Source organism: Eschrichtius robustus, chromosome 13, assembly GCF_028021215.1.
Source record: "Eschrichtius robustus isolate mEscRob2 chromosome 13, mEscRob2.pri, whole genome shotgun sequence".
Lineage (NCBI taxonomy): Eukaryota > Metazoa > Chordata > Mammalia > Artiodactyla > Eschrichtiidae > Eschrichtius > Eschrichtius robustus.
In genome coordinates this window covers 40,255,869-40,314,834 of record NC_090836.1, presented here as the reverse complement: position 1 = coordinate 40,314,834, position 58,966 = coordinate 40,255,869, and the positions used below count along the sequence as shown (strand labels likewise).

At 57.6% G+C, this 58,966-nt stretch overlaps 2 protein-coding genes across 8 annotated transcripts; one reads left to right on the top strand and one right to left on the bottom strand.

The window, feature by feature from the left end:
• The first annotated feature begins 12,519 nt into the window (after positions 1 to 12,519).
• Positions 12,520 to 48,065, top strand: HDAC7 (histone deacetylase 7). Of its 7 annotated transcripts, none has more exons than XM_068561640.1 (26): positions 22,307 to 22,397; positions 27,988 to 28,038; positions 31,254 to 31,441; positions 31,610 to 31,667; positions 31,962 to 32,073; positions 32,635 to 32,750; positions 32,973 to 33,098; positions 33,484 to 33,575; positions 33,758 to 33,853; positions 33,990 to 34,170; positions 34,373 to 34,569; positions 34,818 to 34,991; positions 36,150 to 36,369; positions 37,637 to 37,770; positions 37,934 to 38,054; positions 38,314 to 38,363; positions 39,592 to 39,699; positions 40,627 to 40,682; positions 40,860 to 40,947; positions 42,059 to 42,178; positions 42,403 to 42,500; positions 44,056 to 44,174; positions 44,790 to 44,923; positions 45,242 to 45,326; positions 46,540 to 46,678; positions 46,852 to 48,065. In XM_068561640.1, the coding sequence occupies exons 1-26, from the start codon at positions 22,346 to 22,348 to the stop codon at positions 46,895 to 46,897; spliced, it is 2,961 nt and encodes a 986-aa protein (XP_068417741.1). In that variant the 5' UTR covers positions 22,307 to 22,345; the 3' UTR covers positions 46,898 to 48,065. The 7 variants fall into 7 exon arrangements, with proteins under 7 accessions (XP_068417738.1, XP_068417741.1, XP_068417740.1 ...); XM_068561639.1 differs by having other exon boundaries at positions 31,577 to 31,667; XM_068561637.1 differs by lacking the exon at positions 22,307 to 22,397 and adding an exon at positions 12,520 to 12,687 and having other exon boundaries at positions 31,254 to 31,667.
• Positions 48,066 to 48,985: 920 nt separating this feature from the next.
• SLC48A1 (solute carrier family 48 member 1) lies at positions 48,986 to 56,889 on the bottom strand. Its single transcript, XM_068561644.1, has 3 exons — positions 56,608 to 56,889; positions 50,835 to 51,002; positions 48,986 to 50,204 (listed from the first exon to the last, which is right to left on the bottom strand). The coding sequence occupies exons 1-3, from the start codon at positions 56,741 to 56,743 to the stop codon at positions 50,068 to 50,070; spliced, it is 441 nt and encodes a 146-aa protein (XP_068417745.1). The 5' UTR covers positions 56,744 to 56,889; the 3' UTR covers positions 48,986 to 50,067.
• Positions 56,890 to 58,966: the final 2,077 nt, after the last annotated feature.

Here is a 58,966-nt window from a genome sequence, read left to right as displayed (position 1 = left end):
CAGCCCCTCCTCGCCCCCTGCCCTCTTCCTCCCCCCGCCTCCTCCACCTTGTAGCTCCCTGACTCACCTAGATTTCCCTGGGGAGGGCTGGGGAGGGGGTCCCCAAAGCCGTAAAGCCTTACTATTTAATGAGGGTGTGAGAAGACTACTCTTCCTTTTCCTGCCTCCCAACACACACACACGCGCGCGCGCGTGCGCGTGCACACACATGTGCGCACGCGCACGCACACACATGCACACGCGTGCACGCGCACGTGCGCATGCACGTGCACGCACGTACACTCACACGTGCACACATGCAGCGCACGCACACGTGCACACACGCACATGCACACACGTGCACGCACACACACACGCGCATGCACATGCACACACGCATGCACATGCATGCACACTGGAAACTCTATACCCCCGTGCCCTGTTGGAAACAGAATGAAGGGGAGGGAGGGACCTAGGGGCCAACCTTGAGGTACGAGGAAAATCCAGCTTGAGGAAGTAGGGGGCGGGGGTCGCAGAAAGGGGTTCCATAGCTCCCCGCTTCTAGGCCAAGAGAAGCTTCTTCCCTTTTCCTGCTTGTGTGAGCTCATCCGGAGTCTCGGCGGGGCCTGCCTCAGGCCGGGGTCCGAGCTGGGGAAGTGGGTGGACACAGTCTGGGCCGTTCACAGTCCCAGCCCCTGCCTCCTACTCCCCAGAAAAGGCCGGGTAGGGACGAGCTAGGGGTGGGGACCCCGTGGAGGAAGAGGTGCTGAGACTGTGGGGTGCCGGGCTTGGGGGAGAGCTGGTCAAGATATTGTGGGAGGGGGCGGAGTGGGACACAGGAGGAGTGGGACAGGGACCGGCGGGTGCCTGGGCGCTGAGGCTGGACGTTTTCATGCCTCTTGACAACAGGTGAATCATAGGCAAATTATGTGGAAATAATGGCATAAATAAAAATGTGTTATTTCAAGGCCCCAGTGTGCATTGCTGGAAGAGAGCTGAGGGGGGTGGGACAGGAGGCTGCCCAGGCCGGATGGTGCCTGTAGTTGGGGGCCCAGGTAGAGTTCCCGTGGGGGGCAGTGGAGGTGATGGCCCACTCACGTCTCTTGTCACCTTCGGGGTGATATGAAACAGCAGGTGGCCAACCACAGCCTGCCAAACCCTCCCCCAGGGCAGAGCGGCCCTCACATACCCTAAGCTCCCTGGTGACCCCCCCAACCTTCCCCTAACCTCCCTGGGGCCACTGCTACCCACACACATTGTTCCCTGCCCCAGTGCCTGCTCTTGGCTCCTGTCCTCTTGGGACTGTCCCTCCAGGCCCAGCACAGGGTCTTGCCCTGAGCAGGGACACAGGAGCCAACCAAGCTCCAGGGGCCTTCAGGGAACAGAGCACCCCCGGAACCCAGACAGGGAATCTGGGCCTTTTGCATCTGGAGGGTGCTGAGCTAAAACCCGTAGTGACCTAACAGCTGGCACATGGACAGAGCCCAGTAAATATACCTGCTAGAGGAATGAATTCAAGACCTTCATCAGGTCATCAGGGCACTCCCTGTAGCCTAATCTAGGCTTCTGGTCAACCCTCATCCCCGTTCTCCATAGCTCTTCACAATGTTGACAGTTATTAAACGACTCGAAAACCGTGTGCCTTCACACCACCCGACACAGTCACTACCTGTTACTCGTATTTCCTCTCAATCTTTTCCTCTGTGCCTATGTCGGGTTTCTTTAAACACAGTTGCCATCACCGGGCATGTAGAAATCTGTATTCTCTTGCTATGCTATGTCACATTCAAAACATCTTTTCAAATGTTTCATAATTTTCTATTGAGTGGAAATATAATTTGCTTCACAATTTTCCAGTTGTAGGTGTTAAAATTGTTTCTTATTTTCCATATGGTAAAGAATGTGGTGATGAGCATTATTATGCACAGATTCCACTCGCCCCGCCCTGAATTTTGGTTATAGAAATCTAGTTTAGGGTACTTTGGGTGGGGTTATTGAGCCAAAGGGTAAAAACACCTTCTAGCTCTTACTATATATTGCCAAATAGATATCAAAAGAAGTTACACCACCGATAACAACATGTACATTTCACCACATTCTCCCTAATGTTTGAAAACGGTGCCTGCCTTCATCTTGTTTTAATTGGTATTACTTAGATGGAGATCGGGTTGAATGTTCCCCTGCCTTTGCTTACTGGCTGTGTTTCCTCTTTCCCTGAAGAGTCGTTTCTGTGCTTTGAGCTTGAGCCCACCCCTGTTTCAGTGTTTATTACCAATTTGTGTGAGGTGAGCTCTCTCTACAAGGATTTTAAAGCATCGTCCATTGCAATCGAGTGCAGATCTCTCCTTCGTGATGTTCTCCCCACTTTGGATTCTGACATGGCGCTTCCTCTTGTTTCATTTAAATCTCTGACTGCTCCCTCTCTGCTCTCACCGATAATCCCTGCTATTTATTTGTCCTTCCCTCCTCTTCTGAGCTCTGGAGAGCAACTGTCCACTCAACTTCCCCCTGACCATCCCACCAGCACCTCAGTCCGTGTGTCCACAGCTTGACTCTTTTTTTTTCCTTCAAGTTTGCTTCTCCCCCCATATTCCCTAACTCTGCTGCCCGAGGACCTTTGGGTGGTGTTCAGAAGGAGAAAGAGGAGCACAGAGGCTAGCCTACCTGAAGAGGAAATGAGATTCTATCAACCTTCAGCTTAAGAGGACCAGGGCTGGGAAGAGGAGGAGGCGGCCAGTTGTCTAGGGAGATGTCACTCTGTGACTCAGTCTCCTTGCTTGCGTGTATACTGGGACTGGTTCCAGGTCTAGAGACAGATGTTTGAAAGCCAAAGTGGGCGGCCTTCCTCCTAGAGCAAATTAACCCTTGGCATTGACCTCACTGGCCTCGTCCTCCACTTCTCGAGCCTCTTCCCCAGCAAGGGACTAGAAGGGCTGAAGAGGAGGTTAAGGGACTGTTGTCTAAACCTCTGCTGCTCGATACAGTAGCCACTAGGCACAGGTGCTATCAAGCACCTGAAACACGGATACGACGTACTACAAGTGTAAAATACACACTGGATTTCCAAGAGGTAGTATGAAAAAAGAATGTAAAATGTCTCATTAACATTTTTTTGTTTTGATTGCAGGCTGGAATGATGTTTTTACATATATTAGGTTAAATAAATATACTATTAAAATGAACTTCACTGATGTATTTTTACTTTTATTTTTTAAGAAAATTTAAACTTACACACATGGTTCCCATTCTGTTTCTATTGGGCGGTGCACGTCCAGCCCCTCCTAGCAGGCAAAATGCGGGGCTCCAGGCTGAGTGGCTCCAATGAGGGCTCATGACAGATACAGATACAGACCCACTGGAGATGTGGGCCAGCCGCAGGTCGAATCAGATGTAACCAACCAGGCAGTGGCCAGTCTCCCCCAGGCAAGGCAAAGCAAAGCAACATTTCCTGGACAACTTTCTTCCTGGACCTCACGAGGCCCCCTTAGCTGGCTCTCGGCTCTACAGAGCTTGTTCCCCTGGACAAGTTAGTCCAGGAAAAATAGTCCCCCAGAGCTTTGGATCTCCCCACCTCAGTAGTTCATGGGGAAGTTCTCCATCATTCCACTGAGGCCAGGCCCTGGGCCCCTCTCCAGAAGGCTGGAAGCATCCTTCCTTTGGTCTAGAGCCCTCTCTCCCACCCACTCGGGCTTAGGCTCAGCCCACCTGTGGGCTGGGAGGGGATGAGAGAGGATGGTGGGCCTCTAGATACACCGGCTGGGCCACAGACATATTTTATGCTCCATTTCTAATGTCTGTCCTTCCTGTTGTCCCACTGATGGAAGAACAGAAAGGGAACAGGAGGTGGCTGGGTTGGCAGGCACAACTCACTGGGATGCCCTGCTCTGTCCCATCCTCCCTTGCCCAGGCCCCAGCTGAGCCATAGGAGGGCACCAGGGGCTGGGGCCACAGTCTGCATGGGTCTGCCCCTCCTCTCCCCCCCCCAAGCCTAGAAGACTCCACCTCTCCCAGGTCCTGGCTGGGATCCGAAGGCCCCAGGCAAGTGGGGGAAGGGGAGCCACTCCTACTTTCCCAGCAGCTGCTGCTGCCTCTTCCTGTTTTGCTAAAACTTTGGCTCTGGACCCGAGGGGTTGGGGGAAGTCGCCAGCCGCTCCCGCCCCCCCAAAGGTCAACCTCATCCCCCTGGTCCTCTTAGCTAGTTATTTATAGCCCCCCAGGCCCTGACTGAGGAGCTAGATCTCTCCTCCGTCAAATGTCAGCAGCTGTGGCCATTGCCCCAGGGATGCAGCCAGATGTGCAGATCACTCCAGATGTGCAGTGCCAGGATTTGGGAGAGCAGGCGAGGCCCCTTCTTCAGTTGGTGTGGGCATTCCCTGCAGCCTGGTTCAGGGTCCCCTCCTCAACTCTGAGTCAACAACCCCTGAGTATGGGGACGGGGTTGGGGGCGGGGGGTTGGTCGGGGAAGGTCCCACATATTTTCTCCACTCCCACGGCCCGGCTCCCAGAGGGGACAGCTAGGGCTATAGACCTGTTTGGATTTCTTTGCGTAAATGAGGTCAGTACTCATTTTGAGACTGAATTTGTAGGGGAAAACTGCGGTTTAGGGGGACAGAAGGGACAGGACGCTATCTTCTATTACTAACGTCAGCATCGGGCTCCATCCCTGACAGCCCAGCGGACAGCAGGCTCCACACCGGGCACTTCACGTCCTGGTCAGTCCTCACAACAACCCTAATATGGCAGGCACTTCATATCCCAGTTTGCAGATGAGGAAACCGAGACATTCCAGCCCGAACAGCCTGACTCCAGAGTCTCAGTTTTAACCACAATACAACACAGCCTCCCTCAGCCAGTCCTCTGCGGGTTTTAAATGGTTCCTTGAAAGCTCTGTGCAGAGAAGACTGGAGCCCAGCTTCAGGGTCTGCCCAAGGGGAGAGCGGCTGTCTCTCTCCCTCCTGTCCCCTCCTACCTCTGCCGCTCAGGCCAAGTTAGAATGAGGGATGCGAGGACGGGGCAGAGACTACTACAATCACCGCCGTTCCAGGCACAGAGCGGGGCAGGTCAGAGCAGGACCACTGCCCTCGCCCACAAGGACCCAATGGCCCGTCAGGTCCCTTCCAATGTGGTGCGTCCATGACTCTGTGAACCCATCAACTCTTGCAGCATCAGTGGTGGAGTCCCTCCTCTGACAATTTTCTCCATTCCAGGCTCTTTTCTTTGGCTGTATCCTGCTCTCCTGGAGATGATGAATTCCCCAGGGATAGGGACTGCGGTTCCCTTTGCCTCTGTGCCCAAGAACCTGGCTTGGGCAGAGGAGAAGCTCAATAAATAAGACATTATACTCAATGAAAACGAGTATAGTGGTGGTTGTATGTGGGTGGGTACTTCAAGGTTGCAGCAAGGATGCTCCCACTCATGCCCCTGCATAGCTACCCTCACCCCATTTTACCCTCCCCTCAGCTCATAGCTCCTTTCCTACACACAGGGGCTACTAGTCCAAATCCACCCTAAAAGACACTCCTGAGGAAGAGAGGTGAGTGTTCTTAGGCCAGGACCTCCTCAAGGTCCTTCCTGGAGATTCCGGGGCCAGAGGTAAGTGTCTCCAAAGAGGAACCATTAAGGTTGGTAACAAGGTAAGATCCTGCCCTCCAGTCAATACAGCCACAGGGGCTACAGAGGGCCCTGCTGGGGGCACGTAGCAAGGCTGAACTCCCGAGCCCACCGGTGGGTGGACTGCAGCATCCCTACAGGGGCCACTGGAGCGAGTAATTGTGAGCTGGCTGCGGAAAGGCATTTTGCAACTCAGACGAATTTCTTCTCGTTCACGATTAGGGTATGGCCCAGTGGCTGCCTCCCTGACCGTAATCTCTGCTGGCACAGGCATCTCGGGGCTGGGCAGTGCAGGCTGGGGAAGGAGCGCTGACCTAGAAGCTGGGATGCCTGAGTTCTCTGCCTGCTCCCCGCCACGGATTAACCATCACATCTCCGGCAGGGAGACTGGGTCCTTGGTTTCCTCATCTATAAAGGGGTGGTTTGATTAGATCAGAACGTCCCAAAGCTAACCACATCTTAGAATTCCCTGGGGGTCTGCAGATTACTAGGTACCCTCCGCCACCCCGAAGAGTCTGATGCAGACTGTGAGAGAGCCCCAGAATCTGTTTTTCACAGGTTCTTCCACGTGACTTTGATATAATGTCAGGTTTGGGGGAGCCTACAGACTAGATAATCTTATAAATCACTTGCAGCTCTTAGAAGCAAAGATTCTAGTAAATGGAATGGCCATAACAAGAGGTTTTGGTGTTGCGGGGTTTTATCAGAGGGCAAGTGATGAGTGGTTTATTTCATCATCACCCTCAATTACTGTTTTTTTCCAGTTTTATTGAGATATAATTGACATACAGCATTGTATAAGGTGTACAGCATGATGATTTGATTCACATCCATCATAAAATGATTATCACAAGTTTAGTGAACATGCATCATTTCATATAGACACAAAATTAAAGAAATAGAAAAAAAAGCAAAATCCTGAGAACTCAGGATTTACTCTCTTAATAATTTTCATAGATATAAAGCATATATAAAGCAGTATTAATTACATACATCATGTTGCACATTATCATTATATCCCTGGTACTTATTTATCTTATTACTGGAAGTCTGTAACTTTCGACTACCTTCCTCCAATTCCGCCTCCCTCCAACCCTCCACCCCTCACACCCACCCCCTGCCTCTGGTGACCACAAATCTGACCTCTTTTTCTAGGAGCTTGTTTGTGTGTTTGTTTTGAAGTATAATTTACCTACAACACTATGTTAGTTCCTGTTACCCAACGCCGTGTTTCGATATTTCAATTTTCAATATTCCGACCATCATCATCACTATTACTATTATTATTTTGCCGCTGGCATTATTGTTATGGAGGGACATGGCAGTGCCCCCATCTGCCTGTTTCTGTCACTAACAGGGCTCTGGCTTGGAGGGGCCCTTGCTTACCTCCAGGCTGGAGTGGAGCTGGGAGAGAGGGGAAGGGAGGAATGGGCCGTCCCTGTAGGTGGGGCCTCTTGGCCAGGGGATCTTTCTGTCTCTCTCTCCTGGGTGGAGTTTGGCTGGATGCGCTCTGGCACCCGCCTCTGGAGCTGGGAGAGGATCTTCCCATCCATGTTCCTCCCCCACTTTCAGTCTCAGTGGCCTCAGCCCTGGGGACTGCCCCCTTCTCCTCCTCCTGTCCCCATTTCCTCCCCAGGCTCCCTCAGTCCTCACCAACCTCATTCCTAAGCCTCACTAATCTGTTTGCTACCCTCTGCTTCCTTGCCTCGCCCTTGCACATGCCATTCTCTCTACCTGGAATGTCACCCCCTCTCCCCACACCGATTCACATTTCTGGCCTCTTTCAAAACCCAGCCAAAACTCACCAACTTCATTTAGACTGTGATCTGCTCAGGTCTTTCCTCTTTGTCATGTACTCATTTGCACTCGAAGTAACACGATCAGAAAACTGCTTTAGACTCAGAAAAATAAGTAGAGATGATCTAAACCAGCTCTCTCATTTGATAGATGAGAAACCAACCTGAGGCCCAGAGAGGCCTTAACTTGGCCAAGATCACACAGTAGTGAGATTTTTTGAAATAGTTGGCTTCACAAGAGGCTTTCAAATATTTTATGTGTTTTGTTTTATTTCCTCAATACAATGTGATCAATATGAGGGCAGAGGCTGTGTTTTGGTTTTCATTTTTGCTTTTGTTTTTTATCTCCACTATGGTGTGTGTGTGTGCATGGGGGGGGGGCAATTGTAATAGTTCTAAAGCTCAAAGTGGTACAAACTTTTGCATATATTATTCATATGATCTCAGAACAGCCCTGTGAGGTAGGTAACCAAGGCCTTGCTATTTTACAGAGCAGGAAACTGAGACTTAGAAACGTTTGACCCAGGAAGTTAATGGCAGAACTCAAGTTCCCTGCCTCCTAGTCCCAGCCCAGGGCCCTGACACCCACGATGCTCTCCTGAGGTTCCTGGCTGGGACCTGGAGTAGCCAAGGGGGTGGCCTCTGCCATCTTCCTCATTCATTGTGCACTCTTCACCTTGGGGTTGAGGAGACCTTGCCTTTGGCTTCCTGCCCCTCCCCATCCTGTCCCACTGCTTTCTCCTTGTGTCCCCCCATGGCATGGTTGGCACATAGACACATATACGTATATACTCAGAACTGCAGGTGTCTAGGGCAACAGACCACAGGGGAAACCACATCACCTTTGTTGACACTGGAGGGAGGTAGGGGGACAGGGAAGGAACTTGCTTAGTTCTCTCCACCTGCCTCTGTCCCCACAGTCATCTCACCTCCCAGCTCAGGCTATCTGAACTTAGCTCAGGCTATCTGAACTTGTAGCCATGCCCCAGCCTCTTCTTGATTTATCTATCCAATTCTGGCCCAGGAGGATGTATGGCCTCTTCTGTCAGATCCTAACATCCTGGATGGGAGTCTGCCTAGCTGCACCCCAAAGCCATACCCCTCAATCCTAGCCAAAATACTTACATGGCGCCTCTGATCCCTCCTGGGCAATGTAGCAGACAAAGGTGGGAACCAGGGATGAGAGGACAAGGCTAGGGTCAGTGAGGAAGGAAACTTGGCATCTAGAATGTCACTCCTAGATGAGCGGGACCTCTAGTGACCAGGCTGCACTGGAGCAGGAGACCTGACTGCAGCTTCTGCACTGTTTTGACCTGCTAGAAGAAACTGCACAGGCTCTGAATCAGGCATATTTGGGATTAAGTCACTTACTGGTTCTGTGGCCTTGGGCAAATCATTTCGTCTTTCTGAGCTTTAGTTTGCTAATTAAAACAAAGGGGATAATAATGAGATATAAGTGAAAGGGCCTTGAACAGCACATGATACAAAAAAGATGCTCAGTAAATCCTAATTACCCTCCCTCCCTTCCTTCCTTCCTTCCTTCCTTCCTTCCTTCCTTCCTTCCTTCCTTCCACTTGTTATATCTGACCCCATGAAACCCTTTATGGAGTTGGGGATGTACCGCCCCTATTTATATGGAAGTCCAAATCCTGCGCGTTGGCATCTGATTCTAGGTTCAGAAACTGGAATGCAATGCCCAACCCACCCAAGGAAGTGCTGTCCCTCTGAGATCTCACCCCGGTCAGGGATGAACACCTTCTGATTGGCCTTGTGGAGAGTGTGGGGGAAGTGCGGGTTAGGGGAGGGATTGTGGCTTCAGCTTCCACATCTAGAAAGCTGGGTCAGGAGTGGTCTCAGAGGCCTGAGGTTTAGACCAGAAGACTTTGGATGGAGCTTTGAACCCTGGCACAAGGTGGGCACCCAATAACACTCATTGAATAAATGAATGGCCTCATCACTTACTAGCTGTGTATCTTTGGTCAGGTTTCTCAACTGTTACGAGCTGTACTTTAATCACAAGCATAACAAGGATAACTGTGAAGAATAAATGATCTAATGTTTGCCAGGGGGATGGCATAGGGCTGCTACATGGAAAATAGTCAGTGAAAGATAGCTAAGTAAGGGGAGGAGAGAAGAAGGAGAAAGAGAATGTCAAGTAGACCCAGAGCCCCAAAGAAAGCAGAAGGCGGGTGCCCTCAGGCTTTGTACTGGCCAGAGACTCAAGGAAGATGCCAGGGACCCAAGGCAGGTCCTATGGGACTAATCTCTTCTGCTAGGTGCTCAGTTGAGCCGTCTGTGAGAGGTCCGGACTCAAGAGCCTTTAAAAAAAAAACAAAAAACCTCCCCACGGTAACCAGGGTAGAGGAGAGAGAGGTAGCCTGCACTTTTCTGCCTCATGTCTCTTTCCTGGAGGCTCTCTAACACATCCCAGAAAGGGACGTGTGATTTAGAAACTGGCTTAAGACTTGTCCTCTGGGTGGGGGATGGGGGGATGGTAAGTAAAGGGGCAAAAGAAGGAGGGGCACAGTCCAGCTTCCCGGTTGTAGGACTCACCTGCTGTCTTTCTCTCTGCCTAGACTTCAGGGGCAGGGAGTTCTGGTGTGTGTAGAAAGCCACGTGCTGGGTGATGTGGGGACAGGCAGAGGCAGGAGGAGATACCCTTTGTGCTCGAATCTCTTGGAACTCAGTGATTAGGTCAAAAAGAAAAAGAAAACTCACAAATACATGAATGATGCACATGATAGAAATGAGCAAACAAAGGCCTGATTTCAGTCCAGAAATAACTACGGGAGTCCTGGGGGGGTGTCAGGAGGGGGCATTGTGAGGCTAAAGGAGAGAAAAAGCAGGGGAGAGGCTGGGAGTCTGAAGCAACCAAGCCATTTTTCTGGAGGCTGTGGGCAAGGAGAGGGATTCAATTAGGAAGGGGGGAGGGGGGGGGTGCTGGGAAAAACACACCTGAGGTGGAAGAACTTGTGTCTTTCAGAGTCAGTATGGGGAGTCATGGGGGAAAAAAAGGTATATTGGGGGTGTCCAGCTGGAGGATGGTCCTTGAAGGCCATGAACATCTGTTCCAATTCAACAAATAACTCAGAGGGAGCCTGAATTCTGTGCAAGGCACTCAGCAAGACACTACAATGAATGCACCCATGACTAAGGCCATAGCTGGGCTCAGGGGATGACCACTCTTGAACATTCTTGGGAAGGATGAGAGAGTTGAGACAAGTATACAGTGGGTGACAGTCAAAGTACAGAGAAAGATTGACAAGGTGCTGGAGTGGGGTCCTTAGAGGGAAGGAAAGAATCTCTCTGGCTATGGGAATCAGGGAAAGGCTCCTGGAGAAGGTGATATAGACCTTGAGGATTGGACAGATTTCAACAGGAGGAGAAAGGGGCTGGGAGGGAACACGCTGAGCCAAAGTAGGGGAATGGGAAAGCATGAGGACGCAATGGGGAGCAGCCAGTAGCCCAGTATGGCTGAAATAATAATAGTAATAATAGCAACTAACATCAGTGAGCACTAAGTACCAGGAGGTACTGAGCAGAACAGCAGAAGGGGCGGGAAGAGAAAGAGAGATGCGTGTAGTGTGGCGCCATGTCGTAGGAGACCTTGGATGCCAGGAAAGGGGTCTGTGAGGATAAGTGAACAAGCGCAGAGGGGTTGGACCTGCCTGCTGAGTGAGCGTTGGGACCAGGGAAAGGCCTGAAGTAGGAAGCAGGAGCAACAGGTGGTAAGGCCGGAGCCGGTCTGGCGGGAGCACGGAGTCTATGGTCATATTGGACCTTGGCACGGCCAAGCCCTCCTAGGCCACTGGGACTCTTGCTTCTAATCTGACATGGCTCCACCTCTGGCTCAGCCTCAATTTCTTCTTCTTCTGTAGAATCCTGGGACTCTGGCTTCCCAGGACCGAGGGAGGCAGGATGGGGTCGGAGGGAAGCTGCGCTCTGCCTTCTAGCAGTGAGGCCCCCAGCGCTGGAGAGCCCAACGTTTCCGTTGCAGACCTCTCCCCTTCCCGGGAGCCGCTGTGTCTCTGACCCAGCAGATTGCCAAAGGCTACAGGGCTGATAGACCAGGCCGGGAAGCACAATGGCGAGGTCCTCAGCCCCTGACCCCTGACTCTGACCTTCTGGTCCCGCTAAAAGGGAGGGGGGGCAGGGAGGGCTGCTGCGTAAAGCCAGCCCGGAGCTGAGTTTATTAGCTGAGGGAGGGCTGGAGGCGGCTGCATTCCGACTCACAGACTGGAACATTTCTGTGATCCGCTGTAATGCACTGGGAGACACTGGGCACATTGCTGAAGTTTGACTCATAGGGACCGGGAGGGGGAAAGTAGGGGGGAGGGTGGTGGGGGGAGAGGAATGGGAGGAAGAGAGGAAGAGGAGAGGAGGGAAGGAAATCCCTTGAGAAATTTCTTTAAAAAAAGAAAACTTTCAAAATCCGCACCACCCCCACCCCTTTTTCTTTTAATAGGAACAGGCTGGACCCTTCGATTCCCCTCAGCTGGCGAGGTCGGGGGTGGGGGGGGGAGGAGGTGGCAGAGGGGGAGGGCTGGGCAGTGATTCAAATCAGATCCTGGAACTTTCCTCAGGCAAGTCGTGCTTGGGGCGGGGGGCGGGGGTGTCTGTCTGGGACTCCTCGCCGGGACTGGGGACTCCACGCGTGTCCCGCTGTCCCCCTGTGTAGCTGTTGGCTGGTGGGCCGTACGTGTGTGTGCTTGTGAGCGCGGGGGTCCTCCCCTGCAGAGTGTCTGTGTGAACGAGTCTGCCCCGGGTAAACATGGATGTGTGCTCGCGTACGTGGTGTCTGCGAGGGTGCGTGCGCTCAGGTATCTGAGTTTCCGGGAATTGTGCGCGGGTCGCTGCGCCGCGCGGCGGCCGGGGCTGGGCGGCAGCGCGGCGTCCGCGGGCGGGTCGGGGCCGCGTCCCACGTTCCGGGTTCGGCGCTGCCTCTCCGCGAGCCGGCCGCGCGGGGTGTCCGCCGCCCGCCAGCCCGGGCGCCGCGCCGTGTCTGCGAGGTGGTGTGTCCCCGGGCCGCGAGCGCCGGCCCCCTCCCTCCCCTCCCCCTTGGCCCGCTCTCAGACTCAGATAAAGCATTTCCTTCCATTGTCATCCTACCCGGCCGGCCGGGCTGCCAGGGCCCTCCCCCTCCCGGCCCCCTCCCGGCCCCCTCCCTTCCTCTCGCCGTCTCACAGTCGCTCCGCAGCCTCCGGCGACCGGGGGGATGTGAGGCCGGCGCCCCAGCCCCCCGCCCCGCCATGAGCCCCCCGCTCTGAGGGCCCCGGCCCCTGGATGCACAGCCCCGGCGCTGGTGAGTACTGGGCTGCCGCCCCCCGCCCGCCCCGCCCTGCGCGCGGCACCCAGCGCCGCCCGCCCGGGCTCGGGCTCCGGCTCGGGCTCCGGCTCGGGCTCCGGGCGGCCCCGCGGGCCCGGCCCGGCGTGCGCGCCCCCCGACCGTGCCCGCCCCGCCCGTCTCCGCGGGGCTCTGGCAGGCTCCCGGCCCGGGCTGGTTCCGGGGCCGGAGGGTTCGGGCCTCCAGCGGGGCGCCCACATCCGCCAGCCGCGGGGCAGCGACAGGCCCGAGGGAGGGAGTTGGAGGCCCCGGGCCGCCGGTGCGCGGGCCCGGCGTCCCATCACCCCCGTTTGCGGGGAGAACGGACCGGGGGACCCGGGAGCGAGGGACGGCTGCCGCGGTCCCGGGAGGGGGCGGTGCTCCGGGGCGGAAGATTGGGAAGCGCAGGGCAAAGGGCAGGACCCACTGAGTTGGAGCCGGGCTCTTAGCCCCGGACATCAGCGCCCCCATCCCGCGAATCCCGGCCGGACCGTACTCCGACCCTTCCGCTGGGAAGAGTGATCCCTGGGAGGGAGGGTCTCTGACAGCGAGGTTTCTCTCAGCACCGCCCCCGCCCCCCACCTTTGCTCACCCCATCATGGTGAAGAGACACCTGTGCCCGAGTGAGCTGCGGCGGTGCTGGAGGGGCGCGGGAAGATGGTGACCGCAGGCTGTGTAGTGAGTGGTGGGGGACAGGATGTGTGCCCCCCAAGCCTGCGGTCTGTTGGTCCTGGGGAGTAAGAGCAGGCAGCAAATCTGGCAGCTGAGCTGGGCCCTGACGCCCAGAGTTTCTAGGCCTGTGGGCTGAGAGAGAGAGACCTCCGGGGCTTGCAGGCCGCCCAGCTCCCCCTACCCCCATTTCCTTCCCTCCCGCTGCCCAGGCTACCCATTTGGATCTGACCTTGCCAGCCACTGGTGCTCCTCCCGCCAAGTCCAGGCCATCCCCCGTCCCTGCTGGCTGTCCTGCATACCCCAGAGGCCTCCCCCTGCATCTGGACACTGGCTGTCTTGCTGCTGCCCATCCCTCCCCACACCCTCATTCAACATCTGCTTGAGGCCCAGCTCTGCCTACCAGTTTCAGTGGCCCTGCTGGGGACTCAACATCTGGATTCATCAGCCTGTTCCCTGGACTTGCACCTGGATCCATGGGAACCTTCCTAAGACCCCTGCCCAGCCACTGGGCTGAAAGAAAAGAGAATGTGACTCAGTTTCCTACCTCCTAATGGGCCACCTTGGTGGCCCGTTTCTCCCCCATAGGACCCCACGGGCCAGGTCCTCCAAGTGGTTTAGGCTGCCGCACACTCACACTCCTCTCCTCATACCAGCTCTCTTGGAAGCTCCTTCTCCAGCCTCTGCCAGACATCTCTTACCTTCTCATTGCTCAGCACGTCAACCGCCCTACTCTGCTCTGTTCCCTCTACCCACCTGAATTAATAAGTAAGCTTCCTCCTCTGTGGAGTCGCTTCTGGGGAAACTAAGGCGCAAAGCAGTCTTGCTGTGTTGTTCCCAGTGACCCTGGATTGGAACCAGGTCCTGGACCTGCTGGGACTCCTCCCCTGCCTTTCGTCCCCTCATGTTTCTCGTCCCTGGCTTGGCCAGGCTCAGAGCTGCTTCTTGGTATAACATCTGGAATGGCCCCGGGAAGTGTTCTCCCGAGGTCTCTGCGTTCCTTAGCTTGAGCCCAGGGGTGGGCGTCTCTCTGGCCACCAAGTCTTAAGCTGTGATCCTGAGGCTGAGAAGGTTGCATTCAGATCTTGCACTGACTGTGCCAAGAATCTAAACTGGGGTCACTCCGCTTGGACGCTGAAGCTCAGTTTCCCCATCAGTAAAATGACCACAGAGGAGGAGATGGATCGGTGGGGGCTATTATGCCCCCCACTTCCTTCAGGAATCATGGACCCCAGCTTTCATCCTGCTCTGGGAATGAGAGTTGGAACCTTCTCTTAGTCCATCCTCTCCTCAATTCGGATATGAAGCCCTTGGAAGTGAGAAACGCACATGTGATGGGCGTAGGGAGTGGGGACCCTCCTGTAGCTGCAGGCGTCCTTGCCCAAGGCCAAAACCTGCGTAACCCCTGCCATCTCTGTGTCTTCCTTCTCCTGACCTTTCATTGTAAGAGCTAGTAATTTTGAAGTTGGCAGGGGTCTGAGAGAAGATGAGCTAATGCAAGGCCCAGGGTCACCCAGCCAGGGAATGGCAGGCTGAGCAGGGCTGGGACCAGACCCTCTAACTGCCCGTGCCCATTCTCCTGGCCTTCTCCTCCCCTGGTCTGGCTCAGGTCCTGCCCACGCCCCCGTCACGCCTCGGCCCTGACCTGTCCTCAGTCGGCGTTGAGACTGGGGCCTGTAGTGGGGTGTGGGGTATTGCTGGAAACAGGGCCGGGGTAAGGCGTGGGAGCTGGCCTCTGTCCTCCCCAAGGCTCCGGGACTGTGCGTTTATGTGTTGGATTTGTTCACTAGATGGGGCACTTCCTCTGGGGCAGGAAGCTTTGATTTCCTGTGGTGGGGATGCTGGTAGGATTAGGAGCGGGGGACTCAGCTCTGGGCCATCCCTGATGTTGTTGTTTGGAACCAAAAGGGGCAGAGTTTCTGCATAAGGCTGCTTTCCCTAACCCAGGGGAGGCAGGAAGGAGAGCAATGGTGAGGAGGCCTAGGCTAAGGCCAGAATAGGAGCCAGAGAAGGAGGCCAAGAAGGCAATGAGATGGGGGGTGGGCAACACAGCAGGAAGCCTGGTCAGCAGGTGACCCTGCCGGGTATTGTGTTTCCCTGTGATATTTCCCCCTGTTTCTGTGGCAACCTTCCCTGGGGGACCCAGGCTTTCGAGCTGCAGGAAAGTGCCCCCAGACAGCCCTTTCCTTAGAGGTCTGAGTATTAGGAGGAGTCCCTCAATCTGGCCACCTCCCTTGCCATTTTGGCTCCCTAGGCCCAGGGCTTGGGAATCTAGGCAAGTGGGTTGAGTGAACACTGGGGGTCGGGATCGGGGGCTGGGCTGGGTGGAAGCCCTTTTGCACCTCCTGGGGGGGACGGGGAAGAGAGGGCCTGCTGGACTTCGGGGAGGGCTCCGTGCCTCCCCTCATCCCATCTCCCCACTGTCCTCCAGCAGCTCTCCCCCTTCGAGGGGGAGCTGGACAGCATGCTGCCTGGGGCAAGGGGTGCGGGGTGGCAGAGGCGGGAGGGATGTTTTCATCAGCAGAGCATAGCTCCTTTGGTCCTGGACCAGTTCCCAGAGGCAAAATAAATTCAGGATAGTGTCTGTTTAGTGTGGGTCAACACGTGATGGGTGTGTGTGCACACTGGGTATGTGGTGGTGGGCCTGCATGTGTGCCCCTGGGCTGTGTATGCAGAGGTGATCCCGTGGCAATTTGTGATCCATGTGGTGACTCTTTGTTGGGTGTCTGGGGGACGTGCACACGTGTAGTACAGATGTGTGTCGTCTGTAGAGTTGTGCACCTTTGCAATTCATGGCTCTGCGTGGGGTATATGGACACATTTTGGGGGGATGTATGCCTGTGCAGGAGTGGCTTTTTTAATAGAAGTCCAGGTATTTGCTGGAAAGCATTTTCATCCCTCCTCAAATGCCGGTTCCCGGAGCATTTGCTTTAGAGTCACCTGGGAATGTATTAAAAATAAAGATCTTCAGGCCCCATTCTAGATAGACTCAGGATCTGCAGGGGTGGGGCCTGGGAATCTGGAGTTTGACGTGTGCTTCAGTGAGCTGGTGCAAAGCCGTGTTTGAGGACCACCAATCTCTTCATATTTTCTTTTGAGGAAACTAAGACCCACAGAAGGTATGTGGTTTGTCCAAGGACACAGGGATATTAAGAGGAAGAACCAGGACAAAATTCAAGCCTTTCAAGACCAGTCCAGGACCTACCCATGCGTCCTCTGCGTGTGCATTTGTGTACATGTCCATACTCAGCGTGATGCCGTGGACCAGATGGGACTGGTGCGGATGCTTACTGGGCCTTGACCTTTTCCCTGGGGTCCCGGGCTTCCTGACCTTGCTCTTCCTGTTACATCCTGCTTCCTCCTCCCTGGGGAAATCCTGGAACTGTTGCTTGTCAATCCTAAGAGTGAGGTTGGCAACCAGAAGGCCCCCTTTACTGAGCCAGGCACTCAGCTATTTAGTTACCCATTGGATGCTTACTGAGCCTTGCTGTGTGCCAGGTCCCAGGCACAGATACACAGTGAACACAGAGGCAGGGCATCTGACCTCAGGGAACTTCCACTCTAGTGGAGGAGACAGTAAGGCAAGTAAGCAAGTAAAGAAATGAGTATATACATCTAGTTACCCATTGCGATAAACCCTAAGAAGGAAATGAACCAGGTGCGGCAATAGAGAATAACAAGGTGGCACTTCCTTAGATAGGGCGGCCAGGGGAGGCCCGCTTGAGAAGTGACATCGATGCCTGCTCTCACCTCCCCCGACTAGAAGTGAGCCCTCAGAGCTTCTGAGCCATTCTTGGCAACCGCCTGGATCCAGGTGAGAGACCTGGGCTGAGCGCTGGCAGAGGATTGGAGCCCAATCGCCAGCCTTTTGCCTGGCATGGAACAGCAGGGTCTTGGCTGCTCAAGCAGTCCCCAGAGGCTGGCAGAAGGGGAGAGGAGGAGGGGGAGCTGGACAGGGCTGGACCCAGCCTGCTTCGGCGCTCGTGGGAGCAGCCTCTTTCCCTTCGCAGGGCCGAGTCCAGGGCCCTGTCGACATGTCGGGTGTTGGGAAGGCGGCAGCCTCTCTCAAGTGCCAGCCCATTCCTGACCCTCCTGCCTCACCTTCCTCCCACCTCGTTCCCTTCCTCCCACCTCGTTCCCTTCCTCCCCATCTCCCCACCCTACAACTCCAGTGCCAAGTCCCTCCCCTCTTGGTCTAGCCTGGCTGCCTCTGTGGCCACTGGGATTTATTTACCTGGCTCAGGAATCACTGAGGAGAGAGGGGGGTCAAGGCTTAGAGAGGAGCTGGGCCCTGGAAGAGAGGACACACCAGAAAGAAGGGCTGGGGCAGGGGCCAGCGGGGACAGGGCAAAGGGAGGGCCGAGGCTGGCCGAGCAGGGGGCCGGGGCCGGGGCCGGAGAGAGGGAGCGGAGCAGATCTTTGGCTGGGCGCTCCAGAGCTTCTCCTGGGCCCTTGGGATCTGCTCCTCAAACTGGGTGAGACTCTGAGCCGGGGGCTTGGGAGGTGTTGGGTGGGGGCAGCGGATGACAGCTAGAAGGCAGTGCCTCCCTGGCTCCCCCGGCAGCCCTACCCCTTCACCCCCGTCTCAGGAGGTTAACTTTCACATCAGCAAAGCAGCCTTCAGACCCCTCTCACCTCCAGGCTCTTCTCGTGCTAGGTTTTCCCTGGGGCCCCAGAGCTGCCGGCTGCAGGATGGTAGGGCCCTTTCCTCAGAGAGCTGAGTATCAGAGGAGCCCTCACATAAGAGAAGAGGCCCCGTCTGGCCTCCCACCCTCCAACCCGCTGCCTGGAGTCTTTCAACCCTGGGCCTCCTTTAGGCTGCTGGGTGCAGTCACCCCCTGGACTCCTGTGTCTCCCAGGCCTTCTGCCCAGGATGGGGAGGGGACATCTCACGAGGAGGGCCCTGGGCTAAACTCACCATCCCCACCCCTTCACCAGCCACTTCCTTTTTTCCCCATGTTGCCTGCAGGGATTGGAAACCCTGGTGGGCAGAGACCCTGGGCTTTCAGGGCGAGCCTGGTGGCCTGGGGGGAATGAGGGGGACCCCATCTCTCTTCGGGAGTCCAGCTCAGCTCTCTTGCACCCCGAGGAGGCCAGCCCTGGCTCCTGCAGCGCCCCCCCACCCCAGCCCTGGAAGTCCCATTCCTCCCTCCCCCGCTGCCAGGATGACAGGGAGAAGCGGGGCAGGCGGGGAGCCACAGGTTCGGAAAGCGTCGGGGTGGGGGAATTCGGCGACGGGGCGACAGGGCCGTAACCGTCTTGTTTTGCTCGCCCCACAAACCTGCACGGGCATCCGCTGCGCCCTCCTGGGCGTTCAGGTTGTGGAACTGCTCTCAGAATGACGGGCTGGTAGCACCCGGTTGGGGCAGGGGGTGGGGGTGGGGTGAAGGGGGGAGCCCCAGGCCAGGGGGAGCTGGAGGGTTAAAAATAGCAGCAGCCGGGTTTCGGTTAGCAAATGTGGAGGCGGGGAGCTGGAGGCGGGGCAGGCGGCAGGCCGTGTTTGCCCGCAGCTCAGGGCTGTGTTTCCCCTGGGTCCCAGGAGTGAGTCACGGTGGAGCCGCTGATGAGGTGCTGGCACAGCACCCCACCCCCACCGGGCGAGGGGCTGGGCGCAGGCTTCATCTCCAGGGTGCTAGAGGCTGTGCATCTCCCTTCCAGGCCTTCAGAGCCATCTTGAGAGTTGGGCCAAGGAGATTGTGTGATAGAGGGGAAGAAGCGTGCCATTCTCAGACCAAAGACCTGGGTTTGAATCCCAGCTGAATGGCTATGGGACCTCGTGCAAGGCTGCCAAGGGCTCTGAGACTTGATTTCCTAGTCTTTCATGTGGGGATTTGCTCGTACGCGCGTATTAACACGCGGTGGATTCTAATGCACCCTACAGATGTGAATGATCACCCTCGACTCTCCTGTGCCCATTGCAAAACTCGGCAGAAGGGCCTTCTGAGTGAGGACACAGAGGGAGGAATATGGCAGCGTCCTTGTTTCTCCTGCAAACCACTAAGTGTAACCTTGGGCACAGGGCTCTCTGTGCCTCAGTTTCTCCATCTCTGTAATATGAAAATAATAATAGTTTCAAGCTCCTGGAGTTGTTCTCAAGATTAAGTAAGGTTAGCACCGTGTCTGGTATGAAGTCAGTGCACACAGAATATTATCACTATTATTGATGTTATTGTTCATATTTTTGAAGGTCAGGGATAGGGAATGTTAAAGACATGAAGAACAGAAACTGGGCTCAGCCCCAGTTCACAGGAAAAACAAGGCCAAATTCACTGTTCCAGATTCCTCCACCCATAAGGGCCTGGAACAGCGGGAGTCTATAGCCAGAAGTCACAGGGTGGACCCCTTCTCTCTTTCACTCCCCCACCCCTGGCCTCTCCCAGTGAGGCAGGATGCGGGGGAACCTGAGGGCCTCGCTGCCAGCTGGCACTGGGGAGGGTCTGGGATGGGACCAGCCCTGATGGCCCTGCTGTGGAGTAAGTACCTTGCCAGCATCTGTTGGGGTGACCTTTATTTTAGCCCCCTCCCTGGCAGCTTTTAAGAGGAGCATGAGGCAGAGGAGGGATGAGAAGGTCAGTGATGTCAGCAGTCAGTATTCCCAGCACAGTGGCCCTGGAAGGGGCAGGAGGCATTTCTTTCAGGAAATCATCATTATTCAGCCTACAGGCATCCATTAAGTCAGTCCTGACTTGGTGCCCAGGCCTGTGCTAGGCCCTCTGTATGATTCGGGAGAGGCAGAGGATGCTGAGCTGTAGACAATGCAGAACTCCAGAGGATATGGGGTCCAAGAATGTTATACGTGGAATCAGTGAAAGCCCTATGTCCTAGTTCTCACGGGAACCAGAGGTCGCATCCTGACTTTGCCGCCCATTGGCAGTGCCATCTTGATATTGTGTGGGTGTACATATACACATCAGTTCTGTTTTATTATTACAGAGGCAGTTCCTGTGCATCGTAGACAATCAGACAACACAGAGGAGCAAAAATGAAAGAATAAGAAACATCCCAATCCCAGCAATGGGAGATCACTGCCACAGTACCTCAGTGTACACCTTCCCATCTCTTGACATGCCTTTATATATCGTGCTTCTTACCAAAACAAGACCATACCACGTATGCCATTTTTTTCAGTCAGTGATCTCCACCTTCCAGTGCAGTAAATTTTCATCTCATCGAATTCGCAGTTGGCTAGAAATTGTCCTTCACAGCTGCTTTGTCCAAATCTGTACCCAGGACTATGCATCTGGCTTTTGAATTCCCTGAAAGCTGTGTAAGCACCCTGGCTGGATCTGTGGTCTGGAAAAACCCCAGCTGAGCGAGTCTCAGGGGCAGCCCTGGCCACAAAAGGGAATCATGTCACCTGGAGAATCTACCCGACAGAGTTCTGCCATCTTCCAAAAATAACAGGCAAAATGAGTGGGATTCTGGGGCATAACTGGGATGGGGATCTGGTATTTACTGTCATGAATATTAATGTGGCATCCCTGTGAGTGCCAGCATTCATAGCTTGTTGCTATTCACGGACTCATATCCGTGATGCCCCGGGCCATGGAGCAGGCCAAGGTCTCGCTGTGGCCTCTGTCTCTCCCTGCCCCAGGTCCAAGGGTGCTGACGGCTGTTTGGTTATGTTCCTAGTCCCCAGGAGCCTGCCCTGAAGGTGGGTGCTCCCTTTTGCACTTGTGGGTGCCTCCATCCCTGCCCATGGCCTGCCCCGGTGTGTGAGAGAGTGGAGAGAGTGCGAGAGCATCCCCTCCCTGGGGGATTCGATTCACTCCCAGGTAGCCGCTCTGTGGGTGTCTTGCTCTGGTTATGCAACCTGCATTTTAGACAGGGCTTGACAGTTTCCAGAGTGCTTTCACACAGCATTGATCCTCCACGGCACCTGGGGGTTTGCTTGTTTAGTTATACCCTGCTGGGGGCAGCTTACAGGAAATGATACAATGGTAATATGTACATTTAAAAAGCAGGGAAAACGTAAGATGAAAAAGGAAGTGAGGATGGGGTCGGGGAGTGCCTCCTGGGCATGAAAAAGCATGTGCGGGACACGGGCAGAGAGGATTCTGTTTTTATTTTTGTTGTTGTTTTCTGGATGGAGTACCGGCGCTGTGGGAACGTGTGAGTCACGCCCAGGCCTTCAGATGTTGGGACCGCACTATGTCCTGTGGCCCCTTGGTGGCCTTACCTCACCTCGGTGGGTGGGACTAGCTGTAAACACCAGTGTAGTGATGATAGCTTAGGTTCTGGAGTCCCAGAAGCCCCACTTACCACCTGTGTGACCTCGGCAAGTTTCTTAGCCTCTCTGAGCCTCAGTTTCCTTCCTTTGTAACGTGAGGATGGTAGCAGTATCGACCTCATAGGGTGGTTGTGAGGACCGAATGAGACGGTGCAAGTCAGACGCTTAGCACAGTAACCAGCACCCAGTAAGCATTCAGCACATGGTTGTTGATCATACTAATATTACTAGTTACTGCTAATAATAAAATAATAATGATGGACATTAATATCGTAGCTTAAGCTTCTCCCTGGCAGTCTCGGGAGTGGGCCGAGTGGCCTCGCGGGTGGCACAGGTGAGAGGAGCCGGGAAGGCACATGTGGGAGAGGCAGAACCTGCGGGAGGCAGAGGTGGGGTGCACAGGGAAGCAGGGTCTCCAGAAGCTGAGGGATCAGTGAGGGCGAGGGCATGAACAGGAGACCTCAGAGGGGAGAAAGGAGCGGCTCTGAGACAGCCCCGGGGCGGTGACCGTGCTTCCTGTTGGGGCAAGCGCTGGCCCTTGAGAAAGACTGGCTGGGGCTGGCGGGCGGCTAAGAGGGAGCAGCTGGTGTAAGTGGGGCACCAGGGGGTGGGGGAGGGGGAGAGACAAAGGCAGAAGCCGATAGAAACTCGACTCTTCTCCCCGTGTTACAGATGGGGGCCCCATCTTGACTGCTCGGGCTGTTTTGCTTATGATAGGAAAGATGGTGGTTAGACATCATGCTGAACTTCCTATTTCAGGGATTGGTGCTCCTGGAACAGGGGAGTGAGGGTAAGTGGGAACCGGGGTTTTTGAGGCCTTTCGGGACCTGGGAAACCCTAGGGCAGGCTGGACCAGGGGGCTGGGCCTGGGACTGGGGGAACCTGCCTGCTCAGGGGTGCCGCACACCCTGAGCGAGTGGCTCTGCCCTCCCCTTCCCACCTTCACAGAGGGCAGCCGGGGGAGACTTGAGTGGTGGGCTGAGAGGCCCCGGGAGCGGGAGCGGGCCGGGCTTGGAGGGACTTCTGTTTTTCTTTGCCAGAGGGCAGTGAGGCTCTCCAGAGAGCGCCAGTCCCAGGAACTGCCAGCCGCTCACAACTCAGAACGGCCCAGCTCCCCCTGCCATCTGTGAGGAGAGGCCACAAAATGGAATGGACTTGGGGCAGGGACAAGGAGCCAGGGAGGACGCTTTCCCACCCCCAGGGAGCTCAAGCTGCCGCTGCCATGGTTACGTCTGCTTCCTGTTTGATTCATCTCAAACAGCAGAAAGGGGGGTGCCAGCTCCCAGCTCGGGCCACCGCTGCGTGGGGCTGTTTACAACTGCCCCATGTGGGATTCCCAGAAAGAGACTCCAAACCGGACATCCTGCGGCTGCAAAATACCCAGGTGTCAAGAGCTAAAAATAGCTGCCCCAGGGCCCCAGGCGCGGGGAAAGGGGCATGCTGGCTGCGGAGGCGGAGGGCCGGCCTTGCGGCCCTCACGTCCAGCCTCCTGCCTGGCGCACAGCTGCTGAGCCTGCAGAGCGGCGGCCCCCTGCCTCGGCCTGACTGGAGGCCTTTGTCTGGGCAGGTCCACATCCCAGGCCGCTCACCTGGGAGCTGAGCCTCTGCCCGCCCCGCCCGCCCAGCGGGAGCATCTAAAGAAGGGACGGGGCAGGGCCCCCGACCGCCTGGAAGATGAAGCCAGTGTTCCTCCAAGCCCCCATCCTGTCGGTCGCTGGCCCCTGTTCCCACCTATAGTACGAAATCCTTTCTTAGAATCTGCGGAGTCAGCAGTTGCTATCTATAAGCGATATGGGGGGATTGTCTTCATGGAGGCCGAAAGGTGGAACAGGCAGCGTCTGCCCTCTAACCTGCAGCAGGGCTGGAGTTTGCCGCTGGTTCGGGTCTCTGGGGGGCTATGGGACTTTTTGATCTTTCCCTGTGCCCTGCCGGGTCCTGCATTTGCTGTCCACCCGCTGGCCTGTGGGAGTGGAAGTGCTGGGGAGCAGCAGCGGAGAGGATTGCTTGACAACATGGATTCTGGAGCCCAGTTGCCTGGCTCGAGTCCCAGCTCAGCCACTCCCATGTTATGTGCCTTCAGACAAGTTATTTAATACTGCTGGGCCTCAGTTGACTAATCTATATAATGGGGATAAAAACAGTAACCACCTCATAGGTTTGTCATGAGGGTTAGGCGAATTAGCAAACGTGGGGCACCTAGAACAACTCCTGGCACACAGTAAAGTGTTAGTTTACAGAAGTTCAGATGGAGGAGAAAGAGAAGAGCCTGTGGTTGGGAGAGTCGGGTTAAGAGATGGGACCGGGAATACATCTGGGAGAAAGTGGACTGTGGCAGACGAGGGGAGGACACAGGTGGTACCAGACACTGAAATGCTTGTGCCAGAGGGAGGCTGCAGTATGAATCACGACCATTGCGGGAGCACCCACCGTGTGCTCCCTGCTTCACACACAGCGTTGCTCATCTCAGACGACCTCTTCCCAGTCCATATTCTTATCCTCTCATTTCAGAGGCATAGCCAAGGCTTGCCCAGGCTGCAACGTGTCCCTGGCTCTCCCTGCCGGTCACTGAGGGAGTCAGAGTTTGAACCCACGTCCATCTGACCTCAAAGCCAATGTCCTCTGTGCTGTGGACCCTTGCTTCTATTACTTCATGGGGCAGGAGTTTCCAGCCAGCGTGCAGCCCACTGGATTCTGGATAAATCTGAGTAATAAGCAGCTTGGTGCCAAGATAATGAGCAATAGAATTAATAACCAGCAGAGAATTTCTGGAAGGGGAACACAAGAAACTGTTAAAAGGGGTTGAGTCGAGGGAAGTTCTAGGGAGTTGGATGAGTGAGAAACTTCTGGTTTCATACTTTCAGGGGCTCTTTGAATTATTTCAAAGTATACTTTGAAATAATTAGTATACTGCAAGTAGTATACTTTTCAATTAAAAAAACAAAAAACAAAAAACTGTGGGCTGTACCTTAAACTCCTTAAAGTGAGAACCAGGTTTTATTCACTTTTCCATCCCTTCGAGACCTGGACCAGTGACCTCACACAGAGGTACTTAGTACCTGCTTTGGGGATCAGCTTCTTCGGTTTCCCCCTGCACTGGTCTGGTCCGGCCTGGCTGTACCACTGACCTGCTGGGTGACCATGACATAGGCCCTTGCCCTCTTTCTTTCCCTCCCTGGGAAGTGAGAGTGTTGGCCTGCAAATCTCTAAAGCCCCATCAGATCCAATGTACACTGCACAGTCCTCTCTCTGTGTCAGAGAGTCAGGCAGCCATGATGTTCTCTCTTCTGTTTATTTATTCTCGGGCCTTCCTGAAGCCATTTCACCCCCAGCTTTGTCTTCTTTGCCAGCCCCCCACGAAGTCAAACTTGGTCTGCCCGTGTCAGGGGAAGCAGACCCGAGCTGAGGAGGGCGGGGTGGGGGGTGGAGGGAGTCCGCCCTGGACCCAGGGCTTGGCCTCTTGCTCCTGCCTGTTTTCCTCTGCCTGCAGGGCCTGGGTCTGCCTGCTTCTCCTTTTTCAGCTCCTCAGGAGACCAGGGAGGGGGACACAGCCTCGACAAAGACGTCGGAGGCGGCGTTAGGAGGGGGCTTGTGGGTGGCGTTGCTCCTGGGGAAGCCCTCCCCGATGCAGGGCTGGCAGCACCGGGAGAGCAGGTGGTCAGGCCGGGCTCGGGTTTCCAGTCACATCTGCTGGGCAGGTGAGGGCCTGGGGCAATAAGGGAGGAGTGGGAGGCCAGCTTGTGCTTAGGGGACAGAAGAGTGGCATTTATGTCTGCCCTGGAGGTTGCTGAGGGCCGGGGTGGACCCATTAGAGTGGGATTTCTGGGTAAGATCAGGTGTCTGGTTGGGGAAGGTGACTTGATAGGAACCTCAGCACGAGGTAAACTGCCTCTTCAGCCTGACTAGAGTTGCTTCCAAAGAAGATAGAAATAGGGGGGTGGCCAGGATTCCAGAAATGAGAGCTCTAAACCCAGGTCCGGAGCTGTGTGGAGAAGGGTCCAGCCCTACGCAGTGTTTTCTGTCCCTTGGGTCCATTCACTCCTGATTTTATTTCAGTCTGACCCCAGATTAGTGGTAACAGCGCTCTGAGAGGCGCTGATGAGAAGAGGGGTCCCCAGATTCATCCCCAAGCCTGGGATGCCGCTTTCTGGTTTCAGTACAGCCGCTGCCTGGGTGCCTTTAGATACTTTCCTCTCTCTGGTACACAGGAGAGCTGTCCCCAGATCTTATCTCTCTTGCTCTGGGCTCTTCTGAATCCAAAGGCTCTCAGTACAAACCTAGGGGGTTGGAGGAGAAGCAGAACTTTTTCGAGGCATTGCTTTTAGAAGCTGCCCCTGTCGGCAATACACACACACACACACACACACACACACACACACACACACACACACACACACACACACACACACACACACACACACACACACACACACACACACACACACACACACCTTTTCTGAACAGAGTTTATATCACCATAGATCATCATCACAGAACATCCCTTTTGGGCCCCGTAACAAACACTACAGATTCCAGGGCCATTAGCTTTTGTCCTATCCAGAGGGTGCACAGTGTCCGGAATCCATGGTTACCAGGGGAGCTGGGCACAGAGAAGCTGGCTGTGCTCCCACGCGTGAGAGCCGCTGGCCAGCCCTCAGGCAGGGACCGAGGGAGCTAGGGGAGAATTCCCAGGAGGTAGGGACTGGAGGCCAAGGACCCCAGGCCAGACACGGTCTCCGGGACTGCACCCGGGAGCCCAGTTCAGAAACCTCTCTTGGAGGACCAGGTCCCGCAGAAGAAAGGGGAGGTCCTAAGAGAGTCCAGGGTGGGGGGCTACCACATCCTGGGGAGGGGAGGCTGCCTCCCGTACTCCTGTTCCCTGAGGCTCACAAACCCTGAGAAGCACGCATGCCATGTGCTAGGCAGGGGGCCAGGGGAGCGTCATTGTGTTCAAGTCGCCAGTTCCTAACAGAGCATGCCAGGTGCCCAGCAAGGTGTTAGGAGCAGATGAGCATGGCTTAGCAGTGACACCGCAGAGACCCTGATTAATGGAGTGTCGAGGTGGTGGGCACAGAGTGGGCGCTGTGGGTGGTAAGTGGAGGGCGGTCAGGGTGAGCTTCATGAGGAGACGGCCTTGCACCGGACTTCAGAGAATGGGCAGCATTTGAACAGGTGGAGCGGCATTTCCCTACCAAATGTCGTCATCGGAAGCGCGGGCCACTAGTGTCTGAGGGCAGTTGGTGGGAGTCTCTCTGTGCCCAGAGTTGCTGCCTCCCCCAGAGGCTCCTGCCTGCAGGGACTTCTCCTCTTCCAGCTTCTGGAAGAGGACTGGGGCTGCCCCTTAGGCAGCAGTGCAGCGCCTGCCAGTTGTCCTTCGGAAGATACCCCTTCTGCCTGAGGAGGGCTTCTACCACATCCCCCTCCAGGAGGCGTCCAGGCTCCAGGCTCCATCCCCTTGGCCCTGAGCTGGGACAGCAGGAGGGAAAGGTGGCCTCAGGACTCAGCTCTGTCTTTCCCCACCCCAGCCAGCCCCTGGGATCCCCTGGCCTCTCGGCTTCCGACAGCACCGGCCCTACCATGGGGTTCCATGGGTTCTGAACGGGATGAGGGGCCCTGGGCTGAGCCTAGGAGCCTGGGAGAGGTGACCATTTCCAGACGGAAAGACTTCTTTTTCAGGTTATCCACGAAAAAGGCTGAGTGGTTCTCTTCTCGGGGGGCACAGAGGCTGCAGGACCCAGGATGGGGCAGGAGGAGGAAAGGGGTTCCTACCGTGGGGCCCTCGAGCTATGCATTCCAGACCCGCCACTTCACAGCTCCCACCACATCTGACTTGACCTCCAGGCCACGACCTGGTACCTCCCGCACTGTGGAAGCCTCAGAGAGGGCCCCAGCTCCCCTTCCAGGCCTGCTCTCCCTTGCTCCCCATCTCCCTCCTGGCATCCTTAGTGCAGTCTTACCAGCCGTGCTCTCCCACCTCTCCCCCCAGCCCTCTTCTCCCCCTTCGGGCTAGGGGAGCCTGGTTTGGCTGCCCAAGGAAGATTGTATCTGAGCACATCAGGGAGGGCTGAGGGCACCGTTGCGTACACCAGGGCCTCCTGAGTTTCTTGCTGTGGACTGAGCTCCAGCAGAGCAAGATACCTGAGCCGCTTGAAAGATCAGATGAGGAAGATGGAGCTGGGGATCGCTCTCAGGCGGCACGGGAGTTCGAGGAAAGGAATGGGGTGGGGTCTTGTCTTTTCCGTTAGCTTCTGCTGGAGGTGCCCTCGGGCTGGACTGGGGCCTCCGGGACCAGCAGGCAACCTGCCTGGCTTGGCCCTCTCTCCTCCTCCTCCTCCCCTGCCCCTCCCGGCAGCCGCTTCACTCCATCTCTCTTCTCTCTACAGATGGGACCCAGGTGAGCCCGGGTGCCCACTGCCCCAGTCCCCCTGGCACAGGTAAGAGTGGGCCTGAGGGAGAGTGTGGTGGGGGGTGGAAGATGTGGCTGGAAAGGACAGAAGGGGGGCAAGGAGCTGAGGGGTGGTTCAGAAGGGTGGCTGGCTGATTGGCCAGAGAGTTGGGAGGTTGGGGTTCTGGGGGAGGGGGCGAAGTTGGGGTTTTGTGGGGAAGGGGTAAGAGGGGGGATAAGAGCGGCAACTCTGGATCCAGGCTGGCCCCAGAGCTGGGAAGCACAACAGGAAAAGGAAAGGCAGGATGCTCTTCTTGTTCATGCTGGTGCAGTGAAACAGGAAGGCAAGTAGGAAGCTAATATTTATGCTCAGACCCCTGCCTCGGGGGCTCTGGGCGAGGCGGCTCGTTCTCATTTGTAGGCTCTGCAGTCCTCACACCAGCCCTGGGGGGTGGGAAGATGCCTCGTGCTGCTCGGGTGGGAGGGAGAGGACCCCTCTGCGTGGGTCTCTCACCGTTCCTTGCCCCCGCTGCTGTTAGGCCGTGCTGGACGAGGAGGGTTTAGGACGTGCCCATGGGTCAGGGGCGGGGGCTGGACCGGACGAGGGCCTGTTGGGTGCAAGGTGCACACCTGACACCCAAACTACGGCAGGGAGAAAGGAAGGCTGCTATCTTCTTTGATTCAGTCATAGCCACCAAAAGCTTACAGGCAGGTGGGGAGACAAGATATACAAGTAAAAAGAGAAATAATAGTCGAATGCGATATGTGACCAGTTCCAAAGGAGGGGGCAGCTGATTAAGGAGTTTGTCCATCCATCCAAGAAACAGTAAGTTCACCACCTACTGTTATTTAGTTCTCCTAGTTGTGTAATTTTCTAAAAATTGAAAGACAGAAATTGGAAAAAGAAAAAGAAACATTAATGAACCCCACCTCTGTTCCAGGGCACCGAGGATATAGAGATTTATTCATCGAATCAAACAGTATTTATTGGGTGCCTGTCGCTTGCTAGGTACTGTTCTAGGTGATGGGATAGTGAGCGATAGGCAAAACCAAGTCCCTGCCCTTGGAGCTTAATTCAGATTCGGTACCTGCCTGGGCGGTGCTTTCAGGGCACAGAACAGCCAGCGTGATGGAAATCCAGAAGAGGGCTTGACGCAGGGCACTGGGCTGGGTCCAGGAAAGAGGGAAGACTCCAGCTGGGCTTGGAAGTCAGCGTAGGAGCTGGAAAAGTAGAATCAAGGGAGGAGGACGGCACCAGCAGGGCGACGTTGTGAGCTAAAGCTCAGCAGACGGAAGGTACATGGGCTGTGACGGGACAGGAGCTGACGGCTGAGGGGGAGGGTCCGTGTTCAGATGTGGGAGGCAAAGCTGAGAGAAGCCGGCTTAGCATCAGGCTGTGGAGACCCCCAAATGCTGAGTCACCCTGAGGGGCGTTGCCAGGATTGCAGGCAGAGCCCCTCCCATGTTCCCAGCAGCTTTCTGCTCTGGAGGCCAAGGCAGTGCTGGGAGAGAGGGACGGGGCTGCTCCCAGTCTGTATGGCTGAAGTCTGGGTGGCCTGCCCTGGGTGCCCTGAGGGCCCTCTTGCATCACCAGGGGAGTCACCCCAGAAAGCCAGGACACCTGACGTGGGAAGACTGAGACCTTTCCTGGGGCGGGAGTGCAATGGCATCAGAGGCCCAGACGGAAGCAGAACGAGAATTTGGGGTCCCTGGGTGGACACATGAACAAGAGGTGGGAACATCAAAGCAGTGCGTTGCCTGCTCTTGGCCACATCGGGTGCCCAGACACCCGCTCCGGTCTCTTGACATCCAGAGAGTCGTGAGGGCGTCTCCCTCCTCTGCTCCTCTCGTCTCCATCTCACGGTCAGAGAACGTGAGAACAGACACCGCTTAGTGACCACCTGCTGCAAGCCTCTCTGCCTTTGCCCAGTGAGAGACCCCTCTGGGGGTGGGGCGGGGGAGGTGGCTTCCTGGAAGTCAGTGGGAAGATGGAGCCGGAGTGCTGGCCTCAGCAGGACGGAACCCGAGCTCACTGTGCCCCGAGCTGGGTGGCCTTGGCCAGGTCCCCTCACCTGCGCCTCAGTTTCCTCTTGTGGGAATAGTAATAACTACCTCCCAGGGCCTACGGGGGTGATGAGGTAAAAGCGTTTGCAGCGAGTGTGCACATGTGCTATGGATGTTAAGATAATGGTTGAGTTGGGCCCGGATGCCGCGTGTCCTGACTCCCCAGCTGGTCTCTGCCACAGCCCTCCTCAGTCCTGCCAGTCGTCCTCAGCTCAGGCCCAGAGGACGGCCTGCGGCTGCCCCCATCCGGGAGGCCCGGCGTTGGGTGAGCTGAAGGAGGCCTCTCCGGAAAGGTTTCCCCGCTTGTGTGCCCTGTCTGAGGGCACTTGCTCCCAGCCCCACCTGCTTCCCCTTCTCCAGGATAACTGTCCACCTCTGAGCACCTCAGAACATCTCTGGCTGCTGAGCCCAGCCTGGCCCAGCAGGCGGTGCTGGCACAGGACCTGGTCTGGCAGCTAGTTATAAATAGCCCCTGCATCCACAGCCCTGGCAGGGTGCTCCTGGCGTGGGTGCAGGGGACACTCGAGAAGAGGCAGCTGAGGTTGCTGTCTTCGCCACACCAGGCCCAGAGCTGGCGTGAGGGTACCCGGGCACAGGCTCCACGGGCACGTGGGCTGTGCAGGCCCAGGGTGCAGGCCAGAGCTGGCTGTGGGTTTGTGGCACCTCTCCTTTATCCTACGGCCTGGGATAGAGTAGGGAGGATGGCAGCGGAGAGGGCCTGGGACGCCCTTTGGGGCTGGAGGCTGAACAAGGGGGACTGCCTGTCCGATCGCTGTGTCTGAGCGCAGCTCATCAGAGGGCAGCTGGGCGCAGTCCTCCTTCCAGGGTGGGAAGAAGGGAAGGAGAGGTCAGGGCCCAGAATGCATCACTAAAGGGCCCTCAGCCCATCTCTAAATCCCTGCAGCCCCCAATCCTGGCCTGGAGAGGCACCGTATTTCGTGGAAAACTCTATGCTTGGAGTCAGAAAGCTCAATCCAAACAGCACCAGCGATAGACGAACTGTGTAGTTTATATGACCTCCTTTCTCATGGGTGAAACAGACTTGAAAATAACTACCGTGCAGGACTGTGGTGAGGGTGCAGTGAGGAAAAGGTCCCTGGAGGGTGTTTTACCATCGTCAAGCGAACCTGAAGGAGGCTGGTTAGGTAACCGTGCACCTGCAGAGCTTTCCGGCCGACCCTGCCCTCTCTGTGTGCTCAGGCTGCCCCAGGCCCTGCGCAGACACGCCAGGCCCTCAGCCCCAGCCCATGGACCTGCGGGTGGGCCAGCGGCCCCCGGTGGAGCCCCCGCCGGAGCCCACGCTGCTGGCCCTGCAGCACCCCCAGCGCCTGCACCACCACCTCTTCCTGGCTGGCCTGCAGACCCAGCGCTCGGCGGAGACCATGAGGGTAAAGATAGAGCTCCCCACGCACGCAGCAGCCTCGAGCTCAGACCCGGCACCCCTCCCTCCCTTCAGCCTCCCCAGACCCTCGCCTCCGTCTCCAACTCCTCGCCCCTCCCTGGGCGGCCGGCCCTCCCCACAGCTCTCAATGGACACGCCGTTGCCCGAGTTGCAGGTGGGGCAGCAGGAGCAAGAGCTGCGGCAGCTTCTCAATAAGGACAAGAGCAAGCGAAGTAAGCATGGCGGCCTCCCCAGCCGGTGTCCACGGCCTCCTGTGTGGGCATGGGAGGGGGGAATGCCAGCCTGGGTCCCCCTCTGCTTGCTGGGCACTGCCGGTGAATGTAGGTGGGGGTGAAGGGGGACCCGCAGGCTTCACAGAAGGGGTGGGGCCTCAGGCTTGGCTCTTGCCTGAGGGGTCCCTGGGATGCCTCGTCCTGGGGGCATGGTCAGGGCAACGAGCAGAGAATGTTCCAGGGAGGCCACCAGTCCACCCACCCCCAATCCACTGATGATTTCTGCCCCTGCAGGTGCCGTAGCCAGCAGTGTGGTCAAACAGAAGCTGGCAGAGGTGATTCTGAAGAAACAGCAGGCAGCCTTAGAGAGGACGGTCCATCCCAATAGCCCCAGCGTTCCCTACAGGTAACTCCCTCTCCCACCTGATCCCTCGTGTCCCTGCTGCGCCCCTCCTCCCTGGATGGCAACCTGTGAGCACACATACACCCGCCCCCTCTTCCTCCCAGCTGCCCATCACCTGGTCCTCACCCCTCACTTCTAATCATAAGGCCTCCCCCGAACCCCTCTCCCAACTGATAACCTACCCTCTTGTCCTTTAATTCTCTCTCCTCCCCCGCCTGTCGCACACACTCTCACACACACACCACGCTAGCTTTCTTTTCTCTTTATATCTTCCTCTAAGCACAAAAATATCCTGATTCCTAGAACAGGAGTCTGGCCCTTACCCAAGCCCCGGGACCCTGGCTCCTATGCCTAGGTCCGAGGGCGGCATCACCAGTGGGCTGCTGGCAGGATGGGTGGCCCAATGCTGCCACCTGGAGATGGCCGCTATTCCTGCCGGCGAGGCACTTCCTGACCCTGCGGGCTGCTGCCTTCCTTAGCAGGTCCCAAAGGGTGGAATGAGATGGCTGCCAGGCCTCTGGGCATGCCTGCCCCTCTGAAGCAGCCTTGGCACTCACTCCACAGAACTCTTGAGCCCTTGGAGACGGAAGGAGCTGCCCGTTCCATGCTCAGCAGCTTCCTGCCTCCTGTTCCCGGCCTGCCCAGCGACCCCCCAGAACACTTCCCTCTGCGTAAGACAGGTGCGTGGGACAGGCCGGCAGGGACCCTCCAGGGGAAAGGGGGAAGGGCCTTGGATGAGGGTCAGGGAGGGGGGGCCTGGCTAGGCGGGGGACAGTCTGCACCCGGTGGCTTTCTCTCTGGCACTGCCTTCTCTGGCCTCTCTCAGAGAGGACTGGGAGGGAGGGCGTAGGCCGGAGACCGGGGGGGTGGGTGTGGGCCTCGTAACGTCGGTGTTCCCACAGTCTCTGAGCCCAACCTGAAGCTGCGCTACAAGCCCAAGAAGTCCCTGGAGCGGAGGAAGAACCCGCTGCTGCGGAAGGAGAGCGCCCCGCCCAGCCTCCGGCGGCGGCCAGCAGAAACCCTCGGCGGTGAGGCCCGGCGCGGTGGGCGGGTGGCAGGCCCGGTCCCTCTGGGTCAGGCCCCACCCAGACAAGGGATGCCCGCCTCAGGGCTGCCATGGGTATCTGTCGGGGGGGGGGGGTCCTACACACTCGCCAGGGGGCGAGTTGGGGCTCAACCCCCCGCCCCCTTGCTCTGTTGGCTAAGCTGCCGCCTGACCAGAAGAAGGGGCACGCTAAACAAATACGTGTCCAAAGGCACTGGAGACTGGTAGCGGCCTCCCTTCTGCCCGCCCTGCTGGGAAGAAAGCAGGAAGCGGAGCCCGCCCACTGGGGAAGGGGTTTGTTCCTGGCCCCGCCTCTTGGCCCCGCCTCCTGGCCCCTGACTGCACGTCCCCCTCTCCCCAACCCTCAGACTCCTCCCCCAGCAGTAGCAGCACGCCGGCGTCAGGGTGCAGCTCCCCCAATGACAGCGAGCACGGCCCCAACCCGGTTCTGGGCTCCGAGGTAAGGCCTTGCCAGGCTGGGCTCTCGGGGGCAGTTCTGAGGCTCCTCTCAGCAGGCGGCCCGACCAGGCTGGGGCCGCAGGGTCTGGGCATCCCCCACCGGAGCGTCCTGGGGGTTCTGGGGAAGGCGTGCCCGGGGGTGGAGGTCTGGGACCGGTGACCCCTGCCCTGCTCCCATGGCAGGCGCTCTTGGGCCAGCGGCTGCGGCTGCAGGAGACCTCTCTGGCCCCGTTCGCCTTGCTGCCCACAATCACGCTGGGGCTGCCCGCCCCTGCCAGGGTGAGTGGCTGAGGCGCCCTCCCCCACCCCAAGCGCCTGAGATCTCTCTCTCCCTTCTCCTACACCCCACCTGATGGCCTTCACCGTCTCCCTACTGGGGTCTTCTCCCCTGTGATGCTCCCCACCTCTCCTCCAGGCTGATGGTGACCGCAGGACCCATGCGACTCTGGGCCCTCGGGGGCCAGTCCTGGCGAGTCCCCATGCTCCCCTCTTCCTGCCCCACGGCCTGGAGCCCGAGGCTGGAGGCGCCCTGCCCTCTCGCCTGCAGCCCATTCTCCTGCTGGATCCTTCGGTCTCTCACGCCCCCCTGCTGACTGGTGAGTCCCAGCTTCTGCAGGAGAGGGGCTGGATCCCTGCACCCTGCTGAGAGCCAAGCGTGGGCAGGGTCCCTTCCTCCTGTGCGTCTCCCTGCTGAGTCCCTGGCTCGCCCCCTCCCCCCGCCCCACCCCTCCCCGCCCTTGCTTCCTTCTGCTCCTGCCTGTGGTTCCCTCCTTATGCCCCCCACCCCGTTCTTTCCAGTGCCCGGGCTTGGGCCCCTGCCCTTCCACTTTGCCCAGTCCTTACTGACCACCGAGCGGCCCTCCGGGTCAGGCCTCCACCGGCCGCTGAGCCGGACCCGCTCAGAGCCCCTGCCCCCAAGCGCCACTGCCCCCCCACTGCTGGGCCCCCTGCAGCCCCGCCTGGAGCGGCTCAAACCTCACGTCCAGCTGATCAAGGTGAGTGGAACTGGGTAGGGGAGGTGGTGAGGGGTTGCTAAACTGGGACCCTGGGGGCTGAAAGAAGGGAGACTTAGGAGGGGCAGAGATCTGGAGGGTCGGAGGGAGGACGTGTGGCTCCTGGGGACCCAGGGCTGCACGGCCACTGGAGTCGCAGCAGGATGAGGGACCGCCTCGCCCAGCCCACCACTCCCCACCGCACAGTCCTTGCCCCAGCATGTCTCTCAGCTCGCATCTCCCTTCCCCAGAGGCCAGCCAAGCCGAGTGAGAAGCCCCGACTGCGGCAGATACCCTCGGCTGAGGACCTCGAGACAGACGGCGGGGGAGTGGGGCCGCTGGGGGATGACGGCCTGGAGCACAGGGAGTCCAGCCATGGGCAGCATGAGGCCAGAGGCCCTATTCCTCTCCAGCAGCACCAGCAGGTATGGTAGTGCCCAGCTGCCCCTCGGAAGGCGTAGTCAGGAGACTCTGGGGCCTGGTAAAGATGGAAGGGAGGGAGATAGGATATCAGCGCAGGGGACAGCTCTTGGGACCCACAGTTCCTCTGCCAAATCCACAGCAAGTTACAGACAGACAGACACGTGCGCACATACACGTGCCGCATCCTCCAGCAGCCTTCCCATCTCAGGGTGAAGCCGTGTCCCTCGTCCAGCAGCGAGACTGGCCTTTCACAGAGCCCCACACGTTCCTGCCCTAGGACTTCTCCCCTGTGACCGCTTGTACTGTTTCCAGGAAGGTGCTAGGGCAGGAGGTGGGGCAGAGGCGGGCTCAGCCCTTCAACTGTGCAAGTCAAGCCATGGGGTATTGGTTTGCTGGAGCTGTTGTAACAAGTGCTGCAAACTGGATGGCTTAAACAACAGAGCTTATTTTCCCACAGTTCTGGAGGCTAGAGGTCTGAAATCAAGGTGTTGGCAGGGTTGTTCCCTCTGAGGGCTGTGAGGGAAGGAGCCGTCCCAGGCCTCTCTCCTTGGCTTGTAGATGGCCACCTTCTCCCTGGGTCTGCACATCGTCTTCCTTCTTGTCCACGTCTGTGTCCCAATTTCCCCTTTTCGTAAGGACAAGAGTCATATTGGAGCTGACCCTAACGACCTCATTTTTAACTTGAGTACCTCTGTAAAGACCCTATCTCCAAATCAGGTCGCATTCTGAGGGACTGGGGGTTAGGGTTTCCACCATAAATATGAGGTGGGAGGGGACACAACTCAGCCCGTAACACGTGGTAGCAGGCCACATATGTGCAGGCTCACGCAGGTCCCTGTGTCCTTGGGTGGTTGGCAGTCCTTGGAGACAAGGAGATCCTGGTCAGAGCCAGCCTGAGGCCCCTCACCCAGGTTCTCGCCTTGGAGTCTCGAGGGCCCAGGGAGCTCTGGTGGAATAGGGTGGTCAGTCTGGGGTGCAAACCTTTCGGGGGGTTGGTGGGGTCAGGGAGCTCAGCGACTCAAAGGCCAGAGCCCAGCTGGGAGGCAGGGCCAGAGGCTTCTGCAGAAAAGGGGCCTGCCTGGAGGTGTCCAAGGCCGTGGGCAGAGGCGGTTGGAGCAGGGTCCTGAGAACCTGGAGACTGAGACCCCTGTGTCCCTCAGGTGTACCTCTGGGAGCAGCAGCGACTGGCCGGGCGGCTCCCCCGGGGAGCCACTGGGGACTCCGTGCTGCCTCCCCTGGCCCAGGGCGGTCACCGGCCTCTGTCCAGGGCTCAGTCGTCCCCAGCCGCGCCTGCCTCACTGCCAACCCCAGAGCCCACCAGCCAGGCCCGTGTCCTGCCCAGCTCAGAGACCCCTGCCCGGACCCTGCCCTTCACCACAGGTAAGGCCCGGATTGGAGGGCAGGAGGAAGTGGCTGGGGGCACACGGGGGCTCGGGGCAGAGGACCACGTCTGTGTCATGGTTCACTCAGGACATTTTTCGAGGCCACAGAGCACTTTCTTAGTCTTACGAGATCCCCCCAGTGTCCCGTGGAACAACTGGTTGTTGTCATTTTACAATTGAGGAGACCCAGGCTCAGGAAATCGAAGGGGACAGCAAGCTGGCAGTCAGGCCAAGCTAAGAATTCAGGTCTCCTGACAGCTAGTCCGGGCCTTCAAAAATGATATTTATTATTGTTGCTCTGCTTGTGAAAATAACTCAAGAGCATTTTAGAAATTTTGAAAAATACAGAAAAGCCTAAGAATGGAACAAAAATCACCAGCCAGTATCCCACCACCCAGAGGCAACCCCTTGTAAATGCTGCCATATTTCAGGCCAGGCTTTGTTTTAGCCACATCTATAAATCCCACATACAGTACATTTTGTGGCTACATTTTGTACCCTGCTTTATTCATATTTGCACATCATGAACACTTTGTGATATAACTAAACTTTAAAAATGAGATCTTACAGTATGTCATCACAGTATTTTTGTTTAAAGATTTCCTATTGGTTGAGCAGTTAGGTGGTTACTCATTTTTCCTCATTTGAATTTCCTTGTAAATTTCTGTAAATCTCCCCTTATCCCTGGGATTGTTTCCCGAGGGTCACTCTCAAGGAGTGGCATCCCCGGGTCAAATGCTGTAAGCATTCTGAAGATCCTGATGTCCTGAGATGTTCTGAAAGTGACCCTCCCACTGGCAGTGTGCAGGGCCCTCCTCTGGGCGTCCCGCTGGTCAGGCTGAAACAGTCACTTCCCCAAAACTGCATCCGTCCTGTCACATGGCCCACTGTGGACTTCCCAGCTCCCAGTATGGGGGCGCCTATTTGGGTCATGACATCCAGTGCGAGCCCCTGCCATCAGGCCTCCCTTTGTTAGGCTCTGAGCTCTTGAGGTCACGGTCATGGTCCCCGGGCCACGTGAGGGGGGTCAGTGAGTCGGGAAGGCGGTGGCTGGGGCAGTTGTGCTGGCTGGGGCGGCGTGCTGTGTGGGTGAGGTGCCCAAGGCTGCCTGGGTAAGCAGCTGGGGGTGTGCGTACGGGCTCCGAGGGGCAGGATGGGGCATGTGGGGCTGTGCGGGGGTGTGGAGGGCGTGCCCGGCCTGGCTCCAGGGGGGGCTGGGGGTGGGGACTCCCCGGTGCCCTGGCCCTGACCCCTGCTCTCCGCAGGGCTGGTCTATGACTCAGTAATGCTGAAGCACCAGTGCTCCTGCGGAGACAACAGCAGGCACCCGGAGCACGCAGGCCGCATCCAGAGCATCTGGTCCCGGCTGCTGGAGCGGGGGCTCCGGAGCCAGTGTGAGGTAAGGAGGCAGGGTAGGGGCTGTGGGATCGGAGGACGTGAGGGTCACGGAAGGGAAGGGGCTGAGAGGCCCTGGAGCCAGAGTGAGATGAGGGGCGGTGGGATGGTGGGAATGGCAGGGAAGGGGCTGCAGGGGCTCAGGAGCTCTGTGGGTCCTTTCTCAGTCTCTACGGGGCCGGAAGGCCTCCCTGGAGGAGCTGCAGTCAGTGCACTCGGAGCGGCACGTGCTCCTCTATGGCACCAACCCGCTCAGCCGCCTCAAACTGGACAATGGGAAGCTGGCAGGTAGGGGACCGATGGCGCCTGGGGCCCCCAGACCTCCCCTGGCTCACCCAGCCTGAGCATCCCCTGTGCTCTAGTCCTAGCTCCGCCCAGCCTGTCCCTCCAGCGTCCGGGACACCCCCATGCCGCCCCTCGTCCCTCTGCTGCCCACCTCCACCCCTCCCTGCCCACCCCACCTGGCCCTCTTCTCAGAGCTTCCCCGCTCCCGGCCGGGCCAGAGGCTGAGCAGATTCAGCTCACACACCTGGACCTCTCCCCGCAGGGCTCCTGGCACAGCGGATGTTCGTGATGCTGCCCTGCGGTGGCGTTGGGGTAAGTGTGCCGAGGGCTCGAGCGCGCGTGGCCACGGGCTCTCAGACCTCCTCCCTTCCGTCCTCCCAGGCCCAGCCCCTGCCTGCTTGTTCTTGTGGTTCTGCGGGCCCCGTGGGCCAGGGGCTCTCCCGTAGTGCCCCTGTGCCGGCTGGAAGCTCCCTGTGGCGGGCGTGTCCTCCTGAGGGTGGAGTCCCATCCCTCACACTTCGAAGGCATTTGGTGGATGTTGAGGAGGCTCAAAGAGCAGGGCCGAGCCCGGGGCTGGGGCTCATCTCCCTTCGTGAGCGCGCTGGCCTCCAGGCTGCTTTGCGTCCCTGGAGTGGGCTGCCCGGCCCGGGGCTGTGGGGATGCCTCTGGTGTCCTTGGCGACCCAGGCCTGTCCCTCCCACGCCCTAGCTTTCCCTGCTCCCTCTCACCCTGCCTGGGGACTTCTGCCTCCTGGCAGTGCTCTCCTCCCCTCAAAAGGTCCCTGCGCAAACCAAACCGGGCGTGTGGAGGCAGGGGACGGAGGCCCGGTCCTGGAGGGAAATGGGAGCTGTCGCTGGGGGGCTGCGTGGGAGCCGGTCAGCGCCCTGTTCACGACTTCCCATTTCTTGCCACTTTCTGATTTTTCCAACTGTTGTTGCTTCTGTTTTCTCCTCCCTCCGCTCCCTCTCTGTCTCTGTCTCTCTCTCTTTCTCCAGCCTCTTGCGACTCTCTCTGCCTTCCTCGCCTCTCTCGGTCCGCCTCGCCCTCCCCATCTCCCCATCACGCCCCCCGGCCCCTCCCTAGCCTTGAGGCCCAGGGACTGGGTTTGGGGGGCCTCCCAGCCTGGGCTAGGGGCCCCGAGTGGAAGACAGTGGTGCAGACGGCCCCTCGAGCTCCGACGGTCCCGAGGGCCTGAGCAGAGTCAGCTGGGGCTTAAAACCCCCTCCAGGCCCAAACCCCAAGTCCCGCCCAGGTAACGCCATGCCCCCTCCTCTGACCGGGGGGCAGGCGCGATGCTGCCGGCAGAGTGCTGGCCAGTTGCGGGCTGGTGATATGGACTGAAGCTGGGAAGGAGAAGTCGTGCCGGGACTGGGGGACACGGGAGGCCTTGCTTTTCTGGGCGGCGGGGCAGTGGGGCGGCAGCGCCGTCTGCCCAGCTCCCTGCCCCTGGGGTCCTGGCCGTGGGGTGGGCACCGCCCCCCGGGCCCTGGCTGCCGTGGGAGGCCTTGGATGATGCGGGCCCTGACTCTGGCCCCCGCAGGTGGATACCGACACCATCTGGAACGAGCTGCACTCCTCCAATGCGGCCCGCTGGGCTGCCGGCAGCGTCACTGACCTCGCCTTCAAAGTGGCTTCCCGAGAGCTAAAGGTAGGAGGTTCGAGCGGAGGGTGGGCAAGCCACGGAGGAAGGAGGCAGAGGATGGGGTAGCGGGGAAGGCCAGACCCAACACCCAGCATCACATTCCTCTTGGATATCACCACAGGGTTTCGAAAGGGAAATTGAGAGCTCTGGGGACCAAGATGAGATCTGAACCCTAGGCTCCTGTTGTCTGGTGGGGAGGCAAGCCACTGTGCCCCGGCCCTGTAATCTCTAAGAGAGACAGGGTCATGATCATCCAGGATCGGTTAACACAGACCCGCTGTGTGACCATGGGCAAGTTGCAGGGCCTCTCGGGAGCCCCGTGCGTTGGCAGAGCGCCTGTTTGTGATGCTGAGGTTTTACAGACCGGGTTGGCGCTCATTTGCTCATTTGCTCTGGGCTGGGCACCTTCCGGGGGCTTGTGTCGAACCCCCCCCCCCACCCCCCCCTGCTGTTTAGGAGCTCATAGTCCCAAGTCCTGGCTCCACCATCTGCAACCAGGCAACTTTGCACGTGTTGTGAAACCCGCCTAAGCTCCAGGTTTCTACTGTTTGTAAACCAGATATAATAACAATGTTTATCTTAGGAAGATTAGATGACATTTACCTCAGAGAGTTGTGAGGATGAAATCCAGCATTTACCCAGCGCTTAGCACAGTGCCAGGCACATAGATTTTGCCCAACAAATAATAGCTGTTGTTACGACAAAGTGATAACAGCTAGGAGCCACTGGGGTGGAGGTTCTGTGTTCACGGCCTGGGGGTCAGCACAGGGCCCTTGATACCCGGCCCGGTCATGGTCAGTCACGCTGGCAGCTGTTGCCCTGTGGTCCCTTCTCGGGGGAGGAGCCTGGGGATGGGGTGGGTGGGGGCAGGTTCATGGAGGTGTGGGTCAGAGGTCTGGCTGTTTGGTTGACAAGCATTCTTTCTGTTTCCAGAACGGTTTTGCTGTGGTTCGGCCCCCAGGACACCATGCAGACCATTCCACAGCCATGTAAGGCCTGGGGGAGGCCTGGGTGGGCTGAGGTAGGGGGCAGGCCCTCAAGGCCCCTCCTCTTGGGATGTTCCCCCTCCTTCCTCTGAGCCTTCTGGGGCTGGGCCGGGCCAGGGGCAGGTGGAGGGGGTGTGGCAGGGGGAGGGAATGGGCTGGCATGACCTCTTTTCCTTCCAGGGGCTTCTGCTTCTTCAACTCAGTGGCCATCGCCTGCCGGCAGCTGCAACAACAGGGCAAGGCCAGCAAGATCCTCATCGTGGACTGGGTAGGTCCCGGGTCCTGGCCCCTTCAGGTCCGAGAGCCCTGTGGAAAGAGCCCTGAGCCTGGTGTTAGGAGACACGGCTTCACGTCCTGCCTAGTTCCGCATTAGCCTCCCCGAGCCTCAGTTCCCCCACTGTGTAAAACGGGGAAAATGCGGTGAGGATAATGCCCCCATCACGGGGCTGTTGGGAGGCCCAGAGGAGATGGTATATGGAAAGGCCTCAGCTCCCACAGGGGAGGAGCCATTTGAATGCCGTCTTTTGGCCTCTGTTGGCTTCTTTCTGCAGATCTGATCATTTCTGCCTTTCTCCTGCAGGTAGTGACGGTACCAGTAATAACACATAACATCAACATACCACACATCGCATCCAGACACTGATGGTTTCACACCTCATATATTTAATCCTGACTCTGACCTGGTTTACAGATGAGGAAAGTGAACACAGAGAGGTTAGGTAACTTGCACACAGCTCTACATCTCGTCAGTCCTGAGACTGTGATTTGAACCGAGGCCTGTTAGCTCTGGAGCACGGCCTCGTGCTCTACTTTGCATTGACATCTAACTAACTACTTTGCATTGACATCTGCTTATGGGACGTTCCTACACAGAATGGAGGAGAGTGGAGGAACTTTCCACACTTGCGCCCACGCGTGGTCCTGTGAGTTACCATGGCTCTCCCTGGAGGGGTGGCGCTGGGCCTCATGGTCCTGCCCCTCTGCAGCGGAGGATGGTTTCCATCACTTGCATCACTCCATGACCTTGGGCAAGACGCAATAGCGAGAGTTCCTGACATGTGTGACCCTGGACTCTTCCCTCTCCTGGCACTAATCCTCCCCTGACATGTATTCTTTCCTCCCCCTTCAGGGTTTCGTGTTATTGCTACCCCCACCTAGCGTGTTATGTACACATCTATACATACAAGGGGAGACTGAGGCTCAGAGACTGCCCGTGGGTCACGCAACAGTTTAGCTCTAGGAGCCCCCGTGTTCTCACCCCCAGTCTAGGCTCCTGACCCTCAGAATGGTCACCGACCTTGAAACCTTTCCAACCTGCCCCAGTCTCCATGTCTCTGCTTTCAGACCTGCCCTAATCCACTGCCCATCTCCCTGCACAGGACGTTCACCATGGCAACGGCACACAGCAGACCTTCTACCAGGACCCCAGCGTGCTCTACATCTCCCTTCATCGCCATGACGATGGCAACTTCTTCCCAGGCAGTGGGGCTGTGGATGAGGTAACCACACCTTCCAGCCCCACTGACTTTCCCTTGTGGCCCTTACTCTGCCTCTGTCACAACTAGCTGTGTGATCCTGGGCAGACTGTTGAGCCTCTCTGAGCCTCAGTTTCTCCATCTGGAAGTGAAGAGGCTGGATGAGCTGGTCTTGCAGCACTGACAGCCTGGGATTCCTCTCTTGGGACTCTGCTCTCCTCACGTCTCTCTTGCCTTCTGTTTTCCAGGTGGGAGCTGGCAGCGGTGAGGGCTTCAATGTCAATGTGGCCTGGGCTGGAGGTCTGGACCCCCCAATGGGGGATCCTGAGTACCTGGCCGCCTTCAGGTAAGGGCTCTGGGGGCCTAGAGGAGGCCTGGCCCAGCGAGGCCACCCTCTCCTCCCCTTTTCCAACAGCACCAGGTTGGAGGTGATCAGGTGGCTTGTCAGCCTGTCCTCATCCAATTACTAGACATTATAAGCCAGCCCCGGAGTGGGCCTATGGATGGAGACAAACAAAGGGAAAGGCCCTGTCACACTGGCCTCTAGGGGCCTCCAGTCCCTGTGGGAAGACAGGAAACACAGAATGAAAGGTCAAAGGGTGCTTTATATTATAAAGTTTATAATGTCACACGTTACCAAGAGCCAGTGTTGACCTGAGTGCGGGGAGACGGGCAGGGTGGGGTGAGCAGCTCTGCACAGGAACTGAGAAACTTAAATTGTGGAGAAAGGGGGAGAGCAAGCAGGTGATGTCCATATAGGGGGAGTTGCTTAAGAAAGGCCATTCTAGGGCTTCCCTGGTGGTGCGGTGGTTAAGAATCTGCCTGCCAATGCCGGGGACACAGGTTCGATCCCTGGTCCGGCAAGATCCCACATGCCGTGGAGCAACTAAGTCCATGTGCTACAACTACTGAGCCTGTACTCTAGAGCCCCGCGAGCCACAACTACTGAAGCCCGCATGCCTGGAGCCCGTGCTCCGCAACAAGAGAAGCCATCACAATGAGAAGCCCGTGCACTGCAAGGAAGAGTAGCCCCCATTCGCTGCAACTAGAGAAAGCCCGCAGGCAGCAATGAAGGCCCAATGCAGCCAAAAATAAATAAATTAACTAATTAATTAATTTTTTAAAAAAAAGGCCATTCTAGAAGAGGGACTTTGCTCAGGAGCCCTTATATCTTTCACTCTGAGGGTTCCTATACTCCATTTGGAAAAAGAGAACCCTGGAAGGAGGTCTCCATATACTTTTCTGGAGTGTTCTCGATGAGAGCTAATTCTGTAGGAGCCCTGGGCTGGGGGTCCTGGCATCTGTGTGTCCAGAGCCCGGGGCCTTGAAGGACACCAAAATAGGCCCCAGAGTTGGGTGAGGGATGGAGGGAGGCAGCTGTGAGGGGCCAGCAGGGGCAGAGGATGAGAATGGATCTGGTGGCCCAGGACCTCAGAGGGAGTCTGTCGCCCTGGTCAGCTCTCAGGTGGCGAGTGGTGAGGTGTGGCCAACTCAGTCCTCAGTGGGTGGCAGCTAAGTGCTGAGTGTTTCCAGTGTTTCCCTGAGGCTTAGTGACCTGCCCCTTCCTGAGGCCCTGCCCACCGCACCCCGCCAAACACACTCACACACAAACGCACCCACTCCTCTTTCATTCCCTCAGGTGCCCCATCCTTGGCTCCTTCCTGCCTCTTGCCAGTTAAGTGCCCTGGGCGGCTGAGTCCTTAGGCTCTACCAGGGACGTGGGTGGCCAGCCAGGGTCAAGGAAGTCAGAGGCATCTGCTCATGCTGCTGGGAGAGTGGGTGTCTAGGAGTCCTAAGAGCAGGGTGCCCCAGTAAAGTTGGTGGGAGAGGGCTGGCGGGGCCCTTGGCCTCTGCGCCTGGCAGCCCTGCACGGCGTGCTGAGGCCCCTTCTGCTCACGCAGGATAGTCGTGATGCCCATCGCCCGGGAGTTCTCTCCGGACCTGGTCCTGGTGTCAGCTGGGTTTGATGCTGCCGAGGGTCACCCACCCCCACTGGGTGGCTACCATGTTTCCGCCAAATGTAAGGAGGGCCCAACCCAGGGGGCAGGTATAGGGAGTGAAGGCTGGGCCGGGAGGGGCGGCGCTGCCCAAGGCCAGGGGGAGGTGGCAGTGGCTGGCCCAGGGCCCCAGCACAGACCAGGTCAGTTCACCGTGGGAGGCCTAAGTCACACCCAGGCGGCTTAAGTCCCGTAGACTGGAAGCTCGGTCACAGGACCGCTCCCACCCCAACTGTGTCCTTCCCAGGCGGGCTGGCAGCTTCTCCTGCGGGGAGTGGGGAGGAGCAGTGTTCTCAGAACAGAGGGAGCCCGCTCAGCCCACTGGGCCATGGGGCCTGGAGCACGGAGAGGAATATGGTGTGTCTTAGTGAAGAAGACATGGGCTGTGGAGTCCATGCCCTGGGTTCCGGTCCCAGCCCTGCCACTTACTAGCTGCCCTTGACCTCTCTGAGCCTTCAGTGAGGCATACTAATAGGATTTACAGGGGGTTCCATGTGACAGCACTTGGGAAAGTAGAGATTTATGCATCTGAGTCACTCTTTCTAAGGGAGGAATCAAGCAGGGAAGTACCAGAGGTAGAGAGGGCCCACCTCTCCTCCACCGCTGCCCCTCCTAACCCTCCTCACGCAACCGTCTAGGCTTTGGGTACATGACGCAGCAGCTGATGAGCCTGGCGGGAGGTGCGGTGGTGCTGGCCTTGGAGGGTGGCCATGACCTCACAGCCATCTGTGACGCCTCTGAGGCCTGTGTGGCTGCTCTTCTAGGCAACAAGGTGAGCGGCCTGGCCCTGACCCGTGCGTCGGTGGGGCAGGGGGGCCAGCTCCCCCAGCAGTGCCCCAGGGGGCAGGTAGACAGGGCGCCTCCCTGAGGGCGTGCAGATGGGCGGGGTGGGGGTGGCCAGGCCTGGAATGAGGGGAGCGGCGTGGATGCCACTTCCCCAGGTCAGGCGTAGGGCCAGCGTCCCCTGCTCGAGGCAGAGCCGAGAGCACACGCCTATTTGCGCTTGGAAAGCGGGGGCCCGGGGGTGGGAGAGAGCTGGGCCTGGGGGTCCCTGAGAGATGGGTGACTGATGTACTCTTTTCTTCTGTAGGTGGATCCCCTCTCAGAAGAAGGCTGGAAACAGAAACCCAACCTCAATGCCATCCGCTCTCTGGAAGCTGTGATCCGGGTGCACAGTGAGTGTGGAGAGAGGACACCGCTGACCCCAGACTTGGGAGAAACTTGGGGCTCTGCTGCCCGCAGTGACCAGGGCCCCAGGTCTCCCAACACCAGCCAGGCCAGGGGCGCTGCTGCTCTGGAGTAGGCTTCCTACAAAGTACCCCACGATAATGGGAGGCGGCCCCCCACCCCCCATGGGTGGATACCCTCGGAGCCCTCCAGATGGACCCAGTGGGGGCCAGGCAGGACTGGCCTCCCGTCCCCAGCTGCTGCCCTAGGCCAGGGCCCTGCCCACAGCAACACTCAGGCCTTGTTTGTGGAAGTGCTGGTTCCCACCCTGCCCCTCAGACCTGGCCGCAGGGTCTTAGGAGCTCTGCCTGCTTTGGGGGCTGAGCCTTAGATTAACCCCACATTTGGAAAGCACTTTAAATTTTCAGCTTCAGCTCAGCATCTGTGGAGCTCTTTACGTAAAGACCCGTGAGCTATGCCAGGGATACGAAAATGAACAAAGTAGATTTCCCACATCCGGGCTCAGTAGGGTGTTGTACATGACAGTGAAGCCGCTGCGGCTACTCGGTATGCAGCCCTCCCACTGGGCCAGGCTCTGGGCCGGGCGTGTTCCGTGGACATCATTTCTCGCCACAGTAGGCGGGACGGTCGTGCCCATGGTCTAGATGGGGCGGTGGGAGCCCAGGGCAGTTAAGTGGCTTGCCAACAGCCACATAGAGTGGCCGCGGTGTTGGTCACCTCTCCCGGCACTGTGTCCTTCTGGCCTCCCATGCCTGTGCTGGGCTGAGCGTTGCCAGGGGCTACGTGTGAGGGGGACCCTGGGCTCCAGCAGGCCGGGGCTCAGGGCTCCGTGAGGTCACCATGACACAGACCCCATCTAGGGGAAGGGAGGCCCTAATGGTGCACTTAGGAACCCCACACCCATGGGAATGGGTTAGCGGTGGCCTTTCAGCCAAAGGGATGTGGGACTGGCTTGGACCTCTGCGAGGGCCCCTCACTGCCACGCTGAATCCGCACTGCTCACCCTGTCAGGGCTTCGGGGGCCGAGTCAGGGAGGGTGTTGCATCGAGGGTAGAGGCAGGTGAGAGCTGACCCCACACCGAGGACGCGTCTGCTACTCCTGGGCCTGAGATGTGCGGCCTCAGGATCAGTCTAGGATGCGTGGTTGGCAGGTGGAGGGCCTTGTGCCCCCAGCCCTTTCTGACTCGGCTTCTTGCCCAGGTGAATACTGGGGCTGCATGCAGCGCCTGGCCTCCTGTCCAGACTCCTGGGTGCCCAGGGTGCCAGGGGCCGATGCAGAAGAAGTGGAGGCAGTAACTGCACTGGCATCCCTCTCCGTGGGCATCCTGACTGAAGAGCGGTAATGCCAGACCCCTGGCTCAACAGCCCCTCCACCCCCTCGGACCCTCCCAACCTGAGGACCCCAGGCCCCAGCACAGCCACCCCGGCCTTCTCGGGCTTCCTGGGAAGCTGGGCTCAGGCCTTCCCTGCAGCCCCTGGCTCTTCAGCAGCACCCCCCTTTCCCTCCCCCAGGACCTCAGAGCAGCTGGTGGAGGAGGAAGAACCCATGAACCTTTAGGCTACAGGACGGATCTGCCCCCCGCCGCGCCCCGCCCTGCCCTGCCCTTCGGACCTGGTTCTCTTCCAGCCTCTGGCAACAGTACCCGTTCCCGGGGTCTTCAGAGATCCTTCGGGCAGGTAGTCGGGGCCAGAGAACAGCCTCTTGACAGTCACCCCAAGGAGCCTGGGAAGGCCCCTGGGTCTAGCATAGGGACCAAAGAAGACCCTGACGGGAGGCCAGCTGCGTAGCCAGCCGGGCCCCAGTAGGGCTCTCCCCGAAGCACAGTCTACCCCTCTGGGGTCTGGGCCCCTAGCTGGGCCCCCGATCCTCAGGCCTGCACAGAGGAGGACTGGCACAGCCGGGCCCGCTCACAACCACTATTCCTGGTTCTGTAGACCCCCGACTTTGCACACAGCCCCAGGCTCCACACAGAAATGTGAACTTGGCCTCCGCCAGAGTGGCCCTTCCTAGGCTCTGGGGGAGGGAGGATGGGTAGGAGGAGCCAAGGGGTCCCAGATCCCTGAGTGCAGGGGGGAGTCCCTCCTCTCCTGCTTCCTCAGATGACTCTGGAAGCTTCCTCCCCACCACTGGGCAGGGAGACAAAGCTCCCTCTGAGAGCAGTCATCGGCAGGCCTCCCATCTGGTCCCTGCCCCTGCCAGAGGCCACCTGCGTCAACCATCTCAGGGCTCTGGTGGGGCAGACAGGTGCTCCTGGAGTTCCTTGCTTCCTGATCCAATGGTGCCAAACCCTTCATCTCCCCTCAGAAGCACAGCATGACCCCCAGGGACCTCTCAGTAGTCACCACCCCCCTCCGTGAGCCTTCTCTTTCTGGGGTCTCCCCCACCCCAGCTGACTCCTGCCCTACATAGGACTAGCTTGGCTGAGGGGAAAGGGGGTGGGAGAGTGAATGGAAGACATGGGGGAGGGGAGGCTGCCCTGGCAAAGACTTCGAGGCTTCTGGGGTCCAGGCCTGGGGCCAAGAAGGAAAGTATTTGTGTTTGTGTGTGTGTGTGTGTGTGTGTGTGTGTGTGTGAGAGACAGAGTAAGAGGAGGGTTTGTATGTGTGTGCACATGAGTGTGTCTTCCTGAGTACCACCATACCCTGTGTATGTATGCATGTTTTTGTAAAAAAGAAAAAAAAAATGGAAAAAAAATCTGAACAATAAATGTTTTATTTGCTTTAAAGGTTCATGTGAAAGGGCCTCCGGGGGTTGAGGGGTGGGCAGCGGGCCTACAGCTACACAGCACAGCCTGTGCCTGATTCATTGTGGAAGAGAAGGGACAGGTTGGGCCGGGGGGCAGCCCCCCTCCAGCTCCTTGGCCTTCTGTGGCCGCTGCCTTGCAGGAAGAATCTGAACACACCCCGGCTGCCCCCGCCTGCCCCACCTCTGGGTAGTGAAGAGGCGGCAGCTCTGGGCTGAGTCCATAGACAGAGGGCCCGTTAGGGCGTGGGGGACATGGATGCCTGCAGACCCGGCTCGCTAAGGCTCCCCTAGAGTCCTGAGTCAGACCTACCTGGGTTCAGGTCCCAGCTGGGAGCTCAGGTAAGTCACATCACCTCCTGGGGCCTCTGTTTATCAGTTAAAGGCTCCCAAAATAGACACTGTTTGGTTCCTTCCTGCTCTAATGTACCATGACTTCTTAAGCATCTACTGAGCCTAGAAGAGAGAAGGGGTGAGGAGACAACAGGCCTGGGCGATCTCATCTAGTGGCGCCTGTCTTTATGGTTCCGAGGCGGCCAGGCTTCTTCAGCCAGCAGGAGCGGCCTCATTACCTCTGACGTGGCCCCAAGCCCTCACAGCCTGGAGAATATGAAGGGAAGCACGTTCATCCCCTTCCCGTCTGTCCTGGCCTCTTGGGGCGATAGGCACTCAATCCCACAGACGTTGCTGAGACTGTGCCCGGGGGCATCCTTGCCCTGGCTGGGGGGTTTGCTGAGGGGGCTGGAGGAGGAGAGCTGAACTGTGGGTTCCCCCATGCCAAGTGGGACCAGAGGGAGAGGGTCCCCTCTGAGCTAAGGAAATGGCTTAATGAGATGACTGGAGACCCCCATTCCCACCCACCGCTCCCATAGTCCACCCCATAAGAAAGCACCAGAGGCTAGCTGATACAAATGGCTGCTGTATTTCTGCTAAAGTTGACAGTGACACAGATAAGGCAAAGAGCCGAGGGGCAGGACACATCAGGTGGGAAAGGGGTAGACCGTGCAAAATGACAACCTAAGATAAAAAGATGGATGGAGCCCCTTCCCTTCCGAGTTAGGTGAGCCCTTGGGCCAGTGTATAGGCAGTAAAGCAGATTTTGTCCTTCAGAAGGGAGATTTTAAAAGAGAAAAGCTCTAGGTGAAGGGCAGGGGCAGGAGCGGGGGAGGCATCTCGGGGCCGGGGCAATCTGGGTGCCATGAGAAGGCCGAGTGGAGATGTTGGGCTGGAGGTGCCTGGCACAGGTTTGAGGGTTCCTTCTAGCCCACCCCGTGCTGCCCCCTTCCCCAAAGCCCTTCGGGGGGCAGGCGCACCTTCCCCAAGACCTTAGTCTGGCCTCATTTGGGGCGTGTGGTGAAGGGGAGGATGGCTCTAGCATACTCATGGGAACCACCTCTGCGAGGAACAGGGTGGGAAGAGGGACACTGAACTCCCCTCAGGTCCCCAGGCCTTGGGAAAAGAGAAGCAAATGTCACCATCCCTGGGACCAATGAGTTCAGCTACCTGACTCTTGGGGGACAACAAGATGGGGGTGCTGGGGTAAGGGGTTGAGAAGTCTCTACTAGAGATCCCTTACCTGGCCTGACCTCCCCAGGGTCCCGTCCCGCCTGAGGGAGAGTGTCTAGGGCAGCAGGGACCCCTGCCCCCAGGCGCAGGTCAAGGCCCCACTGCCCTACCCCTTGCCTGTTGCCCTGGCCCTACTTGGAAAGATTGCCCACTGAGTGCTAAGAAAATAGATCCACTTGAAAAGGTCTAAAGCTGCCCTCCAGTCAGGCTGATGAGCAACATGGCAGGACCCCTTTCCACAGCACCCAGGTTTCCCCCCGAAGGGGACAGGACAGCTCCCAGGGACACCACCGTCCTCCTGCTGTATATTTTCTGCCTCGGTTCTGGGGTTCCCAGGGGGTGTCCAGGCCCGCCCGATGTCTCAGAGGCTGAGTCCAGGTCCTGAGGACCACCAGGGTGTGAAGACCTCATCGCTCAGGTCAGAAATCGCTGAGGATGCTGATGTCGGCAAAGTCAGCCCGGTAGCGGTGGGCATAGAGGCTGAGCAGGAAGGCCCACTTGAAGGAAATGAAGCTCCACACACAGGAGAGGTAGTAGCTGTTGGGGTCTGTGAGGCCTGCAGGGGAGAGGAACCCAACCGTGACTCGAGAGGACCTTGCCCTTGACCCTAGCCACCATGCCACAAGCCCCAGGCCATCCTTCCCCACAACCTCCAACAGAGGCTGAACTGAGCCAATGGAGAGATCAGGTGTCATAGAGGTTTTAGAGCACTCAGAGTTTGCAGGCAGGAAGCAGTGGGGATGAGGGAAGGTCAGGGTTGGCTAATCACAGGGCCGTATCATCCGCTCTGCTTCTGTGGCACTGACCCTAGGCCACTGCCTTCCAATCTGCTTCAGCATCAGAGGGGGCACGAAGAGCCTTTGGCTACTTGCAGACTGCAGCCACCAGGGGGCGCTCCCATCCCAGAGCTCCGCCGGAGGCTAAAAAGGGCGGCTAACCACACACTCTGGGGTGCTGAATGCAGCACACACTTCCCACGCGTTTCATTGATCCCTTCCAACCCAGGGGCGGGGGTGGGGGGCGTCCATTCTCCCCACTTTTACAACGAGAAAACCCGGGCACAGGGAGGTTAAGTGGTCTGTCCGGTCCCTTGGACATAACTGTTGAACCCAGGACAGGAATCCCGGGTCTCCTGAGCGCTCCACCCACCGGCCCTCCCACGCCCTCCCTTTGCTGAGGCCCTTACTCTGGTGTCCGGTGACGGCCAGCACAAGGAAGGTGCAGAAAGCGGCGACGGAGACGGCCGAGAAGAGGACGCCCACGAAGAAGAAGCCGCGCAGCCCCTTGAGCCACGTCCTCCAGTAATCCTGCATGTACATCACGTGCGTCACCAGGACCCACAGCGCTAGCACACCTGCCGGGAGAGACGGCTCAGGCAGCGCCCCTCTCCTCACCTGCCGACCCCCCAGAGCCCTGCAGGTCCCCCAGGCCAGGCTCTTCGCATAATAACAGTAGTGTTGGCCTTTTCACTCTCCCGGTAAAGTGGAGTTTGCTGGAGGCCACGTGGCCTGGGATATGAAGAGGACGTGAATGCAAAAGCAGCTCGGAGAATCCGGCTGCCTTTTACTAAGCCACACATTAAAGAGATCCGAAAAAAATATAAAACTATGTCATTCTTCTCCCTAATTTTTTTGTTTTGGAAAACCTGAATACTTCTTACAAAAAAAAATGTTACTTATGTTAATACAATGTTATTTTTAATATTACTTTTAAATGCTTAAAACTGTTCTCAGTTTTAATTTCTAATACAGTACATATCGATAGATATAACCCACATAAACAAAATTTCCTTGGGGTCTCACCACTCTTTAAAGAGTGTAAAGGGGTCAGAACGTTTGAGGGCCGCTGCAGCCCAGCCTGCTTTCCGGGGACTCCCCACTCCCCACCCTGGGGGCCACAGATGTGGGAAGCATTCCTCCCACCCTGATGCTCTTGCTCCCCCAGCCTGCAGAGGCCACCACCGTAGCGGTGCACGGCCTGTGGCTGAGCTCTTGGCAGTGGGGCTCTTCCCAAATTCCATGTACTGGTTTTATGGGATGGGGAGGCCCAGTGGTTAAAACCCCCAGGGCCACCCAGCGCCCAAGTGGCCTTCTTCTTGCTCTTGGCCAGACTCCATTTTATTAATTTTCTTTTCAGGCCACACCGCAAGGCATGCGGGGTCTAAGTTCCCTGACCAGGGATCAACCCGTGCTCCCTGAAGTGGAAGCGCAGAGCCTTAACCACGGGACCGCCAGGGAAGTCCCCTGCCAGACTCCATTTTACTAACTCGTTTGCTGAAAGGGCAGGCCAGATGCCCCCAGCCGGTCCTGGGCCTGCCCTCTGGGCCTGGCTGGACAGTTCCCCTACGATGCCAGCTGCCGCTCAGCCAATACAATGAATGCCCTCTGTGCTGGGCCGTGCCTGCCGCCGCAGCCCAGAGAGTGGAGCAAATATCAGTTCCCTTGGCAAGGGTCCAGGGCAGGGCCGCAGGGTCCCGACAAGGGAGGGACGAGGGACGAGGCAGAGCCAGCTGCAAGCTGTCCACCTGTGTGTAGGCCGCTGGATCCTAGGAGTCACGAGGCCCTTCAAAAAGTGAGCCAAAGTGAGCCGCACACGCCGCACGCAGAGTAGCATGGGAAGGCTGGGGAAAGTGGTCAGCTCTGGCAAGGCAGAGAAGGAAGAGAAGCTGACAGGGAGATCGGGTTGGGAGAGTGCTTTGACTGAATCCATGATATTATATTTTTTAGGCTGAATGGTAAGAATGAGGGAGTTCACTAAATTGCCTATCCTTTTTTACTTGCCCGCAATATTTCATAATGTTTTTTTAAGTTGGGGGAAAATAAAAAGGCAGGGGGGAATGTCATCACAGATCTCTGCTCCGATTACCAGCTCAGAAGCTGTCACAGTTCAGGCAGCCTGGCAAGGGCCAGAAAACCACGAGACTGCCAGCCAGGAAACCTGGGCCTGGCACTGCTGTGCTACTCGTGACTCTCAGAGCCTCGGTGCTTCCACATCTGAAAGCGGGGGAGCCCAAAGGTCCCGCCAGCCTGGAAACGGTGACCCAGGGTTCCCTGCTAGTGAGGACTCAGCTCTGCCAACACCTGCCGCTTCCCTTCCCACGCTGTTTGACCCACACTCTCCCAGCTCTGCCCTTGCCCACCCTCAGCCTTCCTCAGGGGCTGGGGGCCTGGAACATGGGTCCCTCCAGCCCTGGGATCAGGGTGAGCCAAGACAAGCTCGTCTCCATCCCTGCCTAGGGAGGAAGCGGGAGCAGGCCAGAGGTGGACAGAATAACAATCCCCCGGCTTCAGCTTAACGTCTTCCGCGATCTGGATGGATGGTGTGCTAGCCACCTTTTCCAGAAGTCTTTCCCAATCCTCTCACACGGGTCCTAAGTGTTCACTGGGGGAACTGTTTGGTTTCTTAAAGGGCCCGAGGAAGGAAGCGTATTGTCGCTGAGCACATCCAAGGAACCGTCAGATGGGTACCTTTGCAACCGCTCCACTTGCCCTCTATCTGCTCACTATGCCACGGAGGGGCTGAAATAGATGGCTCTCAGATGCTTTACCACTCAAAGATTCTAGAAGCCAGCTTAGGGGAAAAATAAGGTCAGAGCAATTCCCCTGTGACTCAGCAATTTCTGGGTTAGGAAATGTTGAAATAGGGGCTCTAATAGGGGCCCAAGTGCTCTGCTTGGCATTGCTTAGTCCACTGGCCACGCTCCAGTGGTGCCCCCAGAACACCCCCCCCACACACACACACACACATACATCCACGTACCAAAAAGGGCTGAGCAGGAGGAAGAGGAAGATGACCATTTTGGGTGTGCCAGGCCCCAGCTCTCTGTTAATAAGCAGGCGCATCCTGCCCCACCTCTCACTTGCCCTGCACACAGGCCTGGCCTCCAGATAAACACAAGCCATAACTGGAAGCAGGCCCGTCCCCACCGGCCCTGGCTCCCGCCTCTGTCCTTGGAAGAGGGATCTCCCCCAACTCCATCCAGGGGGTCAGTGAAGGAGCACAAGCCCCCCTCCAACCCCGGTCCCTCCCACACCTCAGCCCTGCTCACTTCCCTGGGACACTCTGGACTCCAGGAAGCCTGGTCTGCATAACTCAGGGCAGAACGGACAGTTTCCCAGGCCCACCCGGATGCATGTCCACACCAGACCTCACCCCTCGCTCCGGCCCACCTGCTTCAAGGAGCAGGGCTCTGCTTGGTGGCTCGGGGCTCAGAGCTGACAGGCGCAGGACAAGGAAGGCACACAGATGGTCAGTGAAAGTACCCCCAGCGGCTGGGTTGGAGGTGAGGAGCCAGGAGGAGCCCAGGGGAGCTCACAGGGAAACACAGACAAGTGAGCCACTGGACCCGGGCCCTACTCTCTTCCTACACCCCTGCCCTCCACCCCTGCTCCTCTCTCGCTCACAGCTCACGGGGAAGAACACAGAGCTGGTTAGACTCCTGGGCAACTTTTCTATTCTTATTCTCTTTCCTCGGTCTACTAGACCTAGAGCAAGTCTTTTTCCCAAGTGCGCCCATAGCAAAACTATTTCTTCCGCCTCTCCTCCAAGCCAGTTCTTCCCAGCCGCACACCAGGATGGGAGAGGCTGGGTCTCTACCCATGAACGTTTTTCCCAGGGCTCCAGGAAATCAACAGCCCCTAGCAGCCCCGCCTGGCACACAGGGGAAGGAGCATGCTGGGGCTGCCCTCTGGTGACTCAGCAGTTTCTGGAAAATGCCAAGTCAGAAGCGGGGTACTCACAAATCTGCTGATGCTTCATCCCCAAAAGAGGAAGAGGCTGACTGGCTGCAGACCCTCTCAGCACCATTCAGGGCGGAGAGGGCGTGGGGCCCTGGCAACCCCTCCCCCACCTGCCACACTGCTACCACCACGGTCACAGCCACAGCTGCCACCACCACCGTCACGAGGCAGCTTTGGTTCTGCGATGGCTGTCGGGGAGGTGCCAGGACCCTGCTCCAGCTGGTCGCTGCCCTAGCACCTCTTGCTGTGGGCAGCTCCACAGCTGGCCTGCCCCAGAGGCTAAGGGAAATCTGCAGGGAGGGAGAGAGGGCAGGGCTCAGGTCAGAGGAAACCCCGGAACTCCCTGAAGCTGCCCCCCCACAGGCAGCTGAAAGATGGATGATTCGGGGAGAGGACATACAGCTGTAGCGTTCCACACCTGAACGGGGTCTCACACAACATCCCTGTCAGCGGAATCTCCTTCCACTCCTTACAGGTGAGGAAACTGAGGCCCAGGAGGCATCGATGTGCCCATGGTCACACAGCTCGGTGGGGCTCACTCCACCAGGCCAGACTCCAACACACCCAGCTCTGATCCCAGGGGCAGCCCGCCCTCCTCACCCCCAACCAGCCCCCTCATCTCAAGTCTCATCAGGGCAACCCCTGGGCCTAGCCTGAAGAGTCACACCGCCTTCCTGAGGGGAGAGCAGCAGGCCGACAGGAAATAGGAAAACACTGCAAGGACAAGAGAACCATGAGGAACACAGTGGGTGGTGGGGTGCAGCGGGGAAAGGAGCCAGGCGTCTGCAGATAACTGAGCAGAGGTGGGCAGGCTGGCCCCCCCGGGAGGAACCACAGGTGGGGCATCTAGGCAGGCATGAGAGCAGCACAGCCAGGCAACCACGTGCCCTTCCTCGGAGAACCCAAGTGCTCTGCTTGGCATTGCTTAGGCCGTGGTTACCTACACCCCTCTTATAGGGCAGAAACTCCACCTCCCATCCCTTCTTGACCCAGGTGTGGCACTCAGTAAGCTTTGGGGCAATGAGCAAATCCAGTTATTTTTAGTTGGTCCATTTAGGGCTCTTTTGGCAGAGGAGTTTAATTATGGATTAAGATCATCCCGTGCAAAACTATGCACCTTGCATGTATTTTCTCCCAAAGTGCTTTCCCCACACATATAATTTCATGTAGCTGTGTAACCCCAAGTAAGCTATTTATTTACACTAAGCCTCAGTTTAAGCCTGACCTGTAAAATGGACCCAATAATAATGCCTACTTCATAGGACTAATGTAAGGATTAAAGGAGATGATGGAAGCAGTGTGCTTAACACAGTGCCTGACACATAGAAAGCATTAAAAAAAAAAAAAAAAGTTAGCAAGTAGAAATAATATGCTTCGCCGTCACACCAATTCTACAACACAGAGAGGTTAACAATATGCCGAAAGGTGCACAGCGAGTACACAGCACTGGTAAGCACCGGACCTCCACTAGCGCACTGACGTTCTCAACTCCGGTACAAGCCTCCTCTGGCCTCCTTGAGGCACAGAAAGGGCGGTCGGCGGGGCTTAGCCGACCTTGGCCCAGGAGCCACAGCAGAAGAGTGGCAAAGAGACACCAGCGTGGTGGGGAAAAATGTCCAGTTTCCATCAGATCCCTAGCGCGGTCCTCCGGGGCTCCGCTGAGGACTCCGCTGGCGACTCCGTTGGCGGTGGACTCCACCCTGGAAGGAGGCACATGGGCTTCCCCGGGAACCCCCAGCCCTCCTTTCCACTTACTTCTTCTCTGCCCTCACCCAGTCCCCAGGGAAGGGGCGCGGATCCCCCAGCACAAGTGAGTGTGTGTGTGTGAAGACCCCTGGGTCTTCACACCTGGCCGCGCGAAGGAGGTGGCGAGAGCAGCGGGAGTGCAGGGAGGACGCTGTCACTGGGCCCAGGGTGGAGGGCGGACGGGCTAACCCGTGGGCGGCGGGGCTGGTGCAAATGGCACATGCGGGACGTCGGCGCCCCGAGCCTCGGGCGGGCACTGAGTCCCTGAGGCCCCCCGAGGATGCCCAGGAGCCCGGGCCCGCGCGGGGCCTGCTCTGCCCACGGCCAGTTTTGGGTAAACACCCCACCCGCTCCCCCGGGAAGCGCCGCCCGCCAGGAGCCTGCGGAGCAGCCGCCGGCTCCTCCCCGCAGCCGCGCGCCCGCGTCCGCGCCGCCGGAGCCGGGACCCAGCGACCCCCGCGCGCCCCGGGGTACCTGCGAGCCCCCCCATGGCCGCGGTCCCCGGCTGTCTGTAGACCACCGTCCAGACGAGAAAGATGGAGAAGCCGGCCACGGAGCTGAGGCCGGAGTAAGCGGCGCGGAGGCCGAGCTGCAGGCGGGACGGGGCCATGGGGCTGCGGGCGGCGGGCGCGGAGGGCGAGCGTGGCCGACGGTCACAGGTGCAGGGCCCGGAGCAGGAGCCGGGAGCCGGGAGCCGGGAGCCGGGAGCCGGGAGCCGGGCGCCGCGAGCCGGGGGCCGAGCCGTAGCCGCCGGCCGCCCGCGCTCCGCCCCCGGCCCGCCCCCTGCGCCGCCGGCACAGCGCCCTCCCCGGCCGGAGGCCGCCCGCGCCCGGAACCACAGAGGAGGGCGCGTCCTGGGCTTGGCCTTGGGTCCTCTGGCCCCTGATCATGTGGGGATGCTGCCTAAAAAGGCAGGTTCCGGGGTTCGTCCTCTGAGCTACAGGATATCTGGTCCCTGGCGGGGCTCGGAAATGTACGGTTGTACAAGCCAGCTGCCGTGATTACTTTTAAAATTTATCACGTTCTCGTTTAAAATTTAAGATGTAAATTTCTCGTCAAAAATCAAGATATAAAAATTAAGATATATGAAAGTACACAGTGAGTATGATTCCTTCCGCCCCTATCTATCCATCAGGTTCCCTCCTCAGGGATTAAGCGATTCTCAGAAGATTCTTCTCACGGAACCTCTGCCCCATCATCTTCTAACGTCAAACACCTCACCCTCAAAGACAGCTCCCTTCTCCTTTAATCTCCGCAAGCCTCATCCTCCCACCCCAAATCTACCAAACATCACTCCCATCAGAATCATACAATTCTAGGGTAGAGACTGGAATCTATAGCAGGTGTATACTGAGCTCCCACTGCGGGCCCAGTGCCACGCTGGGAGCCGGCAGGGAAAATCAAAAAACACAACACTCGGAGCCCTCAAACACTTATAATCTAGTTGGGGAGGCCCGTCACATACTGGCACAAAATAAGTAGCCAATATACCTTGTATTTATTTCTTTTCACTGCTGTAACAAAGTACCACAGATCTAGTGGCTTCAAACAACACACATTTATTATCCTACAGTTCTGTAGGTAGGTGTCCAAAAAAGGAACTCAGAGGGCTAAAATCTAGGGGATGGCAGGGCTGCCTTCCTTTTGGAGGCTCGAGGGGAAAATCTGTTTCCTTGCCTTTTCCAGCTTCTAGAGCTGCCCACATCCCTTGACTCCTGAATGTCTTCCTTCATCTTCAAAGCAAACAATCACACCACTCGGACCTCTGCTTCTGTCATTACATCATCTCCTTTTCTCTTGCTAACTCTGCTGCCTCCTTCTTTTCCCTTCTAAGGACCCTTATGATTAAGAACCTGGATAATCCAAAATAATTTCCCCATCTCAAGATGCTTAATCACATCAGCAAAATCCTTTTTGCCATGTAAAGTAACGTATTCACAAATTCTGGGGATCAGGACATTGACAACTTGGGGGGCCATTATTCTGCTATCACATCTCTCTGGAATGTAATCTCCATGAATAGCGACTGTGCCTCTTTCATTCACACCAACACATAGAAGAGTTCACAGCACGTAGTAGCCCTTTAGTAAACATTTGTCGAATAGATGAATGTGAGTGATTGAAGGTAAGAATTAAATAACAATAAAGGAGATCATACACAAGAAATCTAGGCAGGACCTGATTAATTGCCAAGCGAGCAATGTAAACCACATTTGCCTCACCTCAGAATAGTCTGGGGAGCCTCTTTTTTTAAAAAAAAGACCCCCAGACTCCACCCCTGACTTATCAAATTTGAATCTTGGGAGTATATATATTTTTTAATGAGAAGTGATTTTAATGAGGTGAGCTCGGCATCCAGCCCTCCTTTGGGAGCCACTGATGGAGAGAGTTAGTGCTGGCTGTTCAGAGGAGGGAGCGAGCCCTGTGGTCCAGAGTGCACTGCCATGGATGGTTTCAGAGCCGGCTGGCAGGGATAACAGTCCTCCACGCAGTGGGAGCAGCCTGTGTGACAGCCCAGAAGGAAGAAATAACATGGCAGGTTCGGGAAACTGTAAGTAGTTTGTGGTCTGTGGGTGGAGTGATGGGTTTTGAGGTTGGAAATGTTCTGAACATAAAGGGCATTGCTTGCTCTGCTGAGAAGGCTTTCCCCTGTCTCTGTGCAGCCAGGGGAGGGAAGTAACAGTTCTGTGTTTTAGAAATGTGGCCAGGGTAATAGTGTGAGGGTGAACTTCCTTCGAAAGGACTAGAAAGCAGAGAGGTCATTCGGACAAATTCTTCACCTCCCTGTGCTTTAGGTACTCCGTCTGTAAAATGGGGACAGGGGACAGCTGTG

Coding starts and splice junctions, on each gene's coding strand:
- HDAC7 (XM_068561636.1), top strand. CDS start 22,346: ATGCTGAACTTCCTATTTCAGGGATTGGTGCTCCTGGAACAGGGGAGT. Junction 28,039..31,253: donor CCCCAGTCCCCCTGGCACAG/GTAAGAGTGGGC, acceptor CTGTGTGCTCAG/GCTGCCCCAGGCCCTGCGCA. Junction 32,751..32,972: donor CTTCCCTCTGCGTAAGACAG/GTGCGTGGGACA, acceptor GTGTTCCCACAG/TCTCTGAGCCCAACCTGAAG.
- SLC48A1 (XM_068561644.1), bottom strand. CDS start 56,743: ATGGCCCCGTCCCGCCTGCAGCTCGGCCTCCGCGCCGCTTACTCCGGC. Junction 51,003..56,607: donor GGCCATGGGGGGGCTCGCAG/GTACCCCGGGGC, acceptor CTCTCCCGGCAG/GTGTGCTAGCGCTGTGGGTC. Junction 50,205..50,834: donor GGCCGTCACCGGACACCAGA/GTAAGGGCCTCA, acceptor TCTCCCCTGCAG/GCCTCACAGACCCCAACAGC.